The sequence below is a fragment of the Castor canadensis genome, chromosome 13 (assembly GCF_047511655.1).
Source record: "Castor canadensis chromosome 13, mCasCan1.hap1v2, whole genome shotgun sequence".
Lineage (NCBI taxonomy): Eukaryota > Metazoa > Chordata > Mammalia > Rodentia > Castoridae > Castor > Castor canadensis.
This window is the reverse complement of record NC_133398.1, coordinates 95,224,036-95,296,124: the sequence shown is the minus strand read 5'-3', so window position 1 is coordinate 95,296,124 and position 72,089 is coordinate 95,224,036. Positions and strand designations below refer to the sequence as shown.

General features: G+C 36.8%; 2 protein-coding genes and 1 long non-coding RNA gene across 4 annotated transcripts; all 3 read right to left on the bottom strand.

Annotated features, from left to right (window-relative positions):
- Positions 1-29,088: 29,088 nt before the first annotated feature.
- LOC109701652 (serine/threonine-protein phosphatase 4 regulatory subunit 1-like) lies at positions 29,089-35,625 on the bottom strand. Its single transcript, XM_074052323.1, has 2 exons — positions 33,430-35,625; positions 29,089-32,153 (listed from the first exon to the last, which is right to left on the bottom strand). Exons 1-2 carry the CDS (start codon positions 33,530-33,532, stop codon positions 29,914-29,916), a joined length of 2,343 nt encoding a protein of 780 aa, XP_073908424.1. The 5' UTR covers positions 33,533-35,625; the 3' UTR covers positions 29,089-29,913.
- An 87-nt stretch (positions 35,626-35,712) lies between these two features.
- On the bottom strand, positions 35,713-55,052 carry LOC141415534 (rho GTPase-activating protein 20-like). 2 transcript variants are annotated; one of them, XM_074052321.1, is made up of 8 exons: positions 53,343-55,052; positions 52,294-52,457; positions 47,581-47,718; positions 44,311-44,352; positions 43,601-43,679; positions 40,272-40,349; positions 38,058-38,124; positions 35,713-36,007 (listed from the first exon to the last, which is right to left on the bottom strand). In XM_074052321.1, the coding sequence occupies exons 1-8, from the start codon at positions 53,505-53,507 to the stop codon at positions 35,832-35,834; spliced, it is 909 nt and encodes a 302-aa protein (XP_073908422.1). In that variant the 5' UTR covers positions 53,508-55,052; the 3' UTR covers positions 35,713-35,831. The 2 variants fall into 2 exon arrangements, with proteins under 2 accessions (XP_073908422.1, XP_073908423.1); XM_074052322.1 differs by lacking the exon at positions 40,272-40,349.
- A 1,209-nt stretch (positions 55,053-56,261) lies between these two features.
- On the bottom strand, positions 56,262-69,492 carry LOC141415535 (uncharacterized). Its single transcript, XR_012440504.1, has 4 exons — positions 68,813-69,492; positions 65,838-65,943; positions 63,025-63,067; positions 56,262-59,947 (listed from the first exon to the last, which is right to left on the bottom strand). It is a non-coding gene; the product is annotated as an uncharacterized lncRNA (long non-coding RNA).
- Between the last annotated feature and the right edge of the window lie 2,597 nt (positions 69,493-72,089).

Sequence of the window (72,089 nt, the reverse complement as noted above, 5' to 3'; positions counted from 1 at the left end):
TGCGTCTGTGTGTACATGTGTATTGGAAGGTGAGTTTGAGTGGGTGTGTGTTCTTTTACGTTAATGTGTTGACATCTGGGTATTCACGTGGGAGTGAGAATGTATGTGTGTGTCTGTGTGAGGGTGTTTTTGGCTGGGTGTGTGAATGTGAAAGTAGGGGCATGTGTGTGTGTTTGCTTGTTTGTGTTCACGTTTGTGTTACTGTTTATGTATATCTATATGTGTTTGTATGGGTCAATGAGAGTGTGTGTATGTGTGTTTGTGCATGTGTCTGTGTACTTGTGTAAGAGTGTGAATTTGTGAATGTGTGTGAGTGAATGTGTGCATGCAGGTGTGTGTTTCTGTATGACTGATTGTATGAGTGTGCACCTAGGTGAGTGTTTATGTCTGTGAGTGTGATTGTGAGTCAGCCTGTGTGAGTTTCTGTGTGTATGTGTTGTGAGAGTTTGTGTTTGGTGGTGTGTTTTTGAGTCAGTGTGTGAGTGTATATGTGGGTACTTGTGAGTAAGTGTGGGAGTGTGCATGACGGTGTGTGGGAGAGAATGTGTGAGAGTATACGAGGCTGAAGGTGTGAGTGAGTGTGTGAATGTGTGTACATGTGTTTGTTGGTAGGTGTTTGTTTGTCTGACTGATTTTGTGTGTGTGTTTCTGTGAGTGAGAGTGGGAAAGTTGTAGGTGTGTACATGTGTGTGAGTGTGAAAATGTGTGTGAGTGTGTGAGTTGTGTGTAAGTGTGTGTTTCTGTAAGTGAGGGTTTAATTGTAATTGGATGATTCTGTGAGTTTGTGTGTAAATGAGTGTGTGTGCTTGTTTGTGGTTGTGAGCCTGTGCATTTGAATTTGTGTATGATTGTGTATTTTTGTGTCTCTGTGTGAGACAGTTTGCATGTGTATGGGCATATGTGTGTAAGTATGTTTATCTGTGTTGTGTGTGAGTGTGTGTGAGAATGTGCAGGTGTGTGTGGTGAGTGATGTGAGCGATGTGAGCATGTGTAAGTGTGTATGATAGTGTGTGGGAGTGTGTAGGTGTGAGTGTGAGGGGGATGGTGTGAGTACGTGTGTGAATGTGTGTACACGTGTATGATTGTTGATGTTTGTGAGTGTGTGTGACTGCATGTGTGTGTGTGAGTGTGTCTATGTAGGTGAGTGTTTGAGACTGTGTGTGTGAGTGCATGTGTCGGTGAGTGTGAGTGCGAGTGTGTCTTGGAGCGTGTGTATGTGTGTGGGCGCTGTTTGTGTATATCTATGTGTGTTTGTATGTGTATGAGTGTGAGTGAGTTTTTGCGTGCAGTTGATAAATGAGTAAGTTAACACAAGCATTGGTGGCCCATGCCTTGCTTCTTAGGCATTAGGAATGCTGACTTTAGCAGCATTGTTTGTGGAGACTAGCCTAGAAATCAAATCTCACCATATAAAATAACATGGATCTGTCCCACACCTTTCATTCCCGCAATGGGATGCTGAGATTTGCAGGCGAGCAGTTGTAGGCCACCACGTTCAAAAAAATTGCCAACGGAGGAAAAATGAAAATGGGCAAGGTGGTCAAAGACTGTTTTCCGAGCAAATGTAGAAAGCTGAAATTTCGGGGTTTGTGGTGTCAGACTGCATATGTGTGTGTGTGTGTGCGCATGCGTTGGTGTGAGTTTGAGTAAGTGTGTGAGTCTGTGAATGTAAGTGTGTGTGTTCAAGTGTGGGTGAGTGTGTGAGTGTGAGTGTGTGTATTTGTGTGTTTATTTGTGTGAGACTATTTTTGAGTGAGTGTGAACGTGTGAGTGCGTTTGTGTGTACATGTGTATTTGAGTGTGAGTTTGAGTGGGTGTGTGTTCTTTTACATTAATGTGTTGACATCTGGGTATTCACGTGGGAGTGAGAATGTATGTGTGTTTATGTGTGAGGGTGTTTTTGGTAGGTGTGTGGATGTGAAAGTAGGGGCATGTGTGTGTGTTATTTGTTTGTGTCTTCACATGTGTGTGTTAAACTTCGTGTATATCTATGTGTGTTTGAGTGTTCGTGTGTATGAGAGAATATGTGTTTGGGCATGTGTCTGTGTGCATGTCTCTGTGTGTGCATTTGTGAGTGTGTGTGAGTGAGTGTGTGCATGCGGGTGAGTGTTTCTGTAGGAGTGAAGGTATAAGTGTGCATATATGTGAGATTTCAGGAGTGTGTGATTGTGTGTCAGTCAGTGTGTCTGGGTGAACGTGTTGTGAGTGTGTGTGGGGGTATGATTGTGTGTCTGTGTGAGTGTATATATGGGTACGTGTTGTGAGTGTGTGTGGGAGTGTGTATGACAGTGTTTGGGAGAGTATGTGTCAGTGTATGTCAGGCTGAAGCTGTGAGTTGTGTGTAAGTTTGTGAGTGTAACTGTAGGTGAGTGTGTAATTGTCATTGAGTGATTCTGTCAGTGTGTGCCTGTGTATGAGTGTGTTTGCTTGTTTGTGGGTGTGTGCCTGTGTATTTGAATTTGGGCCTGATTGTGTATTTTTGTGTCCCTGTGGGAAATAGTTTGCATGTGTATGGGAATATGTGTGTAAGTATGTGTATTTGTGTGTTGTGTGTGAGTGTGTGAGAGTGTGTGAGAATGTGCATGTGTGTGTGAGTGAGTGTCATTGGGTTTAGGTCTGAGTGTGAGTGGATATTTGTTGCCGGTGTGTAAGTCTCAGGGTGTCTATGTGTGTGAGTGTGTTGACTTCTCGTTGGTGAGTATGACAGTGAGTGTATCTTTGTATGTTTGTGTTAGTTGGGTGTACTCAGGTGTGTTTGCTATGCCTGTGTGCATGTACATGTGTGTGTGTGAGGGAGAGTGTGTGAGTGTTTTATTGTGAAGGTGATTATGTGTGAATGAGAGCTGGCATCTCTGCATGTGTGTTTTTGTGTGCAAGTGTGTATGTTTGTGAGTGTGTATTTGTGTGTGTCTGATTTTGAGCCTACTTTTGAGTGTGAGAGTGAATATTGGAGTGCATTTGTGTGTGCATGTGCATTTGAAAGGGATTTTCTACTTTGTGTGTGTGAAAGTAGGAGTGAATGTGATTGTGGGTGACTGTGTGTGTTGTAGTGTGCAGGTGTGTGAGTATGTGCAGGTGTGTGTGACTGAGTGTGTTTGGATTGGCGTGTGAATGCTCATTTGGGTGCAGGTGTGGGAATTGGTGTCCAAGAGATTGTGTTAGCGTGTTCAGGTGTGTGATTGATGTAGAGGGGTTATGTGGACGAGTAGGACCTAAAAGCATATATAAATGCCAACACAGTGGTTGTGGAAGACTTTAACACTCCATTATCATCAATAGATAGGTCATCCAAACAAAAACTCAATAAAGAAATCCAAGATCTAAAATATGCAATAGATCAAGTGGACCTAGTAGATGTCTACAGAACATTTCATCCAACCTCTACACAATATACATTCTTCTCAGCAGCCCATGGAACCTTCTCCAAAATAGATCATATCCTAGGGCACAAAGCAAGCTTCAGCAAATATAAGAAAATAGAAATAAGACCGTGCATACTATCTGACCACAATGCAGTAAAAGTAGAACTCAACAACAAAAGTAAAGACAAAAAACATGCAAACAGCTGGAAAATAAATAACTCATTACTTAATGAAGAGTGGATCATCGATGCAATAAAAGAGGAAATTAAAAAGTTCCTGGAAGTCAATGAAAATGAAAACACAACCTACCGGAACCTATGGGACACAGCTAAGGCAGTCTTGAGAGGAAAGTTTATAGCCATGAGTGCATATATTAAAAAGATTGAAAGATCCCAAATCAATGACCTAATGATACATCTCAAACTCCTAGAAAAACAAGAACAAGCAAATCCCAAAACAAATAGAAGGAGAGAAATAATAAAAATAAGAGCTGAAATCAACGAAATAGAAACCAAAAAAACCATACAAAGAGTTAATGAAACAAAAAGTTGGTTCTTTGAAAAAATAAACAAGATCGATAGACCCCTGGCAAACCTGACTAAAATGAGGAGAGAAAAAACCCAAATTAGTAGAATTAGGAATGCAAAAGGGGAGATAACAACAAACACCATGGAAGTCCAGGAAATCATCAGAGACTACTTTGAGAACCTATATTCAAATAAATTGAAAATCTAAAAGAAATGGACAGATTTCTAGATACATATGATCATCCAAAACTGAACCAAGAGGAAATTAATCACCTGAATAGACCTATAACACAAAATGAAATTGAAGCAACAATCAAGAGTCTCCCCAAAAAGAAAAGTCCAGGACCTGATGGATTCTCTGCTGAATTCTATCAGACCTTTAAAGAAGATCTGATACCAACCCTCCTTAAACTGTTCCATGAAATAGAAAGGGTAGGAAAACTGCCAAACACATTTTATGAAGCCAGTATTACACTTATCCCAATACCAGGCAAAGACACCTCCAAAAAGGAGAACTATAGGCCAATCTCCTTAATGAACATTGATGCAAAAATCCTCAACAAAATAATGGCAAACCGAATTCAGCAACACATCAAAAAGATTATTCACCACGACCAAGTAGGCTTCATCCCAGGGATGCAGGGGTGGTTCAACATACGAAAATCAATAAACGTAATAAGCCACATTAACAGAAGCAAAGACAAAAACCACTTGATCATCTCAATAGATGCAGAAAAAGCCTTTGATAAGATCCAACATCATTTCGTGATAAAAGCTCTAGGAAAACTAGGAATAGAAGGAAAGTTCCTCAACATTATAAAAGCTATATATGACAAACCTACAGCCAGCATTATACTTAATGGAGAAAAATTAAAACCATTCCCTCTAAAATCAGGAACCAGACAAGGATGCCCACTATCTCCACTCCTATTCAACATAGTACTGGAATTCCTAGCCAGAGCAATTAGGCAAGAAGAAGGAATAAAAGGAATACAAATAGGTAAAGAAACTGTCAAAATATCCCTATTTACAGACGACATGATCCTATACCTTAAAGACCCAAAAAACTCTACTCAGAAGCTTCTAGACATCATCAATAGCTATAGCAAGGTAGCAGGATATAAAATCAACATAGAAAAATCATTAGCATTTCTATACACTAATAATGAACAAACTGAAAAAGAATATATGAAAACAATTCCATTTACAATAGCCTCAAACAAAATCAAATACCTAGGTGTAAACCTAACAAAAGATGTGAAAGACCTCTACAAGGAAAACTATACACTTCTGAAGAAAGAGATTGAGGAAGACTATAGAAAGTGGAGAGATCTCCCATGCTCATGGATTGGTAGAATCAACATAGTAAAAATGTCGATACTCCCCAAAGTAATCTACATGTTTAATGCAATTCCCATCAAAATTCCAATTACATTCATTAAAGAGATTGAAAAATCTACTGTTAAATTTATATGGAAACACAAGAGGCCACGAATAGCCAAGGCAATACTCAGTCAAAAGAACTATGCCGGAGGTATCACAATACCTGACTTCAAACTATATTACAAAGCAATAACAATAAAAACAGCATGGTACTGGCACAAAAACAGACATGAAGACCAGTGGAACAGAATAGAAGATCCAGATATGAAGCCACACAACTATAAGCAACTTATCTTTGACAAAGGAGCTAAAAATATACGATGGAGAAATAGCAGCCTCTTCAACAAAAACTGCTGGGAAAACTGGTTAGCAGTCTGCAAAAAACTGAAACTAGATCCATGTATATCACCCTATACCAAGATTAACTCAAAATGGATCAAGGATCTTAATATCAGACCCCAAACTCTTAAGTTGATACAAGAAAGAGTAGGAAATACTCTGGAGTTAGTAGGTATAGGTAAGAACTTTCTCAATGAAACCCCAGCAGCACAGCAACTAAGAGATAGCATAGATAAATGGGACCTCATAAAACTAAAAAGCTTCTGTTCATCAAAAGAAATGGTCTCTAAACTGAAGAGAACACCCACAGAGTGGGAGAAAATATTTGCCAAGTATACATCAGACAAAGGACTGATAACCAGAATATACAGGGAACTTAAAAAACTAAATCCTCCCAAAACTAATGAGCCGATAAAGAAATGGGCATGTGAACTAAACAGAACTTTCTCAAAAGAAGAAATTCAAATGGCCAGAAAACACATGAAAAAATGCTCACCATCTCTAGCAATAAAGGAAATGCAAATTAAAACCACACTAAGATTCCACCTCACCCCTGTTAGAATAGCCATCATCAGCAACACCACCAACAACAGGTGTTGGCGAGGATATGGGGAAAAAGGAACCCTCTTACACTGTTGGTGGGAATGTAGACTAGTACAACCACTCTGGAAAAAAATGTGGAGGCTACTGAAAAAGCTGGACATCGATCTACCATTTGATCCAGCAATACCACTCTTGGGGATATACCCAAAAGACTGTTACTCCAGAGGCACCTGCACATCCATGTTTATTGTGGCACTATTCACAATAGCCAAGTTATGGAAACAGCCAAGATGCCCCACCACTGACGAATGGATTAAGAAAATGTGGTATCTATACACAATGGAATTTTATGCAGCCATGAAGAAGAACGAAATGTTATCATTCGCTGGTAAATGGATGGAATTGGAGAACATCATTCTGAGTGAGGTTAGCCTGGCTCAAAAAACCAAAAATCGTATGTTCTTCCTCATATGTGGACATTAGATCAAGGGCAAACAGAACAAGGAGATTGGACTATGAGCACATGATAAAAGCGAGAGCACACAAGGGAGGGATGTGGATAGGTAAGACACCTAAAAAACTAGCTAGCATTTGTTGCCCTTTAACACAGAGAAACTAAAGCAGATACCTCAAAGCAACTGAGGCTAATAGGAAAAGGGGACCAGGAACTAGAGAAAAGGTTAGATCAAAAAGAATTAACCTAGAAGGTAACACCCACACACAGGAAATCAATGTGAGTCAATGCCCTCTATAGCTATCCTTATCTCAATCAGCAAAAACTCTTGTTCCTTCCTATTATTGCTTATACTCTCTCTACAACAAGATTAGAAATAAGGGCAAAATAGTTTCTGCTGGGTATTGCGGGGGGAGAGGGAGGGAGCAGAGTGGGTGGTAAGGGAGGGGGTGGGTGCAGTGGGGAGAAATAAACCAATCCTTGTATGCACATATGAATAATAAAAGAAAAATGAAAAAAAAAAACTCAGTCTGAGGCAGACTGGTTGAATTTTTTCTACCTGTGTTATTCTTTAGAAATGTTTGTGAATTTTAGATGTCTGACTGTGATGAAATATATATTTTTTCTGCAATCACTACTATGAGAATGCTGTATGTTGAAGTAATATTTTAAGTTTTTCCACCACACACCTTTAAATTCTGTACATGATAGGAAAAGCATGGATGGAGGAATGTCAATGAGGTGTGAACTGGATCATAGATAGCCACTGTAGTTTCACACTTCCCAACTGTGTTGCACATAGTGGAGTAAATGAAGGCAAGCAGCAAGGAGCCATCATCTCCATCCATCCACTTGTTAATTCATTCTGTAATAAGTGCAGTAGCTGGGATGCTGGGAAATTTGTAGAAATAGAACTACTTGAGGGGCACCTAGGGCTAACTGTTCAGTCTATAGGATGTTAACCACCCCAGCCCAGTACCATGCTCTGAGCTTCCTTTTGATAGCCCATCCCAGTCCTATATTTGGAGCTTCATTTTGACGTACACTTGGCCTCGCCTACTTCAGCAGTTATTGTACTTCAACTCACGTCACAAAAAACAAGGCAGAATAAAAACTAAGAATTTTGGTGTACAAATGTAATCCCAGCATTCAAGAAGATGAGGCAGGAAGTCATCAAGTTTGTGACCAGCCTGAGCTATATACTGAGTTCCTGTCTTAATAAAGGGGGGTGGGGGCTGGTGGCATGGCTCAAGTGAAACAGCACCTGCCTAGCAAGCACACGGTCCTTAGTTCAAAACCTTGTAGTGCCAAAAACAGAGACTTTTTGAGATCTTTCTAAGGAAGGTGATCAATATATCTTGCTATTTATCTCACATTTCCATCATGCATTATGAGTTCATTATCAGTACACTTTCATTGATCATCACAGATGCACTTAACACATCCTTCATATTATCTTAGTACAGCTTAGAAACTATGAACAAATGAGTGGGCCTTCTTTTGATACCTCTGGAAAATAAGATAGAATGGTTTCATAAAAGTTTGAAATAATACCAATTCATGATTAAAAGGCATGGAAAAGATTAAAAGTATTGTGATTAATTTATATTCCCTAGCTTCCAGTTTGATATGCATGCTCACACTTCTTTTTGGGTATCCAAGGACTGGATGTATGGCATGATATTGTAATTTAACTCCAGACACTGATTTTGTTGAACTCTGTTTTTGCTTATTGTATAGAAAATAACAAAATCCTCAGAACCACCCAAAGACATTATTTCAGGCTATATATGAATTCTAAATTAAAATATATCTAACAAATAAAGATTATAAGTATTAGTAAATTAGCTAAAATTAGGAACTGAATGTAACAATGAAAGGAGAAGTGAGCAGGAAAAGTGTGAAGAGGAAGAGAAAAGAATATGGAACTTCCTGAGAGACATAAGAGCAAGGATTTAGTTGCCAATGTTAAGTTGATTTGGAAATTTGCTACTTTACAAATCATGATTTGAAATGTGACTATATTCCTCAAGATATAAGAAAGATTTGATTAAAAATTTAAAAAGTGTTCTTTTTTTCACTCTGAAAACTAAAAATGCAAGAGACATGAAGATATAGGTAGTCATGGCTACAATACATTTTTATTTATTGGTGAACAGGATTAATTAATGATATGCAGAATTTAAATATGTTCTGTAAAAATAGGAACCCTGTTTATTGATTGCATCAGTGTATTCCTCACTCCATGGTAGTAACAGATATTAAATTAAATTCTATTTGTCTACAATTTCACGTGGCTATGCCAAAAATTTCAAGGCATTTTGCATTTCCCAGGTACTGCATTTTTTATAGGTCTGTATTTGTTGTGGTCATTTACTTCTGTTTCATTTATAATAATTCATTCAGAATGGATGGTCACCTGGTAAAAATCATCTTGTCAGGAAAAACCACTGATATTAATAACCTCCTTCATTGCAAAGGAAAACAATGCCATTTTAAGGTTTTCATATTTCTTTACATTATATGTTTCCAGTGATAGCAAGAATCCCAGTTTCCCTGGTAAAAGGAGATAAAGAGAAAGGATGGTAAAGCCTTCATTATTTCCCATCAACTTCAGAGTTGTGAAAGAATTCACACACTGTACAGAACCTACTGTATGTAAGCAATGTGGAAAATACTTCATATGTTTCAGTGCCATTTAAATTCATGAAATGACACACTTGAGGCAAAACTTGTGGATGTAAGAAATGTGGAAAAACCTTCACATTCACCAGAGAGTTTCAAAAACATGAAAGGACACACTGGAGAGAAACCTAAAAAATGGACCCAAAGAATGCTGAAAAATTTCACTGTTTTCAGTCACTTTCAGGCTCATAAAAACAAATGGAGAGAAACAATATGAATGTAAGCATTGTGATAAGGCTTCACTCTTCCTGCTCACTTTAAATCATCAAAGAACTCACTCTGGAGAGGAACCGTACGGATTGAGAAATGTGGGAAAATATTCACATATCCCACTCTCCTTGAAACACATGAAAGAACTCATAGTGGAGAGAACTATATGGATGTAAGCAGTGTGGGAAATCCTTTGTTAGCTTCCAGATACCTTAAGAAACAGGAACAAACTCACACTGTAGAGAAACTATGCATGTAAGTGTTGTGGGAAAGCCTTCATACATTCCAGTTCCCCTCAAAAACAGATGGTTTCTCCCCACAGCAGAGAGAAACCATATGGACGTACGTAATGTGAGAAAACCCTCATTTGTATCTACTGTCCTCATACTCATGAAAAAACTCACACTGGAGAGAAACCCTATGGATGAAAGCCATGTGGGAAATCCTTTAAAACTCAAGTCACCTTAAGAAACAAGAACAAATTCACATTGGAGAGAAAGATTATGGATATAAGCAATGTGGGAAATTCTTCACTCATTCCAGTGACTTTCATGAACATGAAAGAACTCACACTGGAGAGAAACCTATGGATGTAAGCAATGTGAGAAAGACTTCCAATATTTCATGGTCCCTCAACAACATAAAATAACTTACTGGAGACAAAAATATATTGATGTAAACAGTGTGGAAAATCCTTCATTATTTTTCATAGACTGAGTACATAAAAGGCCACACACTGGAGATAAACATTATCAACTTAAGAAATGTGTGAAAGCCTTTACATGTTTTAGCGCCCCGAGATGACATGAAAAATCTCCCACTGGAGAGAAACTCTGGGGATATAAGCAATGTACAAAAGCCTTCACATGTTTCAATGCCCTTCCAAAGCATGTAAACCACACATCTGTAAGCAAGGTGAGAAAGTCTTCACTCATTTCAATGCCCTCAAAAGATGAAAGTACTCACACTGTTGAGAAAAATTATAGATTTAAGGAAAATATAGCTGAATATATTCATTCCATTTCCCTTCAAACACATGGAATAATTCACACTTGCACAAACCTTATTTATGTAAGCTGTGTGGGAAAGCTTTCGAATACATGAAAGAACACTGGGCAGAAAACCTATGTATAGAAAAAGTGAGGGAAAACCTTCATTGATCCCACTCCATTTTACCCACGTGAAAGAAGTTCATTCTAGCCATCATGAAAGTTCACAGTTTTTATAACTTTTATTAGAGAAACATGAAATGTTACTTTCACTCCATCCACAAGTATAAAAATAGTTGATGTTGTAAAAAAGAGTATGTGACATAAATATTGTGCTAAAAGGTTCATTACACTCTGTGGTTATTCACACTTTGGTTGTGGAGGCAGGGAGATAGCAAGTTTGAGACCCATCAAGGTATCTAGCAAGTTCCTGGACTACATGGGCTGCATAGAAAGATGAATAACAACAGAAAATATGTCATTGGAAAAATGTGATAATATTGCACACTTTTATAAAATAAGTAATGGAGCAGTAAAAATTCTTCATGCAGCTGAATGCTCTAAAATAAGTAAAATGATTAAGTTGTGAATTTGTGTAGAGTTTTCCAAACCACAGAATAAAATAGAATATTTTAGAAGATGTAAGTGTATTATGTATCATTCTTAATGAACTGGGAAGTATTCGTTTCAATTTTTACTCCAGAGAATAAGATTCATTCTGAAGTCTGCTTATAAATTCAGCTGCATGGAAACCTGGGCAGGACCAAACTTCAGCCAATATTTGGACACTAGCAACACCCTGTTTAAAACAATAACAGCTCAATAAGAGAAAACTAAGTGTATTAAGGTGACTTGCTTCTGTAAGTTGTGTTAAAGCATTGTGTTTGCATTTCATAGGTACCATCTTAAATCAGCTAAATAGGTACTTATACTTTGATTTATAACTGTGTTGAATTGATGAGTCCATTCCTATACATGGTAATTTTTCAGTTGACTTAAGTTTTATGCACCATTTGAGTCACTGTCATTTGTGTGTCAGTGAAAAGTAAGTGGATCTGGGCACCTATGACTATCATCTCTAATTCTAGTTACTCAGGAGGCAGAAAGAAGGATGCTCAGAGTTCAGTTATGAGCCATTTTATCAGCCTCACCAAAATGAAAGACCTTATCTGAAAAATAAATTTTGTAGTTAATGTTCCTTCCTTTCAATCATGCTGCCTCATTTAGTATTTTACTTTTTATTGATACTATATGCTGTGATTTCTTTCATGTCACGTGTCTCTATTAGAAATGTGTTTTAGGGGGATGAAAGAGAGCAGTGCAAGGGGTAAATTTAAGTATGATATGTTTGATTCATTGTAGGAACCTTTGTAAATACTCCAGTGTACCCCCACCAAACACAGCAATAAAATCATTGAAAAATGTGTTTTTACCATTGCTATAATAGTTACATAAAATATCTTGTTTATTAAATGCAAAAACTTACTATTAATTGGACTAAAAGGTTCATTTTAACTTCATTCCCACTCCATGTGTTTAATACTATTTATGTCACACTTTACATCTCTCTATATTTTATACCAAGAAAACAATTATATTTCTACTTGCTTTTAATGATTTTTTAACTTATTGAAGTTAAAAAGAGTTTTACACTCTGCTTTATACCATTTGAGTATTCTAAATATGACCAAAATTTGCCTTTTCCCAGTGGGATTAGAACTGTCACATACTAATATCATTTCGAGATCACTTTAAACAAAGTGTAAGCATTGTTGCCATTTTATGTAAGGCTGAACTCATGGTGATGGATCCCCTAATATTTCTTCTATGTAAGGCCTGTGCTGGAATATGAAAGAGACCCTGAGGTCAAGTTACAAGGAGCTGGAAAGAGAAAGTTGGTTTTATAGCCTAGACTTTCTGACTAAATATCTTCTTGTACAATCTACCTATTTTTAGTCTAGCAAGTTAAAATGTACCAATTCAGGATTATAATTATTGCATGCATGCAGAAATGGGAGTTACATGCCCGAAACATTCTACACAGAAATGAAGATGGACAGAAACCAAACCTTTAACTAGCTCAAAAAATCAGACTGCGTTACCAAAGGCCACAATAAAACACCCATTCATGAGGTTAAACAAATTACCTAGTTTTGCACCAAGACATCCTGCTTGGATGCAGCACACAGAGGATATATCTCTGTGGTCCATTAGGATGGGGTAAGGATTTTACTCTGGGTTTTTCCATGCCCTATTGTCCCTCCTTCAAGGGCTGAAATGTTCTCTCCCTCAACCGCTTAGTATTTGCCATCCAGGAACTCTCAACTGGAGTCAGCTTAAGGTTATGACCTGAACAAACTGCAAAAATTATGAGCTGTTTTTTCAAGAAAATACCAGAATCTGTCTTTCTCTAGGCCTGTTCTTCACATATTTTAGTAATATAGGAATATTTTAGTGTGACTCCACCAACTCTAAGCATGAAAAAACAAATACTCTCCATGAAACAGCCCACAGTCACTGAAAGTTAAAACCTCAGGCAGGACAAGGCCCCCCAAATAGTTAGTGCTCTGCAGCTTCTTACTGTTAGTCACCATTCCTCTTTAGGTGTTCTCAGCAGTAAGAGCCCAGTTAAAAAAGGAGGGCAGCTGTGCAGAAACCACCAAGGAGAACTTCTTTGCTAAAGACTGGCTTTGGCATAGAGTCATTGCACTCAGCCCTCTACCTTCTACTGTAGTTTATTCATAGTGTCATACCAACATTAATAATTTAATAAAGACAAAATTCACAATCCCATTTTTGAATGAAGTACTAGCAGTCTCTGATACATCATTTGTGGATGCATATGGTAGGAAAGAAAACTAGCAAGATGTTTCATGTGTACTTAAAAACAGTAAGATAATATTCCTTTGAGAAGAAAGATGACAGGATGGTATTATTTTCAAATTAACAAATTCTTAAGTAATGATTTGTTAATATATGGTAATTCACCAAATATTACCTCCTCTTAGACCCTTGCTTCATTACTTGCCTGACATTCACATTTCATGATGGAGATTAGATAGTCTATTCCTGTATATTTATATCTTCTTTACAATTTTGAATTCTATTTGAGTTCCAATTCCACTCCAGGAGATGAATCCAGTCATTTCTGTGGCTGATCCTAAACTTTACACAATATTTTTGTTTATTAAAAGACTCTTAGTTTTCACCAGGCTTAATCACCACAGGCTCTTTCATGCTTCCTAATTTAAAATTTTTGTTTGAAACATCATACAGGAGAGACTGTGATATTTTAGGTGAGAATAGTGGCCCTATTTTGTTTGTCACCTGTAGTCTGTCACACCACCTTCTCATGGAGGACAAACACAGAATATGTTTAAACAGATCATTAACGTTGATAAATGCTTGTGTTTATTGCACAAGCTGGAGAATCTACACCACAATAAGTATGTGTAGGTTTTAGTGCTGTCCTCATCTAAATACGGTTTTATTGTTTTCCTCTTTGTGAATCATTGCTCAAAGCATTATTTTGAATGATTTTATTATAGAAGTAGAGTACTTCAAAGAAGTAGAGGTTACCGTGTTCAATTTCTTTTCTTTTTTTGTGGAATGGAGTTTGATCTCAGAGCCTACACCTTGAGCCACTCCACCAGCCCTTTTTTGTGAAGGGTTTTTTCAATACAGGTTCTTGTAAACTATTTGCCCTCACAGGCTTCAAACTGTGACCCTCTTGATCTCTTCCTCTTGAGTAACTACAATTACAGGCATGAACCATCAACACCTGGTTAACTTATTTTCTTATTTAATGTTGAACTCTTTATTTATTATGAAGAAAGGAAGAAAATCAGTGAGATTTTATTAGCATATATTAATTTATACACAATAATGGTTCTCAGGGCCTTGTGTTTGAAAAGCAGTTGCTCAGGAACTTCATCCATGTCTCCATCTCCAGCCCTTCTTTCTGTGACTGTACTTGAGATAGTGTCTTGCCCTTATGTTTTGGCCTGTGCTGGCCTTGGAACATGATCCTTCTCATCTCAATCCCTTCAGTTACAAGGATTGCAGTCATGAGCGACTGGTGCCTGGCTCAGTATGACCTTTTCACACGTTTGTATAAAGCACTTTGATTAACTTCTCCCTCCTCTACACTCTCTTCTCACCCTCCAGCTTTTCCATTTTCCATTCCCAGGCAGTCCTCAGAACTTTCAAGTCTTTTAAAATAATCATTATATAATAACTAAAATCTGTGCCTGTATAGAGTTAGATACACATTTCTTATATATATATACATGTATATAATATTGGAAAACATAAATCTATTTTGATTATATATACATTGAAAGACATTAATGTAAATTTTGGTAATATAGATACATATAAATAGAAAGTTTTACAGAGGGACATATAAAACAGAAATATTTATACAAACACAAATTATAGATATGTGCAGAAGGCAAATATATGCTCTTATATGCCATATACACACAAAATAAATTTCTGTGTACAAACATATATATAGAAAATGGTAAGTAAGAAGCTCTTCACTGATGCATCCCCTTGATCCTAGACCTTGGAAATCCTGGAAAAATATATACTAATTTTGCCTGATACCCATCGTTCAGTTCTGTAATACTAATTGCTTGTATGGCTGAGATTAGGAGTGTGTGTCTCAAGGTCAAACTGCACAAATAATTCCTACTTTCACATCTTCAAAATAACCACAGCAAAATGGAGTAGATTTGTGTTTCAAGCAGTGGAGCACCTTCTTCAGGAGTGCTAAGTTCTGAGTTCAAACTGCAGGCCCACAATCCAAACAAAGCCAAAAAATAGAAAATATATATATATATATATATATAAAAAACTTTCCCAGACTATATTATTTTGCAATTAACAAGAGAAAATGGTGTAACACCAACAAAACTCTATGTTTAGCTCTTTCCAGGACCTATGAAGAGAAACACACTGTAACTGAACAAAATGGCTTTGTATTTGTGAAGTCTTCCTGGATTTGAAGGATGATGTTTCCTACAAAAGGCCTTGTTTCTGCACTGAGCGATGCTTATATAGATAGGGAAATGGGTAGAGAGAAACAAATAGGAGAAGGAAGATTCTGATAACTCCACAAAAGTAATGGATTATGGAAAGTATACAAGGACCCTGAAAATGGGAGGTATGGTGATTACACCTGATGATTCTGGGGTCTCTTAGCCAGAGGGCAGAAAGGAAAGTGAGAGAAGATCCTTCAGCTGATAATTTTGAGTGTGCAGGGGTAGAAGGAAGATGATGACTTAAAGACTGGTGAAGAACTCATAAGATGAAAATGGTGTAGCAAATTACTCAAAACTTGGTCTCTTCATGTTTGAAATGGCAGATTTCAGATGCTGGGAGACTAGCCAGCAGTATATTAGTTGACTTTTCATGCTGTAGTAAAGCTGTAAGACTTAAATTTGCTTTGTGGTCCTTAGTTATGTCAGTCCCCATACATGATTGAATGGCTTTGCTGGGTTTTACAAACAGGGCCAGGAAGTATTTTGGGTGGGAAGCATGTGGTGCATCAAAACGCTTCACATCATGGAAGGGGACAAAAGAACAGAAGAAGAGAGTATGCCCCCATGAACTAACTCTCTTGATGACATGTTTCCGATATCTGAAGACTTAATACCTCTTACACGTTCCAACAGCTTCAACACTTCCAAGCAAGGGACAGAATCCCTCACACATTGGCCTTTGGGTGACATTTGTTACACTGACTCCAGGTAAGAAAGAATTGGAAGAGGTTTGTCAGTTGCTAGAAAGGCACAGTCACAATAAGGAGTGTGATGTTCTATACATGCAGATGTGATTAGCATTCTACACATTCCAAGATTGTAGTGGTGGACTATTGTCTGGACAGTATTGATTTGGCATACATAGAGTCTTTAGGGTTGGACTGTAGTCTTTGTATGTTAATAGGGTCTAAAAAGTCAGGCTTAGAGAAAGAATTATGTAAGCATGCTCATGAAGAATGAGTTTATGAAACAGACAGGGTCTTTTTATCAGAGCTTTGGATGACTCTATGTGAGAATCCCTCTGTTGTCTACTATGGTGTTGAAGGAGGGGAAATTATTACCATGGTAGGAAGAGGGGAAAAGAGGCATGTTGTGGCCCCAGAATGATTCGGTGTCTGTGTCTCAGTACTATTGCTCTGTGGGGTGCCATTTCAGTGTTAAGTCTGGTTCTCAAGCTTGAGAATTACTGTTTCTTCTGAATGTGGGTTTTCATTCTTTTTTATGATTGTTCTGTGGATTGAACTCAGGGCCTTATGAAGATGAAGCAGTTGCTATACTGCTTGAGCCACCTTTCTATCTACTCTGAATATGGCTTTTCATTGTAAAGTTGAGTGAAATGGTCTATTTGTCTAAGCTCCTTCAATGGGTTCTTTATGGGTGTGGATTTTTTTCAATTTTAAAAATCTTCACTCTCAAATCCTTTGTACAGTATTGGTGTAGAGGCTACCATTCTCCTTGTACTTAATAATAGTAATAATATAATTTACTGTACTGTGGGCTGTTGAATATTAATAGAGCATGGTAATAAAGAAACAGTGAGTAATGGGCAGCATTAATTTGAATAAAGTACACTATATACATACCTGAAGTACCATGGCCAATGCCCTTGGCCTATCAATCCACACTCAAAAATGAAGGACACAAAGGTAAAATAGGCCTTTTCTGGCCATGGTTACCAGTGGGATGGGATTGGGTATAAGGAAAGGGTAAATTAGGGTGAATATGACATACATATATTGTATTCACATATGAAACTTGTTAAACTTATTTTAAGAGTGGAGGAGGGGGAAAGGGAGAAAGTATGAGGAAGAATTATCTAACTAAGCTATCATAAGCACATATGTAACAATCAGAATGTATCTCCCAGTACAACTATTATACCTGAATAATTTTTTTAAAGGAAATGTTGGACAGCCTTGTGGCAGTAAATATGAAAACTGCACAAACACAGCCAATAACTCAACAATTCCATACCTGGGCATATATGTAATAGACATGGGAACAATAGAAAGTCCTAAATATGAATACATATTAATTATTCAAAAGTCAAACCTGAGAACAATCCAAATGTCAGATACATAATTATAGACTTCTCAGAAATGAACATGAACACCTGATGTATGCAGAAACACTTATTAATCAGATTGTTCATTGAACATAATGCTCAGCAAAAGAAGTAAGACATAAAGATACACATTGAATGATTCTATTTTATATGAAGGCCAAAAACAAGCAAATCTGATCTAAATGTTAGAAAGTTGATACAAAAATCATTAGCTTTTCTATATACCAACAACAAACAAACTGAGAAGGAATATATGGAAACAATTCCATTCACAATAGCCTCAAAAAAATGAAACACCTAGGACAAAATTTAAGAAAGGATGTGAATGACTTCTATAAGGAGAATTACAAATTCCTGAAGAAAGAGATTGAGGAAGACTACAGAATATGGAAAGGTCTCCCATGCTCATGGATCGGTAGAATCAACACAGTAAAAGTAGTCATACGACCAAAAGCAATCTACATGTTTAAAGCAATTCCCATCAAAATCCCAATGACTGTCATCACAGAGACTGAAAAATCTACCCTAAGGTTCATTTGGAAACACAAGAGACCACTAATAGCCAAGGCAATACTCAGTAAAAGGAGCAATGCTGGAGGTATCACAATACCTGACTTCAAAGTATAGTACAAGGCAATATCAATAAAAACAGCATGGTACTGGCACAAAAACAGACATGAAGACCAGTGGGACAGAATAGAGCACCTGGATATGAATCTGCACAACTATTCCCACCTCATTTTTGACAAAGGGGCCAAAAACATACGATGGAGAAAAGACAGCCTCTAAAACAAATGTTGCTGGGAAAAGCGCTATTCACCATAGCCAAGTTATGGAAACTACCATGATGCCCCGCTACTGATGAATGGATCAAGAAAATGTACACAATGGAATTTTACTCAGCCATGAAGAAGAATGAAATCTTATCATTTCCAGGTAAATGGATAGAACTGGAGAACATCATTCTGAGCAAGGTCAGCCAGGCTCAGAAGACCAAAAATCATATGGTCTCCCTCATATGCAGACTTTGATTTAGGGCAAATGCAGCAATGTGGTTGGACTTGGATCACATGATAAGGGGAGAGCACATACGGGAGATATAGGAATAGGTAGAAAACCCAAAACATGAAAGTGTTCGATGTCCCCACTCCAGAGGAACTAATACAGAAACCTTAAAGTGACAGAGGTTATAATGGAAGGGATCAATAACCAGTGTAAAGATCAGTTAGAGATGAATTAACATGGGTCATAACACATGTGTACACGAAAGCAATGCTAGGAATATTTCTGCATAGCTATCCTCACCTCAACTAGCAAAAATGCTTTGTCTTCCTTATTAGGCCTGTGTATTTTCTTCAACAAAATTAGTGATAAAGGCAGAACAGGACCTTCCTGGAACTGACAGGGGGAGTTTGTGGGGGAGGGAGAAAAGGAGAGGGGGGAGAAATGACCCCAACAATGTATGCACATGTGAATAAATGAAAAAATTTTTTAAAAGAGAAATTTGAAAGAGTTGCTTTTAGTGAGTAGGGTTAGTGACAGAGCAAGACCTCCTGAGGTCCTGGAAATGTTCTATTTGTTGATCTGGATAGAGGTTAACTCAACTGTGTTCTTTCAAAAACGTTCACTGAGTTTTATACATATGTATGTGTATTCTTTCCTCTAGGTGTATTATTTTTCAGTAAAAATTTGTAGTCAAACTGTTCAATGTCTCTGCATTTTTCATGTCATCTATCACTGGTTTTTCATCTATAGCAAAGAAGAAAGAATTTTCTTGATCTCCAGAAGCAAACTGGAACTGCTGATTAACACAGGATAGGCGGAAAGGGAAAGGAAGTGCAGTGAGTGGAGGACACACTGACTTACATACCAATAGGTATAGGTATAGGTACAATACCAAGGCAAAAATCCCAGAGAACAACAGACACCTAAACAAGGAAGGACAGACTGAAAAAACACAAGAGGGAGAGTAAAAGAAGGAAGTAAAGAAGGGAAGAATGACTGATGAGCTTTCTACACAAGAAGGAACATAGAATTTTTAAACCTGTTGAAATCACTATAAGAAGGAGACTAAGGTGCAAAAAGGAGAAAAAAATTGTTAAAAATGGAAGGGATGTACTAATAGGACTTATAAATCATATATACATGGAAATGTCATATTGAAACTCCTTGTATAGCTATGTGAAACAAAAAAGTCTGTTTTTTAAAAGTGGAGGATAGGAAGGAAAAACAAGCCATGCCTGAGGGTAATTTTACAATATAAAGCTTGGGAGCATGATAATTTTTTCTAGAAAGTCAAGAAGTTACAGTCTTGAAAAGATGTAGTCAAAGAAGAGGAGGAACAGATAAGAGAATGAAGGAGTGGACAAAGTATAGTGAAAGTCTGTACTTGAGGCTAAGTTATGACTACTGTTAAGTTCATATATGTTCTGAACATGTCTACAGATTTTATGAAGTCTGTTTGAATAAAGAATTTAGCAACCTCCTTGTAGAGTCATCATCTTAAAGGCAAGAAAGATTTAATTTCCACAAATTTATGCTTACAACAAAACTTTCATTAATAAGTTTGGGTTTCAATTTTAAGCATAGCCATCTCAAATTTTATTTCTGTCAGGAAGAAGGAATCATTCTACACCTTCAGTTTGCTCTTTTTGGATTTTAATAAAAATTTCTTTGTGGCCGAATGGTACAGCACCTGCCTAGAAAGCATGAGGTCTTGAGTTCAAAACCCATTATCACCAGAAACAAATGTCTTTGTGAGGTACTTTGGATCTAGGTTAATATCCTTTTCTGATCCTTCAATTGAGGGCAGTGGGTCAGTGTTGAACATGCTCAATGGGCAGAGTGATAATTCAGGTAGTCAATCTTCCCCTCCCTTCTTTTTCATTTTACATTGCATCTTCAACAAACTTGCACTTCATGAGAAGCCCAAAATCTTTGCCAACTATTAGGGATACAGTGAAGAGCAGGATAGTCTCTTCCCTGACAGCAGTTACAGTATCATGGAGCATAGCATACTTTAAAAGTATGCTAATGATAAAATTACAAGAGTTGTTGTCAGTGAATATGGAAGGGGGAAATCTACCAAAGCCTGTGTTTTCTCTACCATTACTCCATTAGTCAATCTACTGTTCTGCCTCTTGAACAGAAATAAAGAATTGGGTTCTGTCAATTTTTCCTTAACAAGCTATCTTCCAACATCTCAGCAAAGTGGGAGAAATGACTGGGCCAACCCAGAGGTTCGTAACTTATTATGTACTTAGAAAAAGGAAAACATCAGTCGTAGTTATCCTGAATTTCAGCCTTAAATTGGGGTCACTGCTTCCCTACGGAAAAAATTAGGAAACCCCATTATCTTTGTGGATAGGATCTTTTCTACTACTGTGATTCAGGAAGTATGCCTCCACAGAAGACTTGCTAATAAGCACATGAATAAATTTTATGATGACACTTTATTTGCTGAGGTATTTTTCTGAACATTGTACATTACCAAAAGTTGGTTCAATAGAGGAATGTTGTACTTTGGCAACTATTCTAAAATACAGAAAAACACACACTTAATCCAAGTAATTTTACTTAGGAAGTTGTAAATATGGAGAAAGGAAAAGGAAATTTTCTATTTCAGTGGCATATGCTATTGAAAATGCAACAGCAATGAGATCATGTCTTAAAAATATGACTTAGAATACATCCTGTATGTCACTACAGTGTTTTTACCCTTAGAAAATGTCACTAACATCTAATTTAATATTAGGATGTTTAAGACTCCAGTAACATTCTACAATATGCTCAACTTAAAGCTTATGGATAAAATTAAAAAATTAAATAGGAAATTCTCTGTTCATTTTTAAAGTAAAACTTTGGAATGCTGCTTACTGGCAAAAGCCCAAAGCTCTGTTATCAATGCCATTCATGCTAGGAAATAATGCACACAAAAATGTTTACTTGAGTTCAATTCTTCAATTAGACATGAACTTCTTTGGTTAGATAACTATTAAACAAAGTTGAGGTACATTATTATTCTAATTTCTTTAGGATATCAGTGAATTTCATCATCAGTGGCATGGGTACTCAAAGTGTGTACCCATGGTCAAATATTCTACAACATTAGTAGAGAAACAATAACTTAGAGTAGTGAGACATACATATCTTCTTGAACTGGCTTCCACGCATATGACCACATGAAATTTTTGGCACTGGACATTACTTTAGCTGCTCAAACTATAAGACATAAGATAATATTTTTCTAAGAATATACTAATTGCAATTTTGAGTCATGCATAGAATAGACAAGTTGCTGCATCATTACCTCTAGACTGCAGTTATGTTCTCTTCATTGCCTTGATATTTCTGCTGATAGTTTGTAGAAAATCTTTATATAGGCAAAATATTATTATTCTTATAGAAAAATCTAAATTAGAAAACTTATGGGGAAAGAATTTAAGAGAAAAATTCAGTTTAGATGCCAATTCCTTCAGAGCAACCCCAGCAGTGACCTATATAGACCTTGGCTCAAACTTTCCACCTCAAACTATAAGTATGAAAGCATAGTCTGGGAAGTGATGGGAATGAAGATGCAGCTACCATCTGAAACTTCCTCTCATTGACATGAGTCAGATGAGTTAAAATTCACAAGTGAGAAATCATCCTAAATTCTATTTTCTTGAAAGAAATATGCATACACATGTTGATTATTTCTTGAATGCAGTGCTTTTAATTCTTAGCAATAAACTTTCTGAACAATGGAACTGAATACTTATGAACACATGTTAAGTGAGGGGTGGATTTTACAACTTGAGCAATGTGTATTCCTTGGGCGAAAATTCTTTTAACGACTTCATTCTTCAATTCTCTTAACTATATAAACTATCAACTCTTAAACTAGGAAGCAAAAGACATGGAAAGGCCCTCAAATCTGTATTAACTACACATTACTATTTTCAATTGCTAGGATTAGAAAATATGAAAACCCTCCACAAAATGAAAACTTAATCTGCATGATGATATATCCCACCTTTGGACTTCTGAATGCCAGGGCTACAGAAATACAAGTGTAGGTTTCTTCCTTAGTTGCCTACATAGTTACTTTAAATGGTTGATTAATATATCTCAATACTATAATACTAGGCCTATTAAAATTTATGAAGAGTTTGGTGTATCCCAGTAGTACCAGCTACTTAGGAGGCAGAGATGAGAGTATTATAGTTCAAGGAAAGTCCAGGCAAAATATTAGTGAGACACCAACTCAACAAACTGGGTGTGGTGAGAGGGAGTGATATGATGATCTCCATCTAAGGCCAGCCTGAGCAAAAGCATGAAATGTTGTCTAAGAGATAAACAGAAGGAAAAAGGGTCAGGGGAAATGGATCAAATGGTAGATTGCCTGCTAAGCAAGTGCAAAGCCATGAGCATAAACCCCAGAACCATCAAGAAAAGAAGCAAAAATGTGAAGTGTAAATTTTTTTGTAAGAATGAGAAGTTGACATATCACCATGCTAGCTTCAAAGGCACACCTTGTTAACATAGTTTTTACCAAATAGTTAAATACATCTATTATAGAAATTATTCACTTATCCTAATACTTTATGAGCTGCTGTTTGTAACAAGCAGTGGTGTAGTACTGGAGATTGAAAAGTGAAGACAATGGACAAAGTCACAGTCCTTCTGCTGCTGAAACATGTTATGTGTGGGAATCCCTTCCTGTTGTGGCTCTGGTTTCTCACTGTGATTCCCATGGAATGTGCCCAGCATGTAGAGAGAAAGAACTCGAGCTCTGGGTTCTGGAAGGTTTCTGGAACACATTTGCCTGCTGTACACTGAACTTTCAAAACCAATCATATGTGTCTCCCCTATGGTTTCCTGGGATCCGTGAGACAGAATTCATTGGTGGTGCTTGGTGGTAAACCCAGCACATGACCCAAGAAAAATAATCCAAGGGCATTCACTATTACTGGTTATAGAAAGCTTAAGTATATTTAATGTTGCCATGGTTACATATTCATTTCTAGGTTAGGATAGCTTAACTCTACAATTATCTGATATAGTATTATCCAGGCCAAGTTAGAAAATCTGAAAATGGTAACTCTATATCTTGCTAGAAAATGAAATCCATTTCAAGTGTGTACTTTCTAGAGGTCAATAATCAATTTATTTGGATCCCTACTCTATATTGCTATAGTTTCAGCATAGTACTCACTGACCATAAACCATTACTGAACTGTCAGCAATAAACCATTAATGAACAGTAGCCAAGCACTCAGAAAACATAGGGAAGGACCAAGTTCAGCAGAGATTCTAAAATGTTTTTAAGAATCTTTTTGCACTCATTACCACATTATCATATGCTTTCAGAACTATTAAAAAGCACAAATGTGGATTAATTGAACTCTTTCTCACTTGTAATATTTTGTTTTAAAATACTACAGAGACTTAGTTGTATCATTTAAAGCTTATCTACTTTTTGTATAATTCAACTGAATTTTCAGAATTCTGAGCTACATTTGGCTGCTACACTCAGGTCAAGAGTCATATTTAGAAGAAATGAATTGTTACAGGAGTTGTGTGCTTTGTAACTGCAACTGTTAGTGGTGGGTTAAACATAAAAGTTATTGATGACAGCCACCAAGTGGGTCAGCAATATTGGAGTCATTATACCCCACATGTCTAACATATCAGGTTTTGTAACAATCAGAGTAGCTTCCCTGAGTTTTTACTTTGTTATGCATTCTTCAATTTTCCAGATTTTCAATAGTGTATTTTGCCTATTCTTACTGAGTAATGATGATGATGGAAACCATCCATACAGTTTCTAAGTTATGCAGCTCTACTTGGATGATTCTAGAACTTTCCCTAACTCTAATATTTGTGCAACCAAAAAGACATATTCCCCCATTGATGTCCACGCTGACTCCAGAATTTTGTTCCTACTTTAGTCCTCTGCAGGACTTTATACTGCTTGTATTTCTGAAGATGTCTTCTGTGACAGACCCTTTTTGATTGATAAGGAAAAGTATATCCTTTGCAGAAGGAAAGAAAAGGAAAGTTCATGGCATTTCCTGTACATAAGCACAGAGCACGAACTTGACCCCTTCTTGAAAGCCCAGGTGAGGGAGTGAGAGATTATAGTGCTAAAGCTAAGAGCAATGAAGTTAATTTTAAATTTGTTTGGTGCCTTTAAATATATGCTCTGTCATCAATTCATTCTATGTTCATACCCTGAAAAACTTTAAACTCTGGATCAGGTTTTTCTTTTCAGTGAATGGATGCTTTTACCTCAAACTTTTGTTTGCAGGCTTCTGTTGAGTCTCCCTCTCCTACTCGACTATTCATTTTTCATTGTACCCTGATGTGGATGTCTTTCCCCAAAATGGAGATTGCTATACTCAATTCCCATTTCTTTATTCTCCTGTAAGTGACTACATCCCCATTCCCACTTCCTGTATTTCCAAGACTCTTTTCAAATCAGGCTCAAAATCCATCCCTTATATGAAAATTTCTTGATTACATTTCCTTCTCAACAGCCTTTTCTTTCCTTTTATTCTTGTCTTCTGCTTCTGGTGGTGAAAGTGTCAGAGGGAGGTAACCAAAGAGGATTTTCTGACTGGCCTTGAGCACAGTAAATAACTTTACAGAGATTTTCTTCATTCCAGTTGTGAATTTGGAATGACGGAGACCATATCTGACACACAGGATTTTGTGAAAGATGCAAGACATGGGGTATTCACTATCAAGTGCTTGACATAATATACTCATTCGAATCTGCTATAAAATTCTCTGCATCCAGTATACTGCTTTGTGGGATACTGGACATTCAATAAATGTCCACTGACATTTAGGGCACTAATTTCAAATAATATAATCCAATCCCTATGGCTTTCATTTGATGCATTGTGTTAGGATTAAAGGATTGGTAGATGCCAAGCTGATGAATCTTTATTTTTAAACGACTGAAATCCAAAAAACAAAGTTAAAAATATCCTTGAAAGATATTTTCAACTAATACACAGGGAGAATGTGAATGTGAGTGGAGGGGGACTCAGATGTTCATATTCACGGATCCCATTGGATTTGTCCATCACGTATATGTGGGACTTGACTGAAACCAGCAAAATAGATGAGTATTTTCCTGTGGTGCTTGCCTTACATACTTCTGAAATGCCTCAGATTTTTATTCCATGAGTATTATTAACAAACTTCTAAGCCAAAGTTTAGATTTCTCTATTTGTGGGTGGAGTTCAGTGAGAACAATGGACACACTAGCCCACTTTTTTGCGCCTCAGGAGAAGTACAGAGAACAAAAATAAACCAACCAGAATTGGGGTGTGCTGATTGTCATTCTCACAAACAGCCATGAGAGAATTTCCAAAGAGCTTTCCTATCTTTGGGGATATGGTGGCCATGCAGGTATTAGAGCCTCCACTGAGATATCTAATTCATAAAAATTATATCCTTTTAACTTTCTTCTGCTCTAAATCTATCTAAGGAAGAAGATTATAGTATAGAGTGGTTTAAATAGCTTACCTCTGTTGACAATATTTCTATTTTATAGCATTTTTGTTGCAATGCATAGTAGAGAAACTGAATCATTTGTAGTATAAATAACCCACATTCTGAAACTGTTTAATTGCCTTGCATTGTTAATATAGTCTTTCTATAAAACAGTAAGCTGATGGCTAAACTAAGTGGTTTGATCAAAATCAGTTAGGTTCTTCCCATAGGAATGCTTCTCAGACAGTGCTGACTGTGGTATACAGAATTGCATCAGCAGGCCATCTCCTGATTGAGCATGATGAGTATTCATATCCTAGGCCATGCATAAAACAGGTTCAAAGGATAGGAATTCAAAAAATGAGGGAAAAAATCCTTACATTTATTGCCGTGCTTGGAGTACATCGATCTGGTAGTGTGCTGGACAATGATGACTTTTGTTTTTTTCCCATCTGAAACTATTTAGGGCCTTCTAGGATCTGCCTGGATCTACTCTATGCACATCGACATCAGTTAAGATATTCTATTTTCTGTCTAACCCTAACTGGTGTGTGGCTCTCCTTTGAACATAGGTCAATTTCAAATCCAGTGGGTTGTTTTTTATTTCCATTATCACTCTTGTATGCATGGGATAAATTCTGCTGACCTGTATTTGGAGGCAGTAGAAAGTATGTATGAATATGCAAGGCTCCATTTTTATTGAACTCATCATTCATTCTTTGAGGGATTCTTGCCTCCATTTGGAATCTTTCTAGGGAATTGTACACATGTCCCATAAACCTAATACTTTCAGGTTTTAGTATGAGTTTTCCATGTAAAATCTTTAGGTTATGAATAGATTGTTTCCCTAGGAGAGTAAATTTTTAAACATAATATGTAACAACAAGCACTGTTCTCTTCATATTTCTTTGATATCATCAGTTTACTTAGACAAGGCCCTACATTTATTAAAGAGTAAAGGATGGAGGAAAGGACTATTTGGGGAAAAAAGTCTTCATTTAATTCAAAGACAGATTGTAACACTCCTTGAATAAATATCCTTTTGGCAATGCCCCCTTTCTGCATGGCTTTAAACCACAACCAATTCAAGAGGTGAGAAAGAAGAGCAGAGACACCTTGCTAAACCCTCGGGGATGTTCCTCTATGTCAATATGTGCAAACGCTGAATTGCTACACATGTAAAGATGCATGTTGAATTGCTGTATACCATTCTGTTGTTCTGATTTTATTATATACAACATTGCCCTAATTATACTATATGTTGCTTCAACGGGCAATTTGAGAATGTTCTGTCTCTTGATACAAAGCTATACATGCTGAAATTCTGTAAATAAGAACCAGATCAATGTAAACATTGAATCTCGTATTTTCAAAAACATATTTTTGGATTTAGCTGGCCCTTTTGTGATGCATCATATTTGATGTGAGAGTTGACATTGTCTATGTGACCAATGAAAACATGTGCTGAGGCTATTTAAATGTATATAAGCCCAACCCTCTTTAAGCATTCCTGGGATGATTTGGGTTAATGGTTTGGGTCATTAAAATTTTAAATTAGAAATTAAAAACTTAATAATAAAAGAATCTAGTGAAAATACTTCCCGAATAAACAGTAAATTTCTGTCAGAGAGAACAGCAGTGAGAGAATATTGGAATGGCAGGGGAAAATGGAAAGAAGGAAGATTACAAAGTCCACAACTGTGAAAATTTCAGACTCTAGTATAGAGTTCAACCTGAAGCAGATGTTGAAAGTAAGCTTCCTATGGGTTAGAGTTACATCTGAATTCAAATAGAATCTCAATATCATTTTAAAGAATGGGTTCCATTCAATACCATAACTCTTTACTCAAGCCCCTCCATTCCAATATGCCTATGACATGTAGTGATTTTGGCATGTCCTGTTCTGGCCCAGGATCCTGGGTGAAACTCTGGGAGAAAGAACATATGAGATCTCAGACTTTAAAAGATGCTTCTCTGAGACACACAGATGTGCACATGCATAACAAGAATCAAAAGTGCTCTGGACACACAGAGAACTATCTCCCCAGAGAAATGAAAAAATAAATCCTCCTAGAAGGAGTTTGCTGTAAGCCTGATGCTGGATGGGTACTGGAATACTGCCTATGCTACACCCTCCTTCTGTATGGAGAATAGCTGTGTCATGACCTTCTTGTATGGAGGTGTGAAATTATTGGAGGCACTCAAAGTTGGGGATAGGAGTCATTGCTCCTGTTTCCCTTGGCTCAAAGCCCTGGCTTCATGACGAGTTGGTCTTGCATATAGGGAGCAACTGTGCTTCCCAGATGGGCTCTTGGAGGGTAGGTAAAGAAGGGGGACTTCCTTATTTCCAGTGAAAGGAACACAGTGTCTCCAATGTGGTTCATTCCATTTCCTTTGAGATTTTCAGATTCTGGAAAATGTTGACTACGTGATCAATTCTAATTCAGTATGACCGTGTGCACACACTGGTGTAAGCATGGCTCTGTGGAGCTTTGTGAACAAAAAAAGCCATGTCCCTGAGCATCATGACCACTGACTGGGGAGCCCTGTAGGAAACAAGTGTACAAGCATAAGCATAGGAGTTTATAAAATAGAGAAATAAATTTAAATGCACTGCCTTGCTTGGAATGCATAGATGTGTTAGTGCATTGTACAATGAGGACTTTTGCTAGGCTCCCATCTGAAGACTTAGATGGTCATCTAGCTTATGCTTGGTTCTCCTCTATGCACACTGGCATCTGTTGAGATGTTCTATTTTTATCTAATACTGGGTAATTGACAAGTAAAACTCTCTCTAAGATATGTCTCTTTTAAATCCATTATCACTCATGCAGGCATGGGGATAATATTGAAGTCTATATTTTTAAAGACAAGTATGCTTATCTAGGTTTCCTGTTATATACGAAATCATTCATGCAGGTCATAACTCACATTTGTTCACAAATTGCATTTATTCATAAACATCTAGAAAGTAATCAAAAGTTTATATATCTTTCTCTTTATACATCTTATTAATAAATTGCACTTAGATCAGAAAACATGTACCCTGACAACCTTAATAGCATGACTAAAGAGTCCTGAAGTTTCTCCTGACTCTTAAAAGCCCTGGTAGTGGGTGTAGGTAACTGGAACCTGGAAGAAGTCAGTGGGAAGAAGGCCTCTACCCCCATAGCTCTTCCAGACTTTTATGGGGAGATTGAACCTCAGCTGTCATGGAAGCAGAAGAACCCCAAGGTTCAGGTTGTCTAGTAGGTTGGGGAAGCTGTGTTCATGACATCTTTAGAGATTTTGCTACTGGCAGGATGTTTGCTTGCAAAATACTTGACATCACTATCTCGGTCCATCTGAAGTGTCATGATGGCTTGCTCCACACCTTCTTGATGACAGCTGCCAGAGGCTAAGAAGCATTCTTTTTCATGGAGAGTTTGTCTTAAAGTTTTTGCAAGTAGCACTCTAACATTTGGAATCTTGTCATTCACCAAGGTCAGCAAATGTGGCATCAGATACACAGCAAACTGGTCCAAGGGGAGGCAGTCATCTTCAATGATAGTTTGGCAGATGAAGACAAAGGCTTGCCGACCAGACCACTTGGGGCATCTCCCCAAATTCTCCACCAGCCCATTGAGGAAATCTACTCCAAAGGTCACAGGTGTCTCTCTGTGCAGCTTCATCACCATCTTGCTGACTAGCTTGTAGGAAACCAAATGAACAGAAGAAACTTTGTCTGCACAGAGATGCAGAGTGATGGGACACAAATACTCATAAACATCTCTGGGACTATACAATTGTAGAAGGAAAATCAGTTGCTTAGCCAGTTCAGCTCAAAAACGCCAATTTATTCTGTTATCTGTCACTAAAAATTCCTGAAGTTCATAAAGATATTCTCTTCTTTTGTCAATATGAAGAAGACACAGAAAGTCATACAAGTGTTTAGGAACACCAATCCTAACTTCATCAACATCTTTTAGAAATCCATTAAAAATTGGAACCAAATCTGCATCTGTCAACTCATCTCCAAGGATAATTGCAAGCATGTGGATTGAGAATGCCAAAGTTCTTCGAACTTCATACTGTGTGTTTGATGCCAGAATCTTGTAAGTCTCTCTCAGACAGTGCCAATTCCTCCTTCCAAGTGTTAGGGCCACACCTGGTAGGCTGTAGGCACAATGCTTAACAATTTCAGTATCAACCATCTCTGCAAGAGAAGGATCTGTCATTGACAAGTACTGATCTAATAAAGCCTGGGGTACAACATCTTGCACTTTAGGCCTCCTCTCTTCCTCAGGGTTCAAGTCACTGATGGTGTTCACATCTGCATCACTGTGGACATAGTGAGCAGTGGTGTCTTTATTCTCATCAGCATCACTGATTAAAGGGACAGAATCATCTAGATTTACATTAGAATTTGGTAGCTCATTTATACCCACATCTTCTTGCAGCTCATGCCTCTCTTCCATATGAAAGGTCTCCTCATAAGCATCCAAACTGGAAGCATGCAGCACAGCTGACAGTTCTTCCACCTGTGCTTTGACATCTGTACCATCAATGTGGGGCTCTAGATTTTCTGTCAGTTTTTCCAGTTCATTCCTTGTAGTCATGTTGATGTTTGGAGAACCTGGCATGGTGACTTCAGGTGCTTCTTCTGATCTCTCTGGGCTAAGACTCTTCCCAGAGTCCTGTTCAAATTCTTCAGCTAGATCAATTTCAAAACTAAGAGTCTTCCAGAAATTGAGTGAATTTGGTAACTTCTTACCTAAGAGAGTGTAATCTTGTGAACTGGTGCCAACCTTTGGTTGGAGTGCAGATTGGTTGTTATTAAGATTTCCATCCTTCTCATTGCTACTTGCCTCCTGATTAGATTCAGAGGACAAAGTACAGAGTAAAGAGCTATCCACTGGAATGTTTATTTCACTTGTACAGTTCTGGCAAATTTCAGCAGCACCATCTTCCAGTGTGTTTCCCAGTTTGAAACTGGAATTAGTGATGCCGAGATTCAAAGGAACAGCCTCTGGTCTGATCTGCCCATACTTAGGGATGTCTTGATCTCCTATGCTATACTTATCTTCTGACACATCCTCTGAAGGATTGCTTTCTTCTTCAAAATATTGTCCGGACCTAGATCGATTAAAAAAAGTAGATATGAAAGGTCCCAGAGACTGAAAAGCTGCTTGGTGAACCCGATGTGAGGGATCACTGATCAAGTCCACAAATATTGCTGATAGCTTGTCCCATCGGATTTCTTGACTTGTTGCATATGAAACTGCCATGAAGCATTCAGCACAAGCCTTGCGGACTCCCCATTCATTATCCGAACACAGCTGGAAAAACCTGGGCAGCAGCATTTCCTCAGTAGCTTGCTGGCCAACTACACTGCAAATGTCTCCAAAATTGCCAGCACAGACCTTTCGAATATGAAACATTCCATAATCACAGCACATCTCACAAAATCTGGGGAGGATAAAACATTTTGTAATATACTCCCCAACCATGGGAATCATCTTGCACATAATAGGCAGAACTTCCGCTTTCACAAATTCATCACTGTCTGGGGCAGTCAGCTCCATAAGCACAGGGCACACCTTGGTTTCCAAGTCAAATCTTTCAATCAAATCCTCCTCCAGCAAAGCCATCAAAGTTTCCTGACTTTTTCCCCACACTACATTATTCTGATCTGAGAGATATCTAATAAAAATAGGTAGTAAGTATTTAGAAAAAGCATTTCTTATGAAAGTCTGGTTGTCTTGACAAAACAATGCAATCTGAGGCACCTGTTCCATCAGCTCTGCTCTCACAATTGGTTCTGGATCATCAGCTAATTGGGTAATTATTTCCCAAACTGTAATACAATGTCTTTTATTATCACTGACTTCCCTCAACGTGTTCAGCAAATCCTGGGCCACAATTTGTCTGTTAAGTACGTCCTCACTTGCAGCGTACTTTTCCAGTCTCCCCAGTGGTGTCAACGTTTCATCTTCTGAGACAAAGTCCAGGGCAGAGTGTGTAATAAGCACACCAGACTCTGAGTTGTAGTCATCCACACCAAGTTTGTCAGCATCTACACCTGGGAGAGAAGAAAGACAGGTCAGAGTGGGCAGCCAGAAGAGGGGATGCCCCTCCAGTGCTCACCTGTATCAACACACTGACATCTATTCTGAGGTTTAAAAAAAACACTGTATGAATGTGCAAGGCTGCATTTCTCTTAGACACATAATTTACCTATTTATTTTGTGACTGATTCTTGGTTCTGTTTGGAATCTGTCTAGGAAATCATACCAAAGTCTCATAACCCTAATGCTTTCAGTATTTCATCATGAAGTTTTCACATAAATCTTTAGGCCATGAAGATGCCTAAACATTGCCCTATGTTAGTAATTTTCTTGAAAGTTAATTTGTAATAACTGGCAATCAAATTTACATTTCCTTGGTATGATAAATTCTCTGAAGCAAGTCCCTGCCTTTCTTAAGGGGTGAATGGTGAAGGAAAGGAGTATTTGAAAAAAAATCTTCATTTATTACAAACATAATTTGTAATTTATACCATTCATTGAATAAATAGCCTTTAGACAATGCCTCCTCTCTACATGACTTTACACCAAAACAATTCATAAGGTGAGAAAAAAGAAACACCTTCTTAAATTCTGGAAGATGGATGTTCTTAACATGAGCAAATGTTGGATTACTGTGCATGTAAATATGCATGTTGAATTGTATTCTGTCTTATTGTTCTGATTTTATTATGTGTAAAATTGCCCAAATTATTCTGTATTTTGCTTCAGTGGGAAAATTGAGAAAGCTCTGTCCCTTGATACAAAGCTATTATGTGTTGCAATTCAGTGAGGAAAATTATTCAGTACCATTGAGTCTGGTACTTTCCAAATTATATTTTGAGACTCAGCTGGGTCTTTTGTGATGAATCTTTTTTGATATGAGAATTCATGTTCTCTATGTGACCAATGAAAGTGTAGGTTCTTGCCTTGAAATAGGTGTATGTTCTTGCATTAAAAAATATGAGGTGATGAAACAAACTCAATTTATAGAAAGCCAGTCTTTGCTGAACTGTCCTGTCTTGAAAGTGCAAGGGTCCATTTTTCTTAGACACTTCATTTGCCTTTTCATGTGTGAGGGATTCTTGCTTCCGTTTGGGATCTTTCTGGGAAATGATACACATGTCCCATAAACCTAATACTTTTAGGCTTTTATCATGAGTTTTTTCACTTAAATCTTAAGATCATGAACAGAATTTGCTTCTGTAGGACAGTATACTTTTAAACATAATATGTAACAACAAGCTCTTTTCCCCAGAATTGTAATTGATGGACTGTTATTCTCATAAATACCTGTGGGAGAAGTTCTGACATGTAGTCCTGTCCTTGCAGGTGGTGGGGCTTCCCAAAAAATATTGTGGCAGGATCTAGAATGCCGATGAGATATACAATTCATGAAAAGGCATCTTCTTTTATCTGTGGTTGGCTCTGAAGTAGAGGAAGAAGGGAGATTATTGCATTTAATGTCATTCCTTTCACCTTGTTCCCACCATTTTCCTTTTTTAGTGTGCTAGGTGCAGTGCATAGTAGAGGAACTGAGCCATTTGTACTGTAACTGTATGACTTTCTGAAATTGGTTCATTGCCTTGTAGTGTTAATATATTCTTCTTTATCAAAACCAGTTAACTGATGGTTAGACCTAGTGGCCTGATCAGACTCAGTTTAGTTCTTTCCATGTGAATGTATCCTAGACAGATTTGTCTCTAGTCTATGGTATGGTATAATCAGACCATTAACACCTAGTTGGACAAGATTCTGGAGGGTAAATATGATCCCTGAATTGACATGCCATATCCCATTTTGAAAGATAAAACTATTTGGTATCCAACTGCAGTTGTCTTATAATGTGCTACTTTCAAAGCAAAACTCCTTCTGTTTACTTCCCAAACATGCAACCATGGTCAAGTCTATCCCATCAAGGGAATAGCCTTAATGAAACAGCCTGCCTGAGTCAATCCTCAGTCAGCCTCTGGTCACTTCATCAGGTAGTCTGTGTTCAAAACTGAGTCCAAAGTTTCTACTCCTGAGCTATGAATGTTTTCCCAATCATGGCACATTCATAGTTTATTAAATAAATAGCATGTACCAAACATTTAGAAAGATGACAGATGAGCCAAGATTTGCAAGAATATTGACATTTGACCACAAATCTTTAAATAACTGCTCACTTGGCTTTTCTATAAACACAGGGGCAATGCTTGTGGGGCTGAAACAGAGATGCCAGTGATGCCACTGTGGGTTTCTGACTCTGCCACTTACTTGGAATATTTAATAAAATGTCCTTTTGATTTAATTCCTTGATTTAACCTGCAGGTATGATACCATCTATACCTCATTGGACTAGTGCACTCCTCAGAACAAGGCATGATTCATAGCACTCTTGATGAGGTTTACTTTATCCCTCACTCAGATAGTTTAAGGCAGCCTAGGAAACAGTCATCTCCCAACAAAACAAGCTCTACTTCTCTTCATTTCAGTTAGCAGCCTCTAACTGAATCAAAATTAACTCTCTATCTGTTGTACACACTCCCACCAATTCAAAATGTAGATAAGAAGAAAGCACACACATTCTTCAATCCTGGAGGATATTCCTGGATGACAATATGTACAAATTTGATGACTATGAATGTAAATACACAAGTTAAATTATGGTATTCAACTTGATTTCTCTGATTTTATTATTTCAAAAATTACCCAAATATATTCTATTACCTAGTCTTAATTTGAAAAATGATAGTAATAATGCCCCGTCCCTTGATATAAAGCTGTATGTGCAAGCTATTCTATGAGAAAAGACTGAAAGCAAAGTGAACACTGAGTCCAATATATTCTCAAAAATATTTTCAAACTTAGACCTTTTATGATGTATGTTATTTGATGGGAAATATCATATTATGAATGAATGTTTATGTGGGTGCCATGAAAATTTAGGGTGATAAAGCAACCTGTTTTAAAGTGTCCCAGAATGAATTAGGGTATGAGAAAATGTAAAAATTATAAGCTGTGAGCTTACAGAATAACAATGGCAACAGTAAAATAAGAAGAAACTCTTTTCCAGCCAAAATATTCCCAAATTAATAACATATTTGTATCAGAGAAAGAAATATCAGTGGGAGAACATTGTAACATTAGAGGAAAAAACTGGTAAGAAGGATGAATAAAAAGTCCCTGAATTGATAAAGTTCTCTACAATTCTATCTGTACAGTGCAAACTTGCCATGGAGTAGAGTTCTAGAGTAAAAGGCACTCCAGATAAAGGAGAGAGTCCATGTAAAACCATAATACTTTGCTCAAGACCATCAGTTCCAAGTGTGTCTAAGTCATGCAGTCATGACTACTCTCATCCCAGATAATGGCACGTGGGGTGGGTAAGATATGAGACTCCAGAACTCAAAGACCATCCTGTATTGAGACACACAAATGTCTCATTAAAGTCTAAAGTGCTCTGGGAAAACAGATAAGAGAGCAATTATCTCTGAGGAGGAATGAAAAAATCCTCCTAGACAAGACTTGGGTCTTAACTTCAGTCTTTATAGGCATTCTAAGCCTGATTCTGAGTGAGTACTCAGTTCCTGCATATATCATCTTCTGCCATAGGGAGAATAATTATGTGTCATGGATTTTGTTGGTCAGAAATGGAGGTGTGAGCTAAGAGATGGCACTCGAAAGATGGGAAGGAGGTACTCACTGTTCCCCTACTTGCCTTTGGGTGGGTGCTTTGGCTGAAGAAAAAAATATCCTTCCAGATCTGGGGACATCTGCTCCTGGAAGGAATCCTGGAGGGTCCGAGAGGCTAACTTTCTTGGTCCTTGTGGCATAGACGCCTTATATCTGAGATGGTTCATTTTAATAGTGTACAGATACTCATGTCCTATGTGGAGAAAATTAAAATATTGATTCAAACTGATGGTGATGGTTGTGATCAAATTTACCTTTTGCTGAGCTCATGAACAGTGATATGAGCATTGTTCTCTTGGGGCCTATGGAGTGAAGAAGGCTATGTTTCCTGCATGAATTATGCACACTCACTGAGGAGACCATTCAAAACCAGGAGCCAAAGCACAGGAGTTTAATAAAGAGATTTTTAAAAACTCAAATATTTTGCCTTGCTTGGAATGCATAGATTCACCACTGCATTGTTTAATGGTGACTTTTGCTATGTTCCCATCTAAGACTATTTAAGGCCTTCTAGTTTCTGCATTGACATCACACAGGTTTTGATATCTTCGGCATTTTGCTTGACTCCTCTAACCTTGTAGTCATCATTTTACACACCTATCATCCCGATTGCAGAGACTTATAAAGATGTAAGAAAATACATTGATGGATATTAGCTACTAATATTCTTTAATAATCAAACTATACATGCCAATAATTGCTAAGATTAACATTTTGCTATACATGATGTCAGTTTTATCTAAGGATATTTTATTTCCCTCATCAGTTCTCAAGTCAAGGCTACTCCTGAGTAGTGGACTGGTTTTCCTCATCTTTCTCTCCCACTGCTGTATTTCTGGTGTTTCCTCACAGAAAGGGAGTAGAAAGAAGACTGCAGGGTATTAGAAATCAGAAACAATGTGCAAAACACTGCAAGGAGGGAAGTCATACCCAGAGTCATCAGGAGCTGCATGGCTAGTGACTTGTTTTGCTCTTTCATCCTTTGAATTACTTCTTTTACAAAGAATTCTCAAAGGTATTGTAATGAGAATTGAATTTCAGTATCTAGGAACAGCATATAAGCTCCCATTCATTAATTTCTCATTTTTTACTGATGTTACTTGGTGACCTCTTACTTTCCTTTCCATCTGGCAGATACAAGTCGAAGCTGCATTCAGAACAAGAAATATGGCAACTTCTGATTTTTAGAATAAAAAAAATGCCTCTGGCATCAATGTAATAAAGCCAAGGCATCAGGATGACCAACAGTTGACTCATACTTGAGAAATGAGGTTACATCAAAAGTACAGACTCAGAAAAGCTGATAGTGGGTCCTCATGAATACTGGGACCTTAGAGTTCTTCAGAGCCAACCATATGTGAAGGTTTTTCCATCCTTAAAATTATCAGTGAGACAATGTTACTTATCAAATTAATATATTATATTAAGGTAAATATGTTTTCAATACATCGATCTCCAACTTATTTCATTGTCCTAATTTTATAGTAATGTCTACATTGTTAAAAAGAAAAAAATGCTTTATGATTTTCACCAGAAATCATCTCCTTTTCACTACAGCATACACAATTTGTCTGGCCCTTTCTATGCTGGAATGGCTTTGTTTCTTCAACCACACTTGGTGGCCTATGAATTTTGTTTCCAGCTAATTTGTTCTAATGACTATTTTACAGATGAGTAGACTATCAGTAAATATGAAAAGACCTGCTGGAAAATGCAACCTAATAAATGATAAATTCAGCATGTTCAGTCAGGGAAGCCTTTGGGAACCTGATTATCTCCTTTTCCGTTTATGCTGAGAAAAGTCCTGACTATAGAGCTTGTGTCAGTTAAATATTTGTATGTGGATTTACAATCCTGGCTGAATTTTAGAAGGTCCTTACAAAATAGAGGCTCCCTAGTCTGTAGAAAAAGGGACAGTGGAGTTTTACTGAACAGGAACAATAGGGATAAGGAATTTGCAATTTAATTTAAATTTCTTAGCCAAAATAGTTCTGTTCTTGTTTTTTAAGAAAACATTCTTTGTGTGAAAAATCAGAAGAAAGCTTCATATTTTTCTGTTCAACTATACCAGAAATTTTTGAGTAAGGAGATGTTTCCAGGTACCATTATAGAGTAAGTGCTAGGTAATTATTTCTTAAATGTACAAGAGGTATTTAAGTGTCAGAGAACAATCAATACTTTGAGACTAAGAGGTACAACTTTGAACCCAATCAATCATATTTTAGATTTTTCTTGACATTTACCAATGAGTGTGAATGGGGCTTCTTCCTTTCCAGAAATGAAGGACAGCAGGTACTCCTTCTCACAGCCCTGGGAGACAAAACAACTAAGGATCACAAAAAATCATTGACAATAGATTCTTAAAGAACACAGTTCCTCAACAATTATGTGTTTCTAAAAAGGAAAGGAATTTGTTTCAGTATAATTGCAATTGTATGCATGTGGTGGCCACAGTTTCAACAGTACTGATTTTAGTAATTTCTGTGTACTTTCAAGCCTCCAGTTGATTGCTCCAGATTCTTGCCTCATGGCTTCTGAAGGACCATGGATCTACTCTCCACAATGCAACCAATCCATCAGTTTCTGAGTTACCCAGAGAATAAGAAATCAAGCTCATGCTCCTTCAATAAGGATGGAAAGTCTAATTCCCAGTGTCCTTCTTTCTGATATCACCACTGTTTGAGGAGAATGTTGGGTTTTGCCTCCACATGTCCCTCTACAGACAAACTTGTTGCTCAGAGAGCCAAACACATGCCATGACTACACCTGAGCAAAGTAAAACTTAGAAGTCATTGCAAGCTAACCAACTCTGGGCAAAAGAGACAGAAGCTCAAGAGACCTTCAGAAGATGTCAGAGGGAAGTTGCTGTTAACTTTTAGTCAGAGCAGCCCTATCCTGGGGGGAGAAGCTTTATAGGAACTCTACCTGGGAAATGGGCCAGCAGAACTATTGGCCAACAATATTGAAATTCTACTTAAAAAAACCTAGGTTACATACATTCCATTGAATTATTTTGGAGTACTAAAGGAGGAGTTAAAGCATAAACATGTTGCAAATGGAGATATTGGTAAAAAGTACACATATGTGCATGCTACATCAGCTCAGTAGTGAGTGGCAAATAGGAAGTAAGACCTCATAAAACATATTTTCTTATAAGACAGGCATTGGATATTTGTTGTTGAAGTCACTTACATCAGGCACACATACATAACCTAATAACCTCTATTCTTATATTAAAATAGAAATTCTTTCATTTGTAGTGAGCTGTTAAGCAAAGGAAATTCACAAATATTAACTAAATGAACTGTATTTTAATTGACTCTCTCCATTCTGTCCCTAAAACTACTCATTCTCTTCCAAGATTTAATTTTATGCAGATTACATCCTACAGATAGAAATTAGTGCAGAGGTGTCTGCTTTACTAAGAAGTTATAAATTTGGCTCTTTTTCAATGTATTAATAAATTCTACTCCTATAAAAATGGTTTATTTATTATTCCAAATTCTGGCTACCCTGAGTTTCTAAGGGACTTGATTATACCACCCAGTCAAATTTAAATACAAATCTTAGAGATCGTGTCACAATATCAAGGAATTTTCACAATGAGAATTTTATATAAGCAACCATGTTAGCCCATGCTTTTTTCATTTCCTATTGGTCCACAAGTCATTTAATTTAATAAAACTGAGTTGTATCTTCCTCCTCCTTTTTTCCAGCCTTGTCCTCAAATATGTGCACCTTTTCTACCAAAAATGCTTAGTTGCACATTCCAGCACCATCAAAACATAAAGCAATAGACACCTAAAAGCAAAACAGGATGAAAGTGGTGCACACACAAATGCCCCCAAGTCCATGGCTTTATCCAAACTTGTTTCTCTCTTTATCAGTTATTTAAAGGTATCAGCTATCTAATTCTTGGGACCAATATCCAGTGAACCTGGCTCCTAGCCACATGTTCTTTATGTAAAAATGTATAATAAAGCGTGTACTGTAGGTTTCATCACATTCAGATTGTGTCTTCTGGTGAGAATCTGAGTAAACAGGTATGGGAAAGGAGAAAACGGAAAAGATGATACAAAAAGAACACTCTAATGAAGGAGGCGAGAACTTTCTATTACAAATCTCATACAAGTTTTATTGTATATGCTTATAATCTATAAAATCAAAATGCTTGTTATTAGTTTTCTACAGTTATAGCCCAATTCATTAAACTATGACTTTCAATTGGCATGAAAGTTAAAATGAGACTGCAAGAACAGTCCTCATATATAGACTAATCTTATTTCATAGCTGCCTTCAGTTCCCAAAAGTGAGGTTGGGGCAACATTTGACATTGATATCTATAATAATCAAATATTATATGATGATATTTATTTATATGTATACATAAAAACAAATTTATGAATCTCAAAAATCTAAGTTTCTTTCAATTTAAAAATTATTTGTAAGTAACTTACACTTATTCCTAGCATTGAAAGTGTTTTCTTGATAATACCATTCACTGTATCAGTACTTGATGCAGTGACAGCAACAGGCTATGAAAAATAAATGAGAAAAATGCTATAAATTAAAAATTCCAAAGCATGTGGAATTTTTACATTACATACTTATGGTCAAATTATTATCCATATTCAACACAAAGCTTGCTTTCAAGTGATGACTTCATAAAGCACATGCAGAACACAAACACTTGATAAATGTTTTTCAGTCCCTTATATAACAGAAAGTCACTAGAAAGCATTTCAGTATAACACATTTCTTTTCAAATAAAGGATTTGAAATATAACATCTTTGTTAAGGTAGAGAAAATTTCAGTATTCAAAGAGGGCATGGGGACTGGTCTTGAGCACTGTGAGGTTACTTCCATAATCATGGGCCAATAGTTTCAAAAGGGGGAGCTGAATCCTTTTCCTTGTGTTCCCAATTTGTGTTTTGATATTATGGCATTATTCCTTTGCAAGTTATGTATTCAGTTCCACTAAAATCCAAAAAAAACCTGTCTATTAAGGACATTTTCAAAAAACCACAATGGAGAGAGCAGTTTCTTTGCAGAGTTTGTTAGATTTTCATTTTTGGTATTTATTAAAATAATCTAAAAATCAAAAATGAAATCTTTCATATTTTCCTCCATTCCCATCTGCCACTGAATTAAATCATTTTTCCTACATATTACATTCAGATATACACTATAAAAATAGAAAGACAATTTCTAGAAAATCTGAAAATAATTAAAGGAATTCTGAGTTGATACCATTGAACCATCTGAATTTCAAAACACATTATCATAAAATAAGAAAAATACTCTGCATGTAGAGTTTGTAACATATAAATCCACAATGAGTTTTGTATCATTTGATAAGCATGATACATGGACATGGCATGATAAGCCATGTCCATGGCTGGACATGGTGTCACACTCTCGAAAGCCAGCATTCCAAAGCCTAAGGCGAAAGGATTGTGAGTTTGAGGACAGTCTGAGCTACATACCAAAACGCTGGTTAAAAAGACAAACAGCATAGGTGGGCACCCATAGGCTTTTAAATGGTACTAAAATGAATTTATGGAAACTCTTTTGTAATTCATTGTGTTTTATTTTATTATGGACTAATTGGCTGACAAGAAAGTTGGCTCTGAAAGTGCTCTCACATTTTTTTTTTTTTTTGCCCAGCCAAGCCTTGAACCACAATGCTTCCAATTTCTGGCTTATAAATATCTATGAATACAGGCTATCCACCAAGTCTGGACAGGATTCATTGGACATTTATAAACAAATAGTCTTAAATTAAATTCATTCTTACAGCCTAAGAATTGTGAAATTTTTTCTGAAAACCCAAAAGTATGGCTTAGAGCAACAAAACTGTGAGAAGTCAGTTTTTTATGCTATAATAGCTAGAGAGTACAATTGAGCTTTAGCTTCAAATTTAGTTAGAAGTAAAGATTCTGCACTTTTTAATATGTCAGGAAAGTCTCCCTTATAATTTTAAAATTCCATCATTAAATGTTTTACGGAGAAAAAAAACTCTTTGTAATGCTAATCATTTTCTAATTTATATGGTTTGCAAGACAGTGTGTGTTCATGAAAGCTGGAACAGGGTAAGTAAAAATAATAATCCAATAATATTTGTATTTATTCTAGATTGTGTTCTTGTAGACAAAATGGGTAAATTTGTCTAGTCAAAGCTCTTTTTAAAAAAAAAAAGAATTTAAGTGATTTTTTTTTTTTGATGCTGAGGTTTGAACTCAGGGTTTCACATTTGCTAGACCAGCACTCCGCCACATGAATCAGGTCTCCAGACCTTTTTGCTCTGGTTGTCTCAGAGATAGGTTCTCAATGTCTGTCCAGGACCAAGTGAACTGTAATCCTCCCATTTTATGCCTCTGCTATTGTTGAGATGACAGGCATGTGTTACCATGCTGATCTTTTCTTCTGTTGAAATAGGCCCTCAAAAACTTTTTCTTTCCCCTAGACTAGCCTGGAACCACAATCCTCCTGATCACAGCTGCCCACCTAGCTGGGAAAACCAGCACATGTCACCATGTTCAGCTATTACTTGAAATATGGTCTTATTAACATTTTGCCTGCAATGGCCTCAAATTGCAGTCCTCCTGATCTCAGTCTACCAAGTAGCTAAGATTACAGACATGTGCCACTAGCACCCAACAACAAATAAAGTTTTAAAAATATTTATTAAAACATTTGCGAATATGGAAATGTGGCTTTTTCCCATTTGGATGGGCTGCCATGCACAAGATGATTTAGATCTTCATATTATGAGATAAAAACCAGTGCACTCAAAATGTTTATTGTTTCGTAAATTGGACCTAAGTATAGTTGACTTTTTAAAATGTCAAGAAGTTTTCCATGACAAATTCTAAATGTAACCACTTGTCACCACTGAAATCAAGCAGAGAGACAAACATGTGCTTCCTTACATGAGAACTATCCACAATTCATTTGGTGCATTAAAAAGGTCAGAACAATCTTTTGGCTTTCTACTGGTACTATCCTTTTCCTCCTTCAACACTATCTTGTGCAATTTAGAACCACTATACAGAACTAAGGAACATAAAAATACCTAGAATAGTTTACTTATTGTTGTGAACATCCTGGCTACTGTAGTATAATTTTAGAAATTAAATGCTATGTACTATTGAAGGTACAGGATTTTTCTCAATAATATTAAAAAAGATGAGGTAGATATATCCTGATCCCTTCAAAGTTTCATCCTTCTTAGCTGGCTCTATTGAATCTTGATGTTTTTAAGAATGAAAGACCTATCAAAACTGCATATGAAATAATTGTCCTGGAAAAGGGAATACTATTGGGGTGAACAAAAAAATTGGAAGAGGAATAGTTGATAAAATTTTATATTGGCTGGGGAACTATGTTAGTCATAAAGCATTTGTCTAGCATGCATGAGGCCCTGAACTCAAACACCAGCACTGTACAAACACACATACACATATTATATCAAATCTACATCACATATCATATATAAAAACAATATTGAATTTGCTGAAGTTGCAGAATGGGAATTACAAACAAGAAAATCCTCATTCTAATGAAATACATAAGTATTTAAGGATAGAGAGCCATGGTGTATGTAACTGACCTTCAAAAATAAGTGTAACTAAATGCTTTCCTAAGGAAAGATTCCATGTGATACTTGATAAATTCTCTCTCTCTCTCTCTCTCTCTCTCCCTCCCTCCCTCCCTCCCTCCCTCTCTGTCATTATGTCTAAGTCAGGAACTTGAAATTTTCTTTTTGGTCTGAAAAAAACTTACAGAGTGCTGGATGTCTTTGATGAAAATCTGGAGCTCAACACTCTTCTGGTGGTCCTTCTCTTTTATTAGACTGATGCTTCTAAGGATTCGATACAAATAGTAATATGAATTAGCTAGTTGCTTATTTTCTAATCAACATATGTTGTTAAAATTATTCATCTTTATTACATTATTTTTAAAAGCATATGAAGAAATTCAGCCAGATCAATTATGTGTTTGAAAATAAGCAAAAATATTTCAGGAAAATGAGATGTACCCCAGTAGATAACAGTTTTCCCTGTGATGTGACATTTGAGAAGAAAATCCAGTCCTTAAGCATTCTTTCCTGGATGCAATGACCTAACACCTTCCTGGATCCAAAGGTAGGAAGCTGCACTATCTTTGAATTTTCTCAGTAGGATAACTAACATATGTTTGTGGGAATTTAGTGTATGTTTCAAGAATAACATTGGCTCCAATATATAGGTTAAAGAGAATAAAAGGGTAACAGTTGTAAACAAAACTTCTTCAAATATCAAAAAAAGCATACATCCAACTTGAGAACACTTTCTATAGTAGCAGCCAGGGTAGAGGCAAGTAAGAATTTACTTGAGGCTAGTCTAGTAATTGCTGTGAAGAAAAAGTGGAACAGTTTGGGGGTACTGGCTTTGAGGGACATTCCTTCTTTTATTACAAATTAAAAAATTCAGATATGTACACTAGCAAAATACCTTTCAAGGAATGAGTGCCATTTTTCTTTTTGTTCCGAAGAGCTACAATTTAAAAAGTGAGAAAAAGTAAACAATATAACATATTTATGCTAAGATTTTAAGATCATCATTTCACATAAAAATATTAGCAACCCATTGTTACTGCTGTGTGTACAGGTGAGAGTAGGATCCTGCTGATAAATGGATTAAGGGACTCTGCTCTTTACAGGTGATCTTCCAGTTATGGGAAGTGGATGTTATGTTGGAAGAGATGTTGGTTTAGGATTTAAACACTGGATTGCACTGTGCCCTGGAAGTTATATGGCCACAGCCACATCACATAACTGCTCTAAGCTTCAGTTTCCACCACTGATAAAGAGGGTAATTAAACCTCAGGAGCTTGAAGTACTATTCAAACATAAAAAATACTTTTGTTCAGATTCAATCATACTTAAGAAATTTGTCCTTTTATTTTTATTTTATTTTATTTTTTTGTGATAGGTATTTATTTTGAGATTTGGTCTTGCTTTTTGCCCAGGCTGGTCTTAAACTTTTTTTTTTCATTTTTCTTTTATTATTCATATGTGTATACAAGGCTTGGTTCATTTCTCCCCCCTTCCCCCACACACTCCCTTACCACCCACTCCACCCCCTCCCTCTCCCCCCCCCTCAATACCCAGCAGAAACTATTTTGCCCTTATTTCTAATTTTGTTGTAGAGAGAGTATAAGCAGTAACAGGAAGGGACAAGGGTTTTTTGCTGGTTGAGATAAGGATAGCTATACAGGGCATTGACTCATATTGATTTCCTGTGCGTGGGTGTTACCTTCTAGGTTAATTCTTTTTGATCTAACCTTTTCTCTAGTACCTGTTCCCCTAGAAATTTGTCCTTTTAATGGACTACCCTTGCATCGGAAACAATAATAAATTTTTACAGGACAAAAGTCCACAATGTTTTATTTCTTTATACAAATTTCTTCTTAGAAAACATGCTTCATTAGTGTGATCCACTGACCAATATCAATTCACCTGTAGCTAAGTTGCTAAAGATTAGTATCTCCTTTTCTATTTTGCAGCTGTATTAAATGTTTAAAATATTTTAATAAGAATTCATATATGGATTGATCACATTTCAGCTATTTTTAAAAACTAACATGAAATTGAACATGAATGACTTTTAGTAAACTCACATTATTTTGTATTTGTCATATTATCTTATTCCCCAAAGCAAGTCCTTTACCTACTAATTACTCTCCCCATTTTCCCTTGCCCTTTTCTGACACCACATTTCTTTATCTCCTCATTAATTAAACATTTATTTGGTTTATTTTGGGCTATTTTGACCAATGCTACTGTGAACATTTGTGTACAAATTTGTGTGTGGAGGTTTGTTTGAATTTTTCATGGGTCTACATTGAAAAGTGAATTGGTGTATAATTTGGCAGCCCTATCTCAAAATTAATATGAAAGCATCAGACTTTTTATGCCAGGACTGTCACATTTTGTATTTCTGTCAGCAGCAGCTCTTTCACTTTGCAGCTATCTGCTACTAGGACCTGTTTCATTAGGAGTGTGGAGCACCCACACAGACCCTAACTTGCCTATGTGCATGGGGACCACTTCTAATTATGCCAATTTGAAGCAACCTAACAATAGCAAACAGAAAAGGCATCAGCTGCTGGGCATTTTTGTAGCATTATAATTAAGTGTAAATCTAATTTTCACATTTCATCCCCTCAAAAAATGTTTTTTGGGAAACTCTCTCAATCTATTCATATATGCCCAATTTAAATTCCTTCCTCAAACCTGCAACATGGAAGAAATATTAAGCAATAAGAACCAATAACCTCTAGAGAAATTAGCCATGGAACACAAGACATGAAGAGATTGATACAAAAATGGTCTTCATCCCAATAAGCTTTGGGAAGTTTTGTTTGAGTCAAAACCTGCATCATTTAATTTAGTAAAATTACAAAAACTATTTTTGGTGGTAGTGAGGTTTGAACTCAAGGCTTCATGCTTGCTAGGCAGGTGCTCTACCACTTGAGCCATTCCACCAGCTCCTAAATTTATAAACATTTTAGCATTTTAGCTAGTTGTCTCAATCTTCGGATGGTTCATGATGCTTTGGCAGACAGGGGTGAGGTGAGTAAAGATGTTGAGTGCCTGAGATGAACCATCCATGTGTAAAATATGTATGAAACTTGGTGTGTAGCTGTTCAGAACATCAGACCTATGTTGTGCAATCTCTGTGAATTACAGAGTATGAGCTGAAGATGGCTAGGTAGACAGCCAAATTCTCATTTTCATGTCAGTCTAAGAATGTGTTGGAAAAGTTATCTGTATTGCATGAATAAACCACTATTTCAGATTGTCTAATGCTACCACATATGATGTATATTGTCTATTGACAACAAATATGATAATCTGTCACACAGTCAGAAAGGAATCCCAGTATTTGATGGCATGATTATTTTTATTTGTGTCATTAAATATTATTTCTTTGAGGAACTAATTTGAGAAGACAAAATGAATTTTTCACACTTAATTGGACTATTCAATAATCCCTGTTGAGGAAAGATCTACTTTCTTCACAGATAAGACCTGATCATTATAGAGAGAGGATATTAGAAAAGAGGCCTAGTTCCTTGATCCCTAGTTTCCTTTCACAGTCCCCAATTACCCACTCACCCATACAGGTTCTGGAGCCCTATTGAAAAAGGATAGATCAAAAAGAATTAACCTAGAAGGTAACACCCACGCACAGGAAATCAATGTGAGTCAATGCCCTGTATAGCTATCCTTATCTCAACCAGCAAAAACCCTTGTCCCTTCCTGTTATTGCATATACTCTCTCTACAACAAAATTAGAAATAAGGGCAAAATAGTTTATCCTGGGTATTGAGGTGGGGAGAGGGAGGGGGCGGAGTGGGTGGTAAGGGAGGGGGTGGGGGCAGGGGGAAGAAATGAACCAAGCCTTGTATGCACATTTGAATAATAAAAGAAAAAGGGAATAAATAAATAAATAAGAAAAACTGCTGGTGAAAACCTGTTTGACTATTGATTCCCTTGCATATATTGACAAGCACAAACCTTTTTGGGGAAAATGCAAGACAAACGAAGGATCTTATGAGTTCACAGCTTAATATGTAACCAGATTAAAATATTTTCCTGTGTTAAATAACTTGTGGGAAAACTTTAATTGCATTTTTTATCTGTGCTAGACAATATAAAAGTGACTGTATCTTGTCACAGGTAACCAGTAAACACACGGCCAAGTTGTGGGTCTTACGGGAAGGTGGCCCTGAAGTTCTCCATGGGCCAGCCCAAGTAAAAGGACTTCTTTGCACTGTTGTGGCCTTCCTCCACTTTGTCCATCCATAGGTTCTGCAGCGGAATTATGTGTTCGACCTTGAAGATTTTCTTATATCTAGAAAGATAATCAAGCACAGGCTTTATTTATGTTTTAAATGTGGGAACAGCTGTGATCATGGGAAGATCTAGAACTTGGCATGACCATTCCATCTCTAGCAGTCTTAGGGACTGCTCAGTGATAAGCTAGATGGGGCTCAAACAAGGGTCAGGTGGGTGAAGCCTAACCCAGGAAGCACTGAACAAACAGGTGAAGACCTGTCCACACTGTTTCTCTTGATGTTAAGTATTGATCAAGCATCATACTCTGTAACTTAAAGATATTTTTAGAGAACCATTAGTTTATTTAATTTCTATGTCTTGTCTCAAAAGAATTTCAGGGGCTAAATAAAGATTCCAAAGTGTATGATTTCTGAAAACAATTTTTTACATATGACAGACAGGGCTAGAAATATATTTATCTTTGTTCAGGAGTTTTAAAATACATTTCGGTCTTAGTTCATATAACATGTATTACCATTAGCAAACAGAATATTTTACATTTCGTATCTAATTAAGATTTTCCTCATATTTTTTTCCCATTGTTTCTGTTTATGCTGAAAAGCCATAGCCTACAACCTGAACCCAACTTAAAAAACAGAGAACAACAAAAATAGAACAAGGCAAATCACAGCAGAGACTACAAGGACTTCCATGTGAGTGATGCATATTCAATATGTATATGGTTTTCTCCCTTTGTAAATACTTCGTGAGACTCTAATACTATTAGTATCTTAATAGTTATAAAGCAGATTATGTTTTAAAAATAACAAGTGAGTTGCAATGAAAAGAATCTTGTCCTATCTAGTGTTCTAGTGAATATCTAAAGTGATCATGAAGGTTCCATCTTCAAGGGAACAAAATTTTCTAATGTACAGGTTGAGAGTCCCATATCAGAAAATTAAAAATTTGAAATGCAAACCTTTATAACCACCAATATGATACCATGAGTAGAATATTCCACACATGATGTCATGTGACATGTCAAAATCAAAATAAAGGCATGTAATATAAAATTGTCTTCAGGCTACATCTATTAGTTCTATGTGAAATGTAAAGGAATTTCACATTTAGATTTGAATCACATCCCTAAGACATCTTGAGTGGATATTGAAGTTTCCAAAACTGAAAACAAAAAATCCCCAAACCGAAACATTTCTGGTCACAAGTATTTTGGATAAGGTTGTTTCCTCAACCTACAGTATTAAAACAATGACAATCTCGTGAACTAACTAGGACTCTTTTCTTCATTAAAAATTACAATAACCTCATACTAATATATACTATGAACATTCTGCACAAGTGGAGCCAATATAATGCTTTGTGAGCAAACAAACATTTAAATTCCCTTGAATCCCTGCACACAAAGTGAAATTCACTCATTTCCACAAAATACATGGGGCAATTGATCAAGTCTTTATTCCACTTGAGTTGGTTACTGCCTCATCAATCTCAAAAGTGCTTCCAAATGAAGCCTGCGGTAAGCTGAGGTAAAATGGAACACAAATCAGTCCTTTTAAGAACTGAGTCTGTGTGTGGATAAGTAGGGAAACAAGCCACTAAATTCTGATCATTAACTTGAAGGAATTGATTGAGGTCACAACACATGCTTTCTCAAAGGGGAACATGTAAGAGAAAAAAGTGTTTGTTATTGCAGGGAGTGAGTAGATGTTTTTCTCAAAAACATATTTTGTCATATTAATGGTGATCATGAACATACTGAAATGACAATAATTATGGTTACTTTCATAAACATTGTGATGAACGCTAGTATTAGCTGCATTCGGTACTGATAGCTATCTTCTCAAAAATAATTCTGTGTTTTCTGTATCATAAGGGCCTTGCAATTATAAGCTTATTTCAAATGCATGAAATCACTTATAGTTTCTAATATTCCAAATGCATGCAGAGAATACATAAAATATTAGTCATTTTTTGGTGGTACAAGTTTTGTCCTTAGGACTTCTGGCTAGATAGGCAAGTGCTCTACCCCTTGATCACCATCTCTCACCCATTTTGCTCTGATTACTTTGAGAAGGCTCTTGTTTGGTGCCCAAGCCAAGTAGGACCATTATCTTTTTATGCTTCCTGCCATGGCTAGAAGCATGAAAGGGGTCAGACACTGCACCTAACTGGTATTGGACGTGGAATTTCACAAAGGTTTTGCTCAAGTTGACCAGAAACTGTGGTCCTCACAAACTTCCAAGAAGCTAAGATTAAGATGTGAGCCACTGGAGCCTGGCAGAAAATCTTCTTTTAAGAACTGAGTCTTTGAAGCAAGGAATTTACAGTAAATGGATATAAATTTAATAACATTATGAAAAGCCTTTCAGTGAATGCAGTGGGTGATTTCAAAAACAGTAGGCGAAAAATGAAAAATTGTTGCACATCTTAAAGGATAATTGGCCAATCAAAATAAAAATTCAGTTCTTGAGTAAACGAATTTTCTAACTGAAAGGACATAGTCTTTATATGAAAGGTTTCCGAAGAGCACTAAGTTTTGTAAACTCATTAAGGGATCAGCAGTATTCAGGACAATAAATGGCCTCTGGTAGGAAATGCAAGGTCTACTCTCCCTAAATACTCTCATAATTACAAAGGTTAATAAAAAGGAGAAAAATATGCTCGGTTTAAGAATAGAATGTGAGTGGTCTGCAAGTTCCTAAGAAGCCGAGAATGAGCACTGTGGTAGTTTATCTGTCAGACTGGGCACAGACAGACAGAGGAGGCTTCAAGTTTGGATGAGGTGACCTGGACTTGAGTGACTTCCTGCAATTTCCCAGGGCCTGAATTGGGACCATTGACTGAGCCTTTCTCAGCCTGTTTTCCTATCTAAAAACCTGCCTTCCAACAGACACCTGCAGCGCTTCACAACCCTGAAGCAAGTGCCAATGTCCACCCTGTGCCTGCGCAGAGGGCTGCTACAGGTGGGTGGGGGACACAGGGGAGCGCAGGAAGGCTGCGTGGGGCGGGGCTGGGAGGCGCTTCGCGCATGCGCAGCGGCCGTGGGCGGAGCTGTGCCATTATTTTTGAAATGTCTGGCGGGAAAACTGCCGCAGAAGCCGCTGCTGGAGCAGTCCTAATATGGTCCCCACAGTGGTTTTACCTTGATAATAAGGTGAATGCAAGTAGCCTAATGATTTAAGACTTGTCCTATGTCAGGCTCTGTCAGGAAATTTACCCAGGACCTCCTGCCAGGGCCTACATGGTCTTTGTGTCTCCTTTATCACATTGCCACCTCTACAATGTCTGTAAGCTATTTCTTTCATCCTACACATCCTTAATATTGTTATATTTGTCTAAACAGTTTGGCTTAGTATAATACATCACAGGAAATATGCCCCTGGTGAATCATACCCATTAGTGTCACTTAGACGAAATAAAGCATTTTACAAATTCCATACACTATCTTTCATGTCTTTCCTATAATATAACAGAGCTGAAAGGCAGTAGCAGGGCAGTAGGGGAAACTGTTTTTCCAGAGGGACTAAAAGGCTTCTGGATGAGATTTCTTTTGTCTTTCATGATATGTGATAAATAATGAAAACAGAGTAGACAGGTAAATAGATGACCAGGCCAGTCAATTCTTTCCATTTCCCTGTCTTCAGACAACTAAGTAATCACCATGTTTTAGGCTGGGTATTTGTGTTCAGTATAGAAATGACAGTGTGCCCAGGTGGTTAACTTATCGCCTGTGTCTTTCATAGCCAGTGTCATGCCCAAGACAGAAAATCAGGAATATTATCCCCTGGTGATCAAGAATATTGCCTCACCTGACTGTTTGCTTACTTCCAATGCTGCCTGCTCTCCCATCCATTATCTATGCAATAATAGCAAGAACAATACACTAAAAATTAACTTCTTTGGGTACTTCTCTAGTTAGCAATTCAGAATAATATCCCAACCTCTTGCTGTGACCTATGGAGACCCTGTACTAACAGATTTCCGACTTCTGAAATCTCCCATTTGATGTTGTGCCCATTTATTATGCTCACATGACATATGGACTTCAATGATCCCCTTTCTCTAGAGGGCCAAATTGAACCCACTTCAGGCCTGCTGCTTCCTCTGCCTGGTGTTAGGATGATTGCTGCTGTTCATCTCTTAGGTAGAGTTTAAATGTCACCAGTCCATAGAGACACATGTGGTTGACCTTGTCTGAACACTGTCTTATCTTCTGACATGTCTTCTTATTAGAAGCAAAGCCTAAAATTTTCCCTTTTGTTTCTTATCTGTATATAAGACCTGGGAATAAGGTCACTGTGTGTCCTTTCGCTTGATTTCTTTTTTTCTTTTGAGATGTTTCCTCACTATGTGTCCCAGACTTGCCTGAAACTAAAAATAGTCCTGCCTTTACCTACAGAGGGCTGGGATTACAGATACACATACAATGTCTGTCTGATTCTGTTGATTCTTGATTGATTCTCTGTTGGGGCACAGAACAGGATCTCTACAAATGCTTGTGGAATAATGGAGGAATCAAAACATTTGCATACAATAACAAAAAACTTTGATTTCTTATATAGTTAGTAAAAATCCATATTATTGAAAATGCATTTTGTGACAATCAGGGGAGGATTTAGTGCATATGTACCTGCTATTCAATATAAGTAATGCATCGCTGAATAGGAACAGATGCCTCTTCTTCCTATGCCAGCCATTTGTCAGCTTCACAGGGCCATGGATGAGGTGTTTTCTCTCTGTGACCTCCAAAGATGTTTTTTCATTCTTAGTTTCCCTTTCAGTATAGATGTCTTCCTGATATACATTAAACAACACACAACAGCTAATCAATGGCAAAATAAGGGACAATTAATTATGCCAAATTTGAAAGGGGACAGTATGCTAAAAATGATTGTCTTATTTCCCAAAGCAGGACTCAATCACTGAAATTCGGGAGTCATTGAGTACCAGCTTAAATAGCTAGCAAAGAAGTGAGGTCCCTTAGTAATGGGGATGAAGAAAAGATTCACAACAGAGCCCTGGGACTTGCTTGTCCTGAGAGTATTAAAATATGGGAGCAATAAGCCATGACAAATGCTATAGAAAGACCAAGGCAGTTGACTACTGAGAAGTGAACATTGGTTTCATCAACATGACAGTCACTGCTAAATATGGCAACAGTTTTTGTGGAACAATATGAAGACCTATGAAGAAGTAGTTTCAATTTGGTGGAATGTTAGCATGAAGACTTAGGTAATTGATTCCCATTTTATCTATATCAATTTCAAATCATGGGGGGAAGTTGCTAAAGAACCACAAATAACGTTGGAAATATCCAAAATTTCTTCGAATTTTGCCTGAGCTCTGGTGCCCTTCCAACAGGTCTCTGTGAACAACATACTTAAAACCAACTAGACTGAACATACCATGAAATATCATGCATTAACTTGGAAATAACCCTCATAGAAACATACAAAATTACTTCCCATGATGCCAAGGGTGTGTTTTCCCTTATAATACAAAGCCTATTATGTTGAGTTCAACAGCAGTAAATAGTATGAACATGAGTAACTTTTCATGAAACCACTGCTGAAGGCAAGAATTACTTCACATGTTTGAGAGGAGATAGGATAGAACCAATCTTGGGACCACCAGACAGTTTTAACAATCAAACTAAAAAATAGTATAGGAAAAGACTACCTTGCCCAGTGAAGCATCAAGTATAGAGTTTAGTATTGGAAAAGGATTTCCACTTTCCTCCAATTCTTGACTCTGAACACGGCCCATGGCTACAGCACTTGGAAGAGCACTGTAGACAAGCGTCTGAAGTCTGTGAAGGCTGTGGCAGTTAAGCTCACTGACCATTGTGATGTCAGAGTTCTAAGGCTGAGACATAACTGACAGATTAACACATCTATTTCACTCCTAATTTGTTAACTTCTTTTTACTTAAAATTAATCTTTTTGAAATAGTGGTACCATAATATGCAGTAAGAAATAATATAAAGTGCATCAATCTTTTATTCAGCTCTCCCTAATATATCCCCAAACTATAGTACAATAGATCATAACCAAGTGTATTAGTCCAATTTCCACTGCTACAAAAATACCTGAGGGTCAGTAAATTATGAAGTAAAAAGGTTATTTTCTTCATAGTTGGGGGGGGGGCGGTTGTTGAATGTCCAAAATCAGATTGATCCCTCAATTTGGTCTCTGATCAGGGTCACCTTGGTTGTATCATATCATAGTGAATGATAAAATGGCAGGAATATGTGTGAGACATCATAAGGTGAGACAGAAAGTCACATAGAGTGGAGTGGAGCGAGAGTTTCTCTATTGTAGCAATTCTCTTGTGTGAACTCACCAGGGTCTCTACAGACTTAATCCCTTCAGAGGGCAGCACTCCAATCACCTGATGATCTTCCTATAGGACTCACCTCTTAAACGTCTTACCATCAACATGGTCAGACTGTAGATTAAGCTTACAACACATGAATCCTCAGGTGACAAATCAAATCAAACCATACAACCAGGATATTCATATAAATAAAAGATGGTTTATATTACCCTCTTGCAGCCACACCAAGTGCCTTCTCACCTCCATCAACTTTCTGTCACTTAGCAACCCATTCCTACCTTCTTCATTTCTGTAATTTTGTCTTTTTAAGAACGTTGTATAATCAGGACCATATACTATATTGCATTTTTGAATTTTCCTACCACTTAGCATAATTAGTGATCCTTTCATACTATTGCAGGCAATTACAAGTTCATTTCTTTCTATCGGTAATATTCTCTACAACAGTTTGTTTCAATATTCTCTACAGCAGTTTGATTTGTTTTCGTTTTTATGAACATATACTCATTTTACATGAATAAAATTTTACATGGGGATTCCTTGTGGTATTTCTTTATATGCATATAATGTACTTTGATCACATTCACCTCCTCTTCATTGTGTCACATTTCCCTTCCCCTCTTTTTATAGATTTTAGTGTGGTTTATTATGTTATTTTCATACATACATATAGCATATTTGTATAATTCACAATTTTGTTTAGCCCTTTGCCTTTTGGAGAATTTCTGTGCTGTTTCTACACTGGGTGATTACAAATAAAACAATAGGATTTCAAATCCAGCTGTCCTAGGATCATGAAGACAGGACAGGGAGGGAACCTAAGTCCTCTTACATGAAGTGTTTTCCTCTTAAGTTGATACAAGAAAGAGTAGGAAATACTCTGGAGTTAGTAGGTATAGGTAAGAACTTTCTCAATGAAACCCCAGCAGCACAGCAACTAAGAGATAGCATAGATAAATGGGACCTCATAAAACTAAAAAGCTTCTGTTCATCAAAAGAAATGGTCTCTAAACTGAAGAGAACACCCACAGAGTGGGAGAAAATATTTGCCAATTATACATCAGACAAAGGACTGATAACCAGAATATACAGGGAACTTAAAAAACTAAATTCTCCCAAAACTAATGAACCAATAAAGAAATGGGCATGTGAACTAAACAGAACTTTCTCAAAAGAAGAAATTCAAATGGCCAGAAAACACATGAAAAAATGCTCACCATCTCTAGCAATAAAGGAAATGCAAATTAAAACCACACTAAGATTCCACCTCACCCCTGTTAGAATAGCCATCATCAGCAACACCACCAACAACAGGTGTTGGCGAGGATGCAGGGAAAAAGGAACCCTCTTACACTGTTGGTGGGAATGTAGACTAGTACAACCACTCTGGAAAAAAATTTGGAGGCTACTTAAAAAGCTGGACATCGATCTACCATTTGATCCAGCAATACCACTCTTGGGGATATACCCAAAAGACTGTTACTCCAGAGGCACTTGCACATCCATGTTTATTGCAGCACTATTCACAATAGCCAAGTTATGGAAACAGCCAAGATGCCCCACCACTGACGAATGGATTAAGAAAATGTGGTATCTATACACAATGGAATTTTATGCAGCCATGAAGAAGAACGAAATGTTATCATTCGCTGGTAAATGGATGGAATTGGAGAACATCATTCTGAGTGAGGTTAGCCTGGCTCAAAAGACCAAAAATCGTATGTTCTCCCTCATATGTGGACATTAGATCAAGGGCAAACACAACAATGGGATTGGACTATGAGCACATGATAAAAGCGAGAGCACACAAGGGAGGGGTGAGGATAGGTAAGACACCTAAAAAACTAGCTAGCATTTGTTGCCCTTAATGCAGAGAAACTAAAGCAGATACCTTAAAGCAACTGAGGCCAATAGGAAAAGGGGACCAGGAACTAGAGAAAAGGTTAGATCAAAAAGAATTAACCTAGAAGGTAACACCCACGCACAGGAAATCAATGTGAGTCAATACCCTGTATAGCTATCCTTATCTCAACCAGCAAAACCCCTTGTTCCTTCCTATTATTGCTTATACTCTCTCTACAACAAAATTAGAGATAAGGGCAAAATAGTTTCTGCTGGGTATTGAGGGGGGGAGCGGGAGGGGGTGGAGTGGGTGGTAAGGGAGGGGGTGGGGGCAGGGGGGAGAAATGAACCAAGCCTTGTATGCACATATGAATAATAAAAGAAAAATGAAAAAAAAAATGAAGTGTTTTCTTCCTATAACCACCATACAAGACTGCCACTTAATTTTACTAATAGTTTGTGGTTTCCCTTACACTTTAATAGTTATTTGAATACATATCTGTTAATTCCTACCAGCATCTAAGAACTTTAAGGCAAAAGTCTATCTCTGACTTAATGTCTACAGACCTCTGCCTTTTGAAAAATTTTTAAAACTTTGTTGAGTGAATAAATGAAACAATTTTCTACCATGGATGGGGAGGATAACAAGATGTGTTAAAATTGCACATCTGTCATTTACGTCATTCACTTAACACACGATGTCTGAACCTGCACTAGGGTAAAGGCACTTGGATGGGTCTTGGCAGAATAGAAAGAAGGTACTCAGGACCATCTGTCACAAAGTGAGTTTTGAATGGGAGGAACTGAAATTCACCATAATAACCCTGATAACTGTGTAACACCAGACTGCCACAGACACTGCACAAAGTTAAAGATGGGGTGAGAGATTAGAAGGACCTGATATGACAGATTTTCAGGGATGGTGGTAAGGAATGCTTCTTGAGTAATTCACTGGAAATGAAATTTAAACTATAGTTTGGAATTAATAAGATAGATGTAGAGCTGAAGATGGGGGAGGGGAGAGACACAAGATGGAGAGAGACAGAGACAGAGAAAGAGGGAGAGGGAGAGTGTGAGAAAATAATGGGTGTTAAGAGGAATACTACACTCTTTCACAGACAGCACATAGAATTTGAGTATGTGGCTTTTTAGAGTGGATTTTCCACTTCAGGTGTGGTGGCTCTCATCTAAAATTCCAGGGCTGAAGAAGCAGAAACCAGAAGAGTCAGAATTTGATGCCAGCTGTGGACAATATTCTAAGGATCCTATATCAAAAGAAGAAAAAAATGAGGGGGGGTTGGTGAGTGGGGGCATAGATCAAGTGGTAGAATTTTTCCTAGAAAGCAAAGTCTATGGGTTGAAACACTGAGGGAAAAAAAAGAGTTTACTGGATTGGAGATACTAATAGGAGTTATAGGAATTGAAATGCTGAAGAGGTCAGTAGGGGCCAGAAATTTAAGTCCCATTTATCCTTCCTGATCTTGCTAAAGCCTCTCAGTCCAAATTAGCAGAAATGTAGCATTTATATAGTGTGGACAATCTTAGTCCTTTCATCAGGTTTTTGTTTTTGAGGAACCTGCATACTATTCTCCATAATGTCTGTGCTAACTTATATTCTCAACAGCAATGTAGGACCTTTTTTTGTCTACACACACTTCAGCCTTTATTATTAATAATATTATTATCATCATCATTATTATTATTCTGATAATAGCCATTCTGACTGGGGAGATGTGGTATCTCATTATAGGTTTGATTTGTATTTCTATAACAGTTAATGATACTAAGCATTTTTCTCATATTTGTTGAGCATTCCTACTTCATATTTGAAGAGCCCATTCAGGTCATTTGCCTATTTTAAAAACCAAATTATTAGCTTTTAATTGTTATGTTTTTTTTTTAGTTTCTTCTATGTTATGAATATTAACCCTCTGTCAAATAGCTGCCAAATATTTTCTCCTGTTATGTAGGCTGTCTCTTCATTATGTGGGTTTCCTTTGCTATACAGGACTTTAGTTTAATGTAATTGATTTGCCAATTTTTTAATTTCCCCATGTCCTATCCAGTAAATGATTGTCTGTGCCAATGTCTAGAGATGATTCCCCCATGATTTCTTCTAGTTTTTTCAGAGTTTCATGTTTTATATTTAGGTCTTTGGTCCATCTTTGAGTAGATTTTTAACAGGGTAAGAGACAGGGATAACAGGGTTAGAAAGACAATACTAGTCTGGTAAATCTTGACAGTATTTAGAACAATGAGGCTCATGGGGAACACTGGCCTCCCAATGAAGCATCTGTCAGAACCTATTTAAGGTGAGGAATGTGGCTGCACTTATCTCTGTATGTTTCCCAGTTCCCAGATTATTGCAGGACCAGTCTGCTACTCTCTGTCTCTGCATCAGAGAGGTTACAGACCTGTGCTTTTAGAACCTAATCATTGGTAAAGTATCCCAATATGCATTAGATTCAAACTGGTGAATTTGTAGGACCACCACTACTCCCTGCAGGTTCCAATTAACCAGACCCAGAAAATTTGCAGTTTAAAAAAGTTCTCCAAAGCAATTCTTGTATGTCCAGAATTATTCATGATATTTTAAGACAGCCATTAAGAGCCAGGTAGAGCTCTTGTAGTGAATGGCTTTTCTTAGAAAGTCAAGGCACCTTCAATGTCATGTAACCGTTACTCTCTATATAATAGATAATGATTTCTTCTCAAAACCATTGTTGTGGGCACTCAGGGATGAGTAGGAAGTACTAGCAATTTATCTCCTGTCTAGTCAGCAATACACTGGCAGAAACTTTTGATCTAAAAACACAAATATTGAAAACTGAAAGCATGGAAAAAAGACATTCCATATACATAGTAATCAGAAGAGAGAAGAGAGTAATAGTGGCTATATTCAGACAAAAATTGTGGCTATACTAGACCAAAGGAAGACAAGAAGGGTGAGAGGCAAAGGAGATGAAAAAATGACATTGTATGTTTAAAGGCTCAATACTTTTAAAGATTTAACAAGTATAAATTTCTGTCCACCGAAAAATGAACCATTAAAATACTTGAAGCAAAAGTTGACAACTGAGGAGTGAAATAGACATTGGTACAAAATCAGGACCTCTAACCCCCTCCCCATCATCAATAATGACTATAACAGAGAGAAAAGAAGCTAAAAAGAGAGGACTTAAACAACAAATAAATTGAGTAGATCAACCAGATCTATACAGAACATTTTACCCAACAATATCAGGTTAGCCACTGCAGATAAAAGCATAGTGGTCCCTGAACAAATTTATAGCAGAATTATCACATGATATAGCAATTTGACTTCTAAGTATATTCCCAAAATGACTGCAAGGAGGGTCTCAAAGATGTATTTGTGTACTCATGACATAGTGGCAATATTCACAATAGCTATAACTTGGAAACATATCAGGTGTCCATCTATGAGTAAATGGATAAACAAAATGTGAGACAATATTACTGAATGTTACTTACTCTTAAGGGAAAGAAATTCTGACATAGGTTACAAGATAGATAACCTTGAGGACATTATGCTAAGTGATAAAAACTATTTTCATAATGAAACACTGTAGAATACCATGAAGAGGAGATACTTCAAGAGTCAAAGTCTTAGATAGAAAGAGAATGGTAGCTGCCAGAGCTGGAGGAAGGAGAGTAGTGAGTTATTTAATGAGTAGAGAGTTTGTGCTTTACTAGGTGAAAAAAGTTATGGAGATTAACACTGGTGATGGTTGTACAACATTATGAGCGTATTTCTTACCACTGAATATATAATTTAAAATAATATGATGATTACATTTTACATTATGTGCTTGTTGCTACAATAAAAACCTGGGGAAAAAGAAAACACATTAATTCAATAAAATGTCATTATTTCTTTAAATTTAATGATAGAGCTCTACAGGGAATAAGAGTGAGAAGGTACATTTCTTAGTTCTATTTACTATAACAAAATACTACAGACTGGATGGGTTTAAGACCAGAAATTTATTTCTCACAGTTCTGGGGAAAAGAAGATGTCAGCGCAGTTGGTTTCTGGTAGGAGCTTTATTTCTGACTTGTAGACAACCATGTTCTTATTGTTTTTCCTTGGTGGTGAGAAAGAGAGGAAAAAGAGATGTTAGAGTTCCAATGTTAAGAATTTGAAGGATATAACTTAGCACATAGCAGTCTATTTTCATTGCACCTTGAACTTTTGCCTTCATCACCAAGAAGAAGAGTTAGGAAAAGGTGATGGGTATGCCAGTGATACCAATATTTAAGCAAGTTACAAAGACAAAATTATTTTCTTAATTCTGGTTTTTCCTTTTAACTATCTGAATTGATAATGAAATGTCTGTATAAGAAAGAAAGTGTGTATTTGGTGCTCTTACCACACTCAATCTCTCCTCTGCCATATGGCTGACTCTGCAACAGTTAGCAGCTGTTGACATGGTATTATCAACTGTCAGAAAGGAGGTTTGCCTCAGCTCCTTTGGTGGATAGTAGATGCCTGTCATTTTAAGAAGCCAGGCCCTCCTCCCTCAACAGGTTGGAAACAGCCCTCAGAACTGCTTAAAGGCTCTCTAATTGGTGACTGGCCCCTACTTGTTCACATCTCTGTGACAGCTAACAGACTGTAAATTTGTTCCCTTTGGACTAACAATTTCCAGTCCTTGTTCACCCTGATCTCCAATCTGGGTCACTGTCACTATGAGTAATTTCACTCCTGATCCTGGAACTCTGAATCACTTAATACCTACTAGCTCCATTTAAACAAATTTTTGCCCCCACAAAGTTAAGGATATCCAGACACTGACAGAAAACCTTTGTTCCACTGCCCTTTGGTGCTCTCTCCTGACTGTAACTGGAAATTAACCTCCAGGCCTTTGGCCCAAAGGAGGTATGACAGTGAGAGGAGTACAGCATGAGTAACAAAATTTAAGGATGTGCACAAAAACTAAGTGAATAAAATATTTCAAAGAAATATTTTAAAATGTAAAACTATTTGTATAAGTACATGATGAACAAAACATCTAAATATATCAAAAACAGGACTTGTAACTTACTACATCCTAGCACTGAAATCCATTTTTTACTTAAAGGCAGAGTTCTAAGTGCATGGAACAGGGTCTGCAAGAGGGTGGGGGATTGGCACTGGTGGGTTGGGGGAGATGGCGGCGAAAGGGATAGGAGGATGAATATGATGCAAATAATGTACATATATATGAATGTAAAAATGATACCTGCTGAAACTGTTCCAGGAATCAGAGGAGGGGGTATGAAAGAGATCAGTAGAAGGGGTGAATTCAAGTATGATACACTTGATACATTGTAAGAACCTTTGTAAATGCTATGATGTACCGCCCCCCAAAACAACAGTAAAGATAATACATAAAGGGAGAGTTCTAATTCCACAGAGGATAAAGTCATCCTACTGCTGTTGGTCAATGTTTTCCAGCATTCAAGTTGATCAAAAATACTCATAAAATTTAGGAGACACCAACAACAAAACTGAGAAGATCCAAATGGAAATGATATAATAGTTAAATCATGAAAATCTACATTATTAAGAGAATAAAGAAAAATTGATTAAAATAAACATCTTCAGAGTCAAAAATCTAATGATAGGCGGACTATGAATGAAGAACAATCAAAGATATTCAATGTTTTATGTTTAATTTCTTAGAAATAATATCATTGTCCAAATGAATACTTTGATAGAAGGGCTTAAGATTAAGTTTAAAGAGATCATGCAGAACATTCTTCTTAAACTTTAATAACAGAAGTTCACATGTTTATCCCTCAATAGGTAGACCCATGTTATTTGACCCTTCAGTAAAGGATAAGTTAATAATTGGAATAATGTAAATGAGTTTCAGTTTGTATAGTCAACACATAAACAAAACATGCATGACAGCAATAATGCCAATAAGAATGTTACTAATATTAACATTCGTAAAGCAAGAAAAAGAAAGTCTGAATGTTATACAAGCACAGACATGTGGCCGGTCTTTTTAGAAACAAGCTTTCCTACCTTGTGTAGCAAGGACTCAAAATGTACTTAAACCTCTGTAAGAAAATCTAGTTTCATCATAATCTTTAGAATTGTAAAACTAACCACCAGAGGAGCAAAAGTAATATAACTTAAATGTTGATGGATCAAGAAATATGAATGAGTCCTCTCATTCAGTAGATATTATTTTCTATGGTTTGAATGTATTTCCCAAAATTGTATGTCATATTTTAATCCCTTCCAAAGTGACAGTATAAAAGGTAGAGCCTAAAAGCTAGTGATCTTAGTCACTCTTATGAAAGGATAATTTCTTTACACTAAAAGTGGGTATATTATCTCAGGAGTGAACTAGCTTTGTTGACTTTTTTTTTTTTTTGCTTCTTAGTTCTGTTTATTGATTTTTGATCATACTGAGGGTTAAACTTCAGGACCTTGTGTTTACAAGTGACCTGCTACTTAAGCCCTTTTTACTCTAAGTGTTTTGCAAATAGGGTCTTGCATGTATGCCATGGCCAACCTGGGCCAAAATCCTCCAATTGGGCATGGCAATCCCGTGTCATGGAGCCCAGTCATTAGTTGAGAGGGAATCTCATGAACCTTTGCCAGAGCTAGCCCCAAACCTAGGCCGTCTGATCTCAGACTTCAGTGTAGCTACAACCATGCACATGAGGCACTGTGCCCAGCAATTAGATCATTATAAAATCAAGTTTGACCCCCTTTTTCACTCTTCTAATTACTAGATTGCCCTTCTACTTTTCACCACAGGATGGCACAGTGAAAAGGCTCTCACCAGATGTGGCCCCTCAAACTTATACATTCCACCCTCCAGAATCATGGGCCAAATACACTACTATTGAATACAAATTACAAAATACACAGTCTCTATATTGTTATAGCAGCAGACAAAAAATCAACACACTATCTAAAGTTAAATAATAGGTAATGGGAGTATTGTTATCTGATGAACACCAACAAAACACAGTGTCTTATAACAGAGAGCTAGATAGTAAGTGGGGACTGGAGAACTCAGGCAGAGAATTTACTTTCATTTGGTATCACTGCATCACTTGACTTTTCAAACCTGTGTATCTTTTAATTTCATTCCAGAAAGAAGAAAAAAAGAAGAGAAAATCCCAAAGTTTGTGCAGCTGCAGGTCTTGGCACTCTTACCTTCCACAGCTGCAAGCAACTTTCCTATGGTCATGATCAGATGCTACAGGAACAGGAAACAAGAAAAGAGGGTGACACAGTAAGTTCCCTCTCTCAAGTTCACATTTTCTCGTGTCTTTTGTTCTTTGTGTGAGTGTTCTATATTCTCAATGGCCCAACATTATGAAATAATTCCTTTCACTATTTTAATCCATGATATCTAGAATTTCTTTAAGGTTTTGCTAAATTTTGAATCTGTTATATCTTGGTAACAGTAATCTTGACTTACCACACTTTTCTGTGATCCTTAAATGATTTTAAAAAAATTTAGAGAAGTATTCACTTTTCTGTAGTACTAACCATCTGGTTCCAATCTGCCTTGCCTTGGTAAGAATGAAAAGTCTGTGAAAGAATGATGACTATTACTGCTATCAGAATAAGCAAAACCTAATACATTATTAGGACAGTGTTAAGTGGGTAGGATTAGCATCATCACTCCATTCCCTTCACGTTTGCCTGAAGAAGAGTGGATTTCCCTGTGAATCCTAGTGAGAACACACCTGGAGGCTTTTGGGAGTAGACAGTTTCCTAGATTAATCATCATCCTCACATTGAATTGCTAAAAGCATGGTACATTAGATGCATGAAAATAAAGAAATCTGAACATCTAAATTTTCTTAAAACAGTGTCTCAAATGTCACCCCGTGGAGAAAGCTGGAGATAAATACGGCATTTCCCAGATGAATCATCAATACGTAAACACCAAAACACAAAAAAAAATACACACACACACACACACACACACACACGCACGCACGCACACACGCACGCACACACACAGAGTAAACATGTGGAAACACAATTGTCTATGGAAGTTTGTGCTTCATCAATGTAGATCCAAAGGCACTTGACACTAGTGAGGTTGACGGGTCTTCCATGGGACTGAAAGCCAACTGTGCCCAGGTCCTTGCTGTCAACAACACAGGTATCACCAAGCTACCTGCCATGTTCTTTGACTGGCAACTGCTGTGTCAACCAAGATCACACTGTTCACTTAATTCTGGATTTGTTCTAGACATTCTATTGCTAGATGTGTATGAAAGGTAAGGAGAAACAGTGGGGAACACTGCTTTGGATGAAGCTGTTGGGATATCAAAGGGTGAGCTTTCTTATTTAAGAACAGAAGTAAGAGAACACCTAAATCTCAGGAAGTACAGCAGTTCACAGGACCACTGACTCTCCAATTCTACTTCAGCACTATTAGAAGAGAATTACATGGAATATTTTTGTAAAGTACCTAGCAAAAAATAGGTAGTGTTATTCCCCTCATGCATTTATACTTTTGTATGCATAAATTCTCATGCTAACTTTTTCAATAAGAAAAACTGAGTATCATATTCTTCAGAGTCAAAAGAAATTCACCTTAATTTGAACATTATAGCATGAATGACATCTGGAGAATAATAACAAAAGTTACAACATAGCTTTTGATAGCTATTCTGATCTTTTATGAATAGTAATTTCAAGGTACAATTTACATATTAAGTAACTAAATGGAAACAAAGGTGAACCAATAATATCCTGGAGGATATCTCTCTTAATATGCTAGGAAGTTTTCAGTTTATTATGTAAAATAAAGAGTTTAATAAAGAGCATAAGGTACTCTAGTGCATTCTAATAAGAAACATTTTTTCAGCATGTATGTATGAAATTAGAACATAATTAAAAATAGAATTGTGGAACTCTTAGGAATTTTTATGCATTGCATACCAAAGATCTTCCCCTTTTCTAAGCTTTTACATCAAAATTCTCAGTGGGGTGTCTAGATATTACTTCAAAGAAATATCCAGTTCAGCTGCACAGAATATGGAATTAAGAGAGACACTCAATTTAAGAAACTGTAGCAATAACAAATGATATTTTAACAAGTGAGCCTTAAAAAAGGGAGGGGCTTGAATATTCATGACCCAAAGCAAACTGTGATCTAATGGTTGCCAACTTAAGCCCTCAGGCCAAATCCAGGCCATCTGGTTTTTGTTGTTGGAACACAACCATGTTTATTCATTGACATACTGTCTGATTGCTTTCAAGCTACAATGACTGATTTAAGTAGGTGCAACAAACCAAGCCTTTACTACTTACTGTCTGGACATTTACACCAAGTTTGCTACCCATGATCCCTTAAATAACTTGCTTCAAACCTACAGTTTGCTCTAAGCCCCATTACCATGAGAGAATATAGAGTTGGCTCTTGATATCTCAAGTTCTCCACCTACAGATTCAAAAAGGTCTTATCAAAATAGCTTTTAAAAATTGCAGCTGCACTAAATATGCACAGATTTTTCTTGCCATTTTTCCCATAATAGGACATTGTAACTACTATTCACAAAACTTCATTTTGTATTAGGTGCAAGTAACCTAGATGACTTACAGTATGTATGTGAGAGGATGAGTATAGGTTATATAGAAATTCTACATTATTTCTTGTAAGGAATCAAGAGCCCATGGATGTTGGTATCACGCATGATTGTTTGAGTCCTTGAACTGATCCCCTGAGAATACTAAGGGACAATGGGTTCCATTGAAGTTTGTTTTAGTCATAAGACTTGGTTTGTTTAGTTTGAATGCTGGAGAAATGTCAGTGTACAAGTTTGAAGCTAAGTCCCAGGTCCTGGTTAGGCATTGTCCTTGAAATGTAGAATGAGCTATATGGAACAGAACCAACTTAGCTGACCTGCAGACTTGTGTGAGTGAAGAAAAATAATTGCTCATTTTTGGTACACTGTAGTTGTTTGCTATGGAGAAAAGCCAACTAATACAGATGAGTGTCATACCTCTGCTTAAGTATTCTCATGGAGGTTTGATTTCAGTGACTGATGACACTGGAAGGATCCTGAAGACCAGATGTGGCTTATTCCTTCCTGGAGTCTTATTTCACACCTTGATGGGCACAAAAGAACAAATTTTCATTCCTCTACATATGGTAAGGAAAACTAAGTCAGAGTTTAGGCCACCAGACTTGTAGAATCATAGTTGCACAAAGTTTAAAATGGTATGGAAGTCAGTCACATTTTTTTCTGTTGTTGGATTACATGTCTAGATACTAAATTGAGCCTCAAGTAATAGAAAGAGGAGGCACAAGTGAACTTGGAGCATTAGGCCAAAGCTTTTGCAATTTAGATTATAATTTGCTCATTACTCCCAAATGCTTACTTTTAATGGGTAAAAAATATCATGAGTGGTTCCTCAGAAACTTCACAAGAAGCAACAGTTACATTAAAATGATAAAATTTCAAGAATTTAAATCTGTTAACAATATTGAGATGAAATAATTCAAGTATATGTTAAACCTTAAAAATTGTGGTTTTACATAATGCTTAGTCCTACATCTTAAATTATTAGACTGTAAACAAATCTTTTCAATGTTACTCTTCTTGAAATCATCAAGTTGAAAAACATCTGTAGTCCATTTATTCCAAAAGGATAATGAATGTCACAAATTTGTCACAGAAACTGGTAGTTGCTCTTGGCCTCAGAACTTCAAGTTTTTATTTGATTCTTGATGGCATTACTTAATATCACATTAAGTCTTTCCACAGCTGGTTTTTGCTGTTTTATAACAAGCTGGTACAGCTAATGCAGAACTGGTACTACAAAATGAGTTGTAGGCATCAAAATTTGTGACCACTCCTACTATTGAGTCTAACATTGAAATCCCAGAGCATTAATTTATCGACATTAATTTATGGATCACAAAAGTGATACCATTTTAGCCATGTAGTTTTTGTGCCACATGAAAGGCACACATGACTGACATTTAGGTATGATCAGTAATATGTAGAAATGCTGTTCCTGGTGTTCTTTTTAGAAAGGGAAGAGTCTTATAATTATTCCTACTGATTAACAAAGAGGCAATCTGTACTTCTTGGAATTCATTTCTCTCTATAAAAAATTTCAGATGTAGTTCCTAAAAAGAGGACAAGAATTTTCATATCTGTATTTTTAATGGAGCTCTATTTCTGCTTTCCTTTCCACCTGATAATTCAAATGAGAGAGGCTATGAACAATCAAAGAATTCAAATAAATGCTTTATTTTTTTTGATTTTGGCAGTACTAGTGTATGAAGTGAACTCAGAGTTCCAAGCTCTCAACCAACTTGAGCCACTTGGCCATCTAGTCAAATGAATGTTTTAATCTCAATGGTATCCATTTTAGTACTATACTTGATGTTGTATGAATCCTAGGTATTTGACTATACCTAATACAAAAAAATTCTATTAATGCATGACTACTTTTCTTATTAGAAAAACACACTTGTTGGTGACCCTTTCTAAACCACTGGGTCACAGGAAGCTTCACTCTTCCCTAACTACTCTTTAGGGAAGAGGCTTGTATTATGGCATACAATCTACTCATCATTAAATAATGAAATCTATTTTTCCAGCACTAAGATGTTGAAAAAAAAACACCCATAAGACACTACCCTTCATTCTTAATAATCACACAGTTGGATCAAAATAATGATTCATCCAGAGATAATGAAGGGGGAGAAATGCATACCTAAATGACTCCATCTGGTTGTTTCTGATTCGTTGCCATACTCTTTCCTTTCTCTTATAAGGTCTCAAGCTTCAGAAAAGTGAAGAACTTGTTTACCCACAGTATTTTGTACATTAATAAATGCTAAATACATAATTTTTGTATGACTGGATACAGACTATGAACACTAAGTTATAGTAAAGTTTAAATGAGTCAAAATGCATGAAGATCTTAGAATAGTCTTCAATATAAATGTTAATGAATATAGTTACAAAATAAGTTATGATGTATAATGGAGAATAGAACTGTTTTTAAAGTTTTAAATTGATCTTGGAAATTCTGGTAAGAACTAATGGAGAGAATATAGCTGATAAGGGTAGTAATGAAGGCGAATGAATAACCATGATGTTTAAGAATCTAAGAAAAACTCAGCGGGCAATAAGGGTGAGTATAAACTTACAGTATAACATTTGTTAAATTGAAATCATTAAAAGTGACAATTATTCCCTTATAATGAAGCATAATATAAGTATATTGTCACTAGATGAAAACAGTAAAATGAAAAGGTATGATTTGCTATATTGAATGTATTCTATGACTTAACTGTATTAATACAACATTAATATCAAAATCTTTTAAGACATTTAAAAGACACACTTTATTTCATCATTGTCACATAAAGGTTGATTTTATAAAACATTAAAAAAATTTAACAAGTCTTCATTTGAGGAATTGAGCAGTATAAATATCCATTGCTTCATGGGTTCAAGTTCTATTAATTAAAATCTAATAATAAGTAGTTTTTCAAAATGGGATCTACATAATGAAACATGACAAAAGGGCCCAATAAAGCAACATTTCTCTACTTACTGAATCTCAGTAAAGATTCAAAATACTAAGACTTCTTTTGCTATATTTAATATTTAAATATCTCTATATTCTGAGCCTAGATACTTGAAAAAATGATTATGTATCTAGCTTGTAGCAAATATTTTCCATCGACAACTACTACCTTCAAGGGAATTTAAATTATAATGCTGACAAAATCTGCTGGTTTCTCTTGAAAAGTGTGCAGTAAACTCATTAGGTTAACTCTGTGGTAAGTCAAACATGTTTCCCAAAAATGGAACCACTATACACATCCAGAGTATAATGTTAGCTAAACCCATCTGCAAACGACCCAATGAAATAAAATGTATCAGCTATACTTGACTTGGTTCCAGGAAAACAAAATTTGAGAATTACAGCTACATTATTTTTCTCATCTCACCTTCATTCATTGACAGGAATTTTGTAGGTCACCATGCTATTCACTTTGTGGATTGTGGTAATAGATGAATGAATGCAAAGCTCCTCAGAATTGGCAATCAACTGTGGTTGCAACTCTTCCTATTTTTCAAGTACAACCAAATCTTGGACTATATAAATCAATATATCAAAAGAACCTAATTGGGGATAAGAAAATACATCATTTGTCAAAATGAAAATTAACCTCCCTGTCTCTATCAAGGGACACAATGTAGTCTACTATTTAAAAGATAGTTTAGCCTGGTCTCTAAACACTAATTTATTTTCCATAATGCATATTTATTACAGTAGAGAAAACACAGTATTAGATTTTAATTTTTCTTTAAATTCAGGGTTTTTTCTTTATAGAGAAAACCATTTAAAATAGAGTAAGCATATAATGGCATAAGAAAATATAAATGTAAATCAAAAGAAATCTAACATGAAAAAGTGTTTGATGTCCCCACTGCAGAGGAGCTAATACAATAACCTTCAAATGACAGAGATCAATTTGGGAAGGTGACCGGGAAATAGTGAAGAGGTCAGGTAGCGAGGACTCAATTTGGGTTGCAATACACTTGTGCATGGAAGCAATGCTAGGAATCTCTCTGTATAGATATGCTTATCTCAACTGGCAAAAATGCTATGTATTTCTTAATATTGCTCATGTCTATTCTTCAATAAAATTAGAGAAAAGAGCAGAACGGATTCTGCCTGGAAGCGATAGGGGTGGGGGAGAGAGGTGGGGGAGGGGGGGCGGGGAGAGAAATGGATGAAACAATGTATGCACATATGAACAAATGAATAAAAAAACAAAAAATAAATGAAGTACAGTAGTGCTTTGTCTTTTTTTTTTTCATTTTTCTTTTATTATTCATATGTGCATACAAGGCTTGGTTCATTTCTCCCCCCTGCCCCCACCCCCTCCCTTACCACCCACTCCGCCCCCTCCCTCTCCCCCCCCTCCAATACCCAGCAGAAACTATTTTGCCCTTATTTCTAATTTTGTTGTAGAGAGAGTATAAGCAATAATAGGAAGGAACAAGGGTTTTTGCTGGTTGAGATAAGGATAGCTATACAGGGCATTGACTCACATTGATTTCCTGTGCGTGGGTGTTACCTTCTAGGTTAATTCTTTTTGATCTAACCTTTTCTCTAGTACCTGTTCCCCTTTTCCTATTGGCCTCAGTTGCTTTAAGGTATCTGCTTTAGTTTCTCTGCATTAAGGGCAACAAATGCTAGCTAGTTTTTTAGGTGTCTTACCTATCCTCACCCCTCCCTTGTGTGCTCTCGCTTTTATCATGTGCTCATAGTCCAACCCCTTGTTGTGTTTGCCCTTGATCTAATGTCCACATATGAGGGAGAACATACGATTTTTGGTTTTTTGAGCCAGGCTAACCTCACTCAGATATGAACTCACATATGAACAAATGAATAAAAAATCGAAAAATAAATGAAGTATAGTAGTGCTTTGTCTTGTCAGTGCAGGATCTAGAACCATCCTCTATAGTTAAAAGTATCTTTGAATACTTGAAAATAGTCCATTTTAAATGTATATATCATTTGCAGTTTTGCACATACCATCAAATAAATTCAAATTCAAAAGTTGCTGATTAAAATACTCACCATCTCTAGCAATAAAGGAAATGCAAATTAAAACCACACTAAGATTCCACCTCACCCCAGTTAGAATAGCCATCATTAGCAACACCACCAATAACAGATGTTGGCAAGGATGTGGGCAAAATGGAACCCTCTTACACTGTTGGTGGGAATGTAAACTAGTACAACTACTCTGGAAAAAAATTTGGAGGCTACTTAAAAAGCTAAACATTGATCTACCATTTGATCCAGCAATACCACTCTTGGGGATATACCCAAAAGACTGTGACACAGGTTACTCCAGAGGCACCTGCACACCCATGTTTATTGCAGCACTATTCACAATAGCCAAGTTATGGAAACAGCCAAGATGCCCCACTACTGATGAATGGATCAAGAATGTGGTATCTACACACAATGGAATTTTTTACAGCCATGAAGAAGAATGAAATGTTGTCACTCACTGGTAAATGGATGGAATGAGTGAGGTTAGCCTGGCCCAAAAGACTAAAAATCATATGTTCTCCCTCATATATCATTAGATCAAGGGCAAACACAACAAGGGGATTGGACTTTGAGCACATGATAAAAGCGTGAGCACATAAGGGAGCCGTGAGGATAGGTAAGACACCTAAAAAATTAGCTAGCATTTGTTGCCCTCAACGCAGAGAAACTAAAGCACATACCTTAAAAGCAACTGAGGCCAATAGGAGAAGGGGACAAGGAACTAGAGAAAAGGTTAGATCAAGAAGAATTAACAAGGAAGGTAACACACATGCACAGGAAATCAATGTGAGTCAACTCCCTGTATAGCTATCCTTATCTCATCCAGCAAAAACCCTTGTTGCTTCCTATTATTGTTTATACTCGCTCTTCAACAAAATTAGAGATAAGGGCAAAATAGTTTCTGCCGGATATCGAAGGGGTGGGGGGGAGAGGGAGGGGGCGGAGTGGGTGCTAAGGGAAGGGGTGGGGGCATGGGTGAGAAATGACCCAAGCATTGTATGCACATATGAATAATAAAAAAAGAAATTATACCATGCATTCTATCTGATCACAATGCAATAAAACTGGAACTCAACAACAAAAATAAAGACAAAAAACATATAAACAGCTGGAAACTGAATAACTCATTGCTAAATAAACAGTGGGTCATAGATGAAATAAAAGAGGAAATTAAAAGGTTTCTGGAAGTCAATGAAAATGAAAACACAACCTACTGGAACCTATGGGACACAGCAAAGGCAGTCCTGATAGGAAAGTTTATAGTCATGAGTGCATATATCAAAAACATTGAAAGATCTCATATCAATGACCTAATGATACATTTCAAACTCCTAGAAAAACAAAAACAACCAAATCCCAAAACAAATAGAAGAAGAAAAATAATAAAAATAAGGGCTGAAATCAATGAACTAGAAACCAAAAAAAACTATGAAACAAAAAGTTGGTTCTTTGAAAAAATAAACAAGATCGATAGACCCCTGGCAAACCTGACTAAAATGAGAGAAAAAAACCCAAATTAGTAAAATCAGGAATGCAAAAGGGGAGATAACAACAAACACCATGGAAGTCCAGGAAATCATCAGAGATTACTTTGAGAACCTATATTCAAATAAATTTGAAAATCTGGAAGAAATGGACAGATTTCTAGATAC

Coding starts and splice junctions, on each gene's coding strand:
- LOC109701652 (XM_074052323.1), bottom strand. CDS start 33,532: ATGAATTGTATATCTCATCGGCATTCTAGATCCTGCCACAATATTTTT. Junction 32,154..33,429: donor TGTCAGAACTTCTCCCACAG/GTATTTATGAGA, acceptor CTTCTCTCCCAG/GTGTAGATGCTGACAAACTT.
- LOC141415534 (XM_074052321.1), bottom strand. CDS start 53,507: ATGGTCAGTGAGCTTAACTGCCACAGCCTTCACAGACTTCAGACGCTT. Junction 43,680..44,310: donor TGGCACTCATTCCTTGAAAG/GTATTTTGCTAG, acceptor TCGAATCCTTAG/AAGCATCAGTCTAATAAAAG. Junction 36,008..38,057: donor AGCCCCATTCACACTCATTG/GTAAATGTCAAG, acceptor TTCTCCACATAG/GACATGAGTATCTGTACACT.